Source organism: Leptodactylus fuscus, chromosome 4 (genome assembly GCF_031893055.1).
Source record: "Leptodactylus fuscus isolate aLepFus1 chromosome 4, aLepFus1.hap2, whole genome shotgun sequence".
In the NCBI taxonomy this organism is placed as follows: domain Eukaryota; kingdom Metazoa; phylum Chordata; class Amphibia; order Anura; family Leptodactylidae; genus Leptodactylus; species Leptodactylus fuscus.
This window is the reverse complement of record NC_134268.1, coordinates 195,576,531-195,648,619: the sequence shown is the minus strand read 5'-3', so window position 1 is coordinate 195,648,619 and position 72,089 is coordinate 195,576,531.

Here is a 72,089-nt window from a genome sequence, read left to right as displayed (position 1 = left end):
ATAAAATTCTGTCCTCACATGCCTGCTGCAGGTCTGTGGAATCAAATTGACTTCTGATTGAAAAACTACATCAGAGCCGGCACTTGAATAGGTCATTATGACGGAACACCAGATTTAAATCTCATGCATTTATTTAGAATGTCAGATGATAAAAATCAGCCGCCATTCACTACCTGAACCTCTTCTACAGGCAACTCCGGATGCTATTTGCATGATATGAACATAATATAATATTTTTTAGAAAGTTGGTATCAGATTTACAGCATGGTTTATGCTTAACTGTATCAATTCTAAAGGAAAAAAAAAACAGTTTAATATAAAAGTTAAACTTGTACTAAGTTGACCAGAAATGTCGGATAGCAATTAACCCCAAGTGACCTGTAGAGAAATGGTTTAAATTCAGATAGGGATGTATTGTGTATGATGTAACATTATGTTGACACTAGAGGGCAGTCTGTTGTCTCGAGAATGCGGACTGCTGTTACAACTGCTAATGCAAGCAGGAGAAATCATAGTACAAGGTGTAAAGTATGTTCATAGTTCGCAAAGCTGAATCTAAAACTCAAAAGTGTAAATAAACTACTCTATATAACCATCCATGTCATATCTATCTATCTATCTATCTATCTATCTATCTATCTATCTATCTATCACCTATCTATCTATCTATCTATCATCTATCTATCTATCTATCTATCTATCTATCACCTATCTATCTATCTATCTATCTATCTATCTCCTATCTATCTATCTATCTATCTATCTATCTATCTATCTATCTATCACCTATCTATCTAACTATCTATCTATCTATCATCTATCTCCTATCTATCTATCTATCTATCTATCTATCTATCTATCTATCTATCTATCTATCTATCTATCTATCTATCTATCTATCTATCTCTATCTCCTATCTATCTATCTATCTATCTATCTATCTATCTATCTATCTATCTATCTATCTATCTATCTATCTAAACTCCAAGCTAGAATCAGCTGTACTGTGGCAAACACAACAAGGGAGATTGCAAACTTAGCATTGACCCAGGGTCCCAGTGAACACAAAGCAAACAAATAGCAGTATAAGGTGGTGGAGGAACTCTCCCTCCACTTATTGGATTTGCTAAAATTATTATATTATACCTTTAAATTTATAGACAATTTCTGTTGTAATGCTCTCTCATATGTGTGTTATTCTAATGTGATCATTTTGCAGGTGGTTAATATACAGAGTTGCTATATCTATTGCTTCCATCTAGTGTCCAGCTTCTGTTATGTTATGTTTTGGCATTGATTACATGTAGAAGGACCTAAGAGATCACATGGTCTCCTGGAAGTATCCTGAGACGAGTAGAGTATCCCAGTATCAGTAGACAACACTGAGGCTGGGTCTGCTGTGTGTGGTGGAGCAGTGTGGTCACAGACTATATATAGTATATATATATAGTATATATAATTATAGTATACTGTAACTCAATTGTCTAAATGATTGGTGGCCATAGTTAATTTTTTCTTCTTAGTCATCTGGTGTGGAGATGGATTAAAAGTTATAAATGACAACTCTCTCGGAATGTCCAGGAGGCTCCCAAAATGATAATGGAAGAGTGGGCAAATCTCCTAGATGCTCCCACATCCACCAGGAACTCATATTACTTAGACACTGGTCTTTATGTGTCATCGCATCCTAGGGAAGGGGCATGGTGAGCACATTGTTTGCCATTTTCACAAACACAAAAAAGGGAATGTATCAAGTCACAAAGACTATATTACGATGGGTTCACACCAGTGCCCAATCTACTTTCTCAGGTTCCCTGTTTATTTTATTTTAAATATGATTTTTATTGAATAGAAGAAGACTTTTACAATATAATAGAAAAACAGTTACAAACATAAGAAGAATCGGCATGGGTCCAATCAGTAAAACAGGAGTTACAAGTTGGAACTTTGGGCTGCAACCCAAATACATGGGTGACACAAACATGACCAAATAAACAAAGACCAAAGAACCAGATATACAAACACACCAATTCCACGAGACGGAAATGAAAGGATGGAGAGGGGAACACAACCAGAGAGGTACAAGAAGGGAAAAGGGAAGAGGAAAAGTAGAAGAGATAGAATAGAGACAGAAGAGAACGAGAAGACCAAACAATAACATGAACAACATAACCACATACCTGAATACAATACTGAAACAGAAACACACACGGCACATCCAAACAGAAGATGGAATGTTGGTAAATTTGGTTAAAGAAACAGCCAGCCTTAGTTCTTCAAGATGGTTCTTTCTATGTGCAACTGATGAAGGACTAACTTTGCAATGTATGAGCTGTAATAAGCTTGACATATGTATCTGAATGTCCCACTACTCTACATGACAAGCAGCAGCTGTTTCAAATTACAGTGGGTTTCTGCTTTGTCATAGTAGAAAAAAATGTGGATTTGGGTACAGTCTGCTCCTGAAACAGTCAGCAGAAACATGAAGAGATGTCATGTATTTCACATACTAAAAAAGCTGCTACATTTAAAAGGTATCGGCGTATTCATAAAAAGTTGACATATTTGTCGAGTCTAGCTGTATAAGCCTTTATATATGCTGTCTTATCAGTTCTTCTGCTGCTAATAATCACATTATGGCTGCAGCACATTTTACATTTGTCTCTGAGGCAGGAGGTGAATACAATACTAAGCAGTTTGCATCTCCCCTTTTCATTATAAATACTGTGATTTGTGTGCATGTTATTCTATCAGAAGTAATTGTACAATAGCAAGCAAATAGAGGAGAAAAACTATCCTATAGGAAATCCAGGAACATTGAACTCCAAGTATCAAGCAAATACATGCAGGTATAAGGAAAAGTATAAGGAAAAGAGACCTGAGAATAAAACAAATGACCATAATATAGGAGATCCAGGAAGACTTGACTGTAAATATACAGCAAATACGTGCAACCCATAAGATAAAACACAGCCAAAAAAATCTCTGAGCGCAGTCTGTAAAGCTACTTGTTGTCTCTGAATAATATCTCATCTGTAGCCTCACAAACAGCCAAGAGTAGGTACAAGTACATAGAAGACTTTTCTTACATTATAAGTAGTAAGATTTGCAGGATCCCCAATCTTTTGCACAGAGCAATAGTTGACAGACGTGTCTGTCCTGGCTGTCAGGAGAATCAACCTCTCCCCCCCTCCATTCCCTGTGTGAAGAGAGAAAAGGGCCACTCTCTGCACTCACTGAGATAAGAAAGATGGAATGAAATGTATCTAGGGACGAACTTCCTTAGTAGCAAAAGAGCGAACAGTCAATTAGATAGAAGAGGGACACCTAGTGGCAGGGACTTTAGAGAAGTTTTACAGGCAGAAAGCAGATACATTTTTTATTAGAGCGCATTACATTTTGGTTCAGAATCACATGCTCTATGAAATCAGACTAAATTGTCTGAAAGGTTAGTGACCATTTAAGGGTAAACTTGTTAACACCTTGCGCCAAAACAACACATTGCAATAAAATCTGTGCAGAATGTCAAGATAAAATAAATGTAATAGCTTTTTTCCCCTATATTTTATTTTATTTTTTTTCACAATATAAGAAAATCCCAATTAGTAACAATACAACATGTACATGACCTTATTAATGAAAAAATACAGCAAAATTCTGAATTTTCTTTTCTCATTTTTCATGTGTATATATTTCAATTCAGTCTTACAAATAAGTTTCCAGACTGCACAGCTATTGACTGAATGACCGCCTATGTCTTCTATCTAACAAGAATCCAGATTAAGGTTCAGATTTTACCCTTTAGTGATGCACGGTAATTTGGCAGATTTTTTCATATTTTCCATCCATAACTTCCAAAATTAAAAACTTTTTTTTTTTGTCTACACAGATATATGATGGGGATCTCCCAAATGGACTACTGAATGCACTGGCAAGTGGTGTGCAGTGAAAGCACATGGACCCCTTAGACTATAATGGGGTCCGTGTGCTCTCCACGCACTGCTTGCACGAATCATGCTACTTTTCTGTCCTCCTGTTCCGTGTGGACACCACGTGGAGAGGACACGGACCCCATTATAGTCTATGGCAGACCTGGGCAATGTACGGCCCGCAGGCCACATCCGGCCCTCTGACTGCTTCTATCTGGCCCGCATTGCTAGTGGAAGTTTTTTCAAGGACCTGTGATGATGTCATTACAGCCCATCACCAGGATAGGCTATGACTCAGTGGGCAGAGCCACACGGGACTGTGTGCTTGATGCAAGCTGCCGGCAATGGAGGCTGCTGGATGAGAGAGAGAAGAGACAGCATGTGTGAGCAAGAGGGGGGAACTAGGGACAGATGTAGGGGGGCAGTTAAACTGAATGCACATGGAGGGGGTAACATTAAACTACTAGGGGGCAGATGTTCAAGGACCTGTGATGATGTCATCACAGCCTATCACCAGGATAGGCTATGGCTCGTTAGTGAGCAGAGCCACACGGGACTGTGTGCTTTCTGCAAGCTGCCGGCAATGGGGGCTGCTGGATGATAAAGAGAGAAGAGACAATGTGTGTGAGCAAGAGGGGGGAACTAGGGGCAGATGTAGGGGGGCAGTTACACTGAATGTACATGGAGGGGAGACATTAAACTAGGGGGCAGATGGAGGAGGATATTAAACTGGGGCAGCTGGAGGAGGATATTAAACCATGGGTGGTAGCTGGAGGGGGACATGTCTGCCTCTAGTTGCCCCAGTTTAATGTTCCCTCAAGTTTCTGCTCGTTTATACTGGGGCACCAGGAGAGGGACTTAATACTGTGGGACATTTGGAGGGAAATGTTATAATGTGGGGGTGTATAATGTTAGGGTGACTGTAGGAGGATTATACTGTGTGGGGCACATGGAAAAATGATTGAGTATGGGCGGAGTCAGCGGAGAAGTGGGTGGAGCTAAATTTGCCGCAGTGCGCATGGCCCTAGAACCGTTACAATTTCTCATGTGGCCCCATGGGAAAATTAATTGCCCACCCTTGGTCTATGGGGTCCATGTGCTTTCACTGCACTCCGCTTGCAAATGTGTTCGGTAGTCTGTTAGGGAGTCCCCATGCAGACTTCCCTGAATGGAATACCAAAGCAGATGTGAACAAGGCCTTATTCTTTGCTATACAAGTTTTACTTTAATTTGGCACATTTTGGGGGTACATATAATGTTTTGATTAGCTTTTATTAATGTTTTTGGAAGGGGACCCTGTGACAAATCATTCAATTCTATGATTGTTTTTTGCACTTTGTTTTGACAGCATTCACTTTGCATTAGAAATGACAGCAGCTTTGCCCAGCAGATCCTTACAATTATGGCAATACCATGTTTATATTGGTTTTATCATGATTTACCACTATTTTTTGAGAATTTTTTTGATATTTATAACTTTTTCACCGATTTGTTGCTGGAGATATGTCAGGGCTCTTTAGTTGCAGTTTAAAATGTAGTTTTTATTGGTACCAATTTTTGGTATGTATGACTTTTGATCACTTTTTATTGCTATTTCTGAGGGTCGCAAGGTGACTGAAACATTAATTTGTTCTTTGCAACATTTTTTCACACCGTTTCCTGTACTGTGTGAATAAAGCTATTTTTGTATAGTGTAGAATTATATGGACCCAAGGTTACCTAATATTTTTGTTCAATTTATTTGTTTCTACATTTTTTTTATATATATTTTTTTAACTTTTTATTATTTGCTTCATTTTTTACACTTTCTTTTACGCTTCTTTAACTTTTTTTCCTGTCTCATACTTCTGTATTGCATCACATGACCTACACGATCCCTATGGGAAAAACAGTCAGGAGGACACTTCTTGGCCCCCTGGCTGTCATGGGGCCTCACTATCTCATTACAGGGAATCTTAGGGGCTGCCTCCAAACCACCCAGATGCCATAATTGCTATTGATCATGGGTCGGACTCTTACCAATCTGATATTGATAATGTATCCTTAGGAAATGTCATCAATATTTTTATCCTACAAAACTAATTTAAGGACACTAAACTTTTCTGTGTTATAACGTATATTGAATATACTGGTAAGTTGTCATCAGCAGGACCAATTGTGGTCTAGATTAGTTTTTAGCAATAAATGGTTTCCATGTAGCCGTTTTCTAAAGTATTGTAGGAGAACATGAGCTCCTAAGTCCTTCGGCCAGCTTGTCTGTGATGATATTCAGTACAGTTTTCAGTGCTGGCTGTAAAGATGTCTTACAACTTCACAAGACAGAAAAATCTCTTTATTTCACTTCCTACTCAGTATAAGACAGCTGAAACTCACTAGTAACATGTCTCAAGTCACTTCTGCAGATCGGCTTTACCTGCTGCTAGAGCCAAAGGAAAAACTGTGTAAGCCTAAGGCCCCACGAGACGACTCGCAGCGATAAAGCGCTGCAGGAAAAACTGCAACAGCAACGCATCAAGGTTCTTCCCTCAGTACTTTATACAGAAAGTTCACAGAGTTTTCCTCCACGAGCTTTCTGTTTCAATAATATCTACGGAGGAACCGCCAATGTTTCCGTAGATATAATTGACATGCTGCAATTTCCAAAACCACGTCAGATATTTCCAAAATTGACGCGGTTTTTGAAATCGCAGCATGTCAATTACACCTATGGAAATGCCAGAGGTTTCCCCATAGGTATCATTGTAACAGAAAGTCCGCAGAAGAAACCTCTTCAAACTCTCTGTCTATAGTGTTGTGAGAAGAACCATGATGTGTTATGGCCAAGGTTTTTGCTGCAGTGCTCTTTTCCGGGATGACATGTTGAGCCTTAGACTAAAGCTATGGCCCCACTGAAGTACAGCAAAAAACGCTGTAGATCTATACAATATTACAAATGTATCCTTCATAGTGAATTTACAGATATATTTCTAAATCATTCCAACTCAGTTCTGTTTTATCTAATAGAGCAAGTTAAAACTTATTTGGAAGAGGTTGAATGGCTTTTCATCTGATCCCAGAAGATGTTCTGACTTGGAAACAATACTCCACTTACCAATCCCCACAACTCCTATTTTGTTGCTGCTCATGTCCTCCAATGGTCCTTGCTTTCTGAGTCCACACACTGAAAATGACTGCTCAGACTATCACTGGGCATGATGGTTAGAGATGAGCCAACACTGTTCGGATCAGCCGTTCCGAACAGCACGCTCCCATAGAAATGAATGGAAGCAGCTGGCACGTACACTTTGCCAGCGGCCAGTCGCTTAACCCCCCGTGCGTCCATTCATTTCTATGGAAGCGTTCTGTTCGGAACGGCTGTTCCGAACAGTGTTCACTCATCTCCAATGATGGTGAACACATCAGTCATTGATAGTCTGATCACCATTTCCTATGAGCTTCCATGAAGAAGAGACCACCCAATATATGTCCAGGCAGTCGGCATTTAACTATGAAAGGACATACTGGTATAGTCTTATAGAGATTATAGCTGCACTAGATTGTACATCTATATGAACGGGGCAACAGCTGTAAGTGACAGCCAGGCTCCCCCAAACAGAAGCCATTCTTATTACCTATGCCCTCTTGATTGCACATTCAATGAGCTAGGCGATCTCCTCCCAAATGGTGGTCCCATGGTGGCAGCATGCTAGGGCAAATCAAAAAGTCTATCATGAACTAATGGGAGGAACAATGTGTAAAAAACAAATTATTAAAAAAATAAAAATTGGAAAAAAATTGAGACAAAAAAATAGCCCCCTTCCCTTAGTCCCCCCCTCTTACAAAATACAGAACTTAACATCATCTATACATCATCTACATAAAAATGGATCCAAAAAGAGAGGGAATATTATTATAAAAATATTTTAGTAGTGTTTGTGCTATAAAAAAAACTGGAAAAGATGTGAAAAACAGATATAATAAAGGAGTTTTTCTTCTCCTAATGAATATTTAGATCTCCAGTATCTGACCTGTGCAGCCCCAAGCACTATATAATGGTGATGCCAAGGATCTACAAGTCTGAATAGGATGAGAGATGTCTGCGCTCTCCTCTGATGGCAGTAGCTTCCAGAGCCTAGACCAGAGGTCAGCAACCTTTGCCACTCCAGCTGCTGTGTAACTACGACTCCCAACATGCTCCATTCACTTCCATGGGAGTTCCAACAACAGCAGAGCAAGGATGCATGCTTGGAGTTAGACTGCGTATTTTGGTTCTGATTCTGATGCGGGAAGCCGCGTCAGAATAGGACCAGAATGCGCTTCCCGCTCCAGAGTAGGCTCAAATGAATGGGCTGTCGCGAGGCGGATGCCGGGGCTGACTCAGCCACGGAATCCGCCTGAAGAAAGGACAGCTTGTTTCTTTTTTTCTGTGAGCCGGCACATACCGCTCATGGAAAAAAGGAAGCTAGCAGCCTACATAGACCCCTATTGTGAGGGGGCGGATTCTACAATGGATTTGGCATCAGAATCTGCCCCTCTTGTCCTGTGTGAATGAGCCCTTATAGTTTTACAACAGATGGAGTGCCGAAGATTGCCTACCCCTAGCCTAGAGACTTCTGATATAGCTGTGCTATATTTAGATATCGAACCACACATAGAGGGGTGAACCTGCTTTTTTCACCGCCCAAGGCGGACGACAGAAAGTGAAGGGGGCGTGGCGGAGCGGCGTTAGCAGGCAGAGAGCAGGCACGGAGAGGACCTGCTCTCTGCCTGAGCGTGAGGGGAGGCCACTGGAGCAGCGCTGCTCCAGCGGCCTCCCCAATCTACCGCTCGGTGACGCTAAGCCAGTCCAGGACAAGCTGTCCTGGACTGGCTTAGGTAAGCAAAAATGCTGCCCTCCCCGAGGCCCTGGCATAGCCCACATATCAGATAATAATGACCTATCCTGTGATGCCAGAAAACCCCATTAACCCTACCCATCCTTTTTTGTTTAATATCTTCCCCTCATATTAAGTAAAAAAATGCAAAAATAAAATTGACAAGAAATAAATTCCTATATATGACCTTAAAAAAATAAATAACCCAAAAAACTAAAAATAAAAAAAAATTGGTCATGAACTAGAGAAAACGAGGAGTTAAAGTCGCTTCCAGTATTGGGTCTACTCCACTTTCTATTCTTACCTGTTTCCAAATAATTATCCCAAACTGAGAATATTCCGCCGCTGAAGGTGTTAAATAAGTAGAATCCTGTATATCCAGCACAAAAGTATGAGGACGACTAATATCAAGACAAGCAGCTTTTTCCTAAATAAGGATTGATGATAGAGATGTGTATTGCAAGATGACTACCAGATAGTACATGGACTTTTTTCCCCTTAGCTGATTAGAACTTCCATTGAATATCTTAGCAATCCATCAGGAGAGACGTATCTTTTTATCACTTGTACTTCAAGTCTGTTCTAATTGAATGGCTTGACTTAATCATAATAATTTTCCATAGCATTTGCCTTGGCTCTCTATCCAGGACCATTGATTTACAGCTATTGATCCGTGCAGCTGTTTCTGACCACTAATACTTCTTTGCAAAGTGACAGTAAAGCCATTAAGCACATTATATAAGGCTATTCCGGCAATCAGATGTTGTTAGCGACCCTTCATCTGTGACGGAACATAGAACAGATCCATTCCGAATTCTTCTATTTAAATCATTTTCTTGGTTTTTTTTTGTGCCTTTGTTTCCTTTAAAATTACACGGCATTTTTCTTTAGCTTTTAACTAAACGCTTTTCCAATGTTAAAGCTGCGAATATTTCCAATACTCTATGATTTTTGACCCTCACCAACGTCTTTGGAAGAAATGACCCTATTCTATTAGATAGCCCCATTCACTCTTATTACAATGCAAAATTGCTCACATCGACACATTCTATTTATTGAAGAAAGATTTTCATTAAGAATCATCTCTGCTTAAAAAATTGCAGGATTTGACATTACATTTACCCGTCTGCGTGAGCTTATACAATGCTGGCTGGGAAATAAATGTACATTGTGAAGTGTAACTTTCCAGAAATCAATTCTACTTGACCAGTTAATAAGGATATATTTTTGTTTTAACCCCTAAAATTAATGCTCTTAAAGCGAACCTACTCTTTTTAGGTTTAGGAGTCCAGTGGGCGGTCTCACTTAGTGAATTACAGCCTACGAGTGTCCATGGGCGTAACTACCAGCATAGCAGACTCTGTACTGTGACATCACTGTGTATTATCCCTGTACTGTGACATCACTGTGTGTATTATCCCTGTACTGTGACATCACTGTGTGTATTATCCCTGTACTGTGACATCACTGTGTGTATTATCTCTGTATTGTGACATCACTGTGTGTATTATCTCTGTACTGTGACATCACTGTGTGTATTATCTCTGTACTGTGACATCACTGTGTGTATTATCTCTGTATTGTGACATCACTGTGTGTATTATCTCTGTACTGTGACATCACTGTGTGTATTATCCCTGTACTGTGACATCACTGTGTGTATTATCCCTGTACTGTGACATCACTGTGTGTATTATCCTGTACTGTGACATCACTGTGTATTATCCTGTACTGTGACATCACTGTGTATATTATCTCTGTACTGTGACATCACTGTGTGTATTATCCCTGTACTGTGACATCACTGTGTGTATTATCCCTGTACTGTGACATCACTGTGTGTATTATCTCTGTACTGTGACAACACTGTGTGTATTATTTCTGTACTGTGACATCACTGTGTGTATTATCCCTGTACTGTGACATCACTGTGTGTATTATCCCTGTACTGTGACATCACTGTGTGTATTATTTCTGTACTGTGACATCACTGTGTGTATTATTTCTGTACTGTGACATCACTGTGTGTATTATCCCTGTACTGTGACATCACTGTGTGTATTATCTCTGTACTGTGACATCACTGTGTGTATTATCCCTGTACTGTGACATCACTGTGTGTATTATCTCTGTACTGTGACATCACTGTGTGTATTATCCCTGTACTGTGACATCACTGTGTGTATTATCCTGTACTGTGACATCACTGTGTATTATCCCTGTACTGTGACATCACTGTGTGTATTATCCCTGTACTGTGACATCACTGTGCGTATTATCCCTGTACTGTGACATCACTGTGTGTATTATTTCTGTACTGTGACATCACTGTGTGTATTATCCCTGTACTGTGACATCACTGTGTGTATTATCTCTGTACTGTGACATCACTGTGTGTATTATTTCTGTACTGTGACAACACTGTGTGTATTATTTCTGTACTGTGACATCACTGTGTGTATTATCCCTGTACTGTGACATCACTGTGTGTATTATCCTGTACTGTGACATCACTGTGTGTATTATCCCTGTACTGTGACATCACTGTGTGTATTATCTCTGTACTGTGACATCACTGTGTGTATTATCCCTGTACTGTGACATCACTGTGTGTATTATCCCTGCACTGTGACATCACCGTGTGTATTATCCCCGTACTGTGACATCACCGTGTGTATTATCCCTGTACTGTGACATCACTGTGTGTATTATCCCTGCACTGTGACATCACCGTGTGTATTATCCCCGTACTGTGACATCACCGTGTGTATTATCCCCGTACTGTGACATCACCGTGTGTATTATTTCTGTACTGTGACATCACTGTGTGTATTATTTCTGTACTGTGACATCACTGTGTATTATTTCTGTACTGTGACATCACTGTGTGTATTATTTCTGTACTGTGACATCACTGTGTGTATTATCCTGTACTGTGACATCATTGTGCTTATTATCCCTGTACTGTGACATCAGGGACCTACATAAAATACAAGCTATGCTGAGTCTTTTCTTCCACAGTGCTTTGATCACACTAAGTGTTCAATGAGACAGGTTCTCTATAAGTGAGATCTAGAGGGTTTGAAGTCTTTATTTATTGGATGGCCATTCTATAGTTAAGACATTTTACAAGGTATAGAAAAACATATACTGTGCCATTTACAAAAAATCACAAAGCAGTCACAATGGCCTAGGCATTGAATATTTAAAGTGAAAGTAAATTTTATAGTAAAACTCATCAGCATCTAATATTGATCTAATAAAGTGTTACACCTCACAGTATTCCAATAATAACCAGCAAATCTGAACGGAGTTTCAAATTTCTTTCACTTTGCCCTCCAAATCTATAAGCAGAATGGAATATATGTATAGAGGTTCATTCATTTATTGCTGTGAATTTTCTAATTTTATCTGTACATGAACTTTATGATTTGTTAAGGTCTGCAGACACTATATAATTTTTTTTTTATTATTATTATTACTGTGACTTATTGCCCTCAGCATATGTGGAGAAATTACCTGATAATTCTTCTAGATTCATAGTTATATCCATTGGTAACCACTGAAGACAAAATGTTGTCACCATTAAGATGGTTGGAGAAAATCTTTACAACTGCAAAATTTTTAATTCTTTAGATTTGCAAAAAATGAATAACTTTTAATTGTCTTCAAAGTTAAATATTATTATGTTCTAAAAAAAAACCACTTTCAGCTCGCCATATGTAGCATATGCAATAGGAAGTTTCTTGCAGCTATTTCCCTTGACCTCCCGATACGCATGCATGCTTTGCATGTTTATTCTGAAGGGAGGACACTTCCAACAGATGCTTATAATATGCACACCAGTTGGTGAAATCCCCTATGCTGACCCTCTTTTTTCCAGACTTCTACTATCACGAGAGGGTCAAGAGACACCATATAAATAATAATCCAGCAGATATAGTATGAAACTTAAAAAGGACACTTTTGTTAAAGGGAAAGTAGGATGGGGCTAAAAGGAGACAACAATGTGCAAATAGACAACTTTGCTGAGTCACAGAGGTCTGGACTTACAAAAATTAAGACTTGACCAGTAAGTCAATGGATATATTTGGTCCACATAGTGCCGAAACTCAGAGTGGCTGCCTATAACTGATATCTTAACTCCATATGTTCACCGGATAGTCATATTATTGTTAAAGTGATTCTTATATGGTCATGTATAAGTGAATTTCTAGAAGAGCAATAACCCAGTAGCTGCTGGTGAATCCTGGGAGGAAGGGAATGACAAGACAGTGAGCCCTAAGCTGAACCCATTCCCTGTCCTTGCCAACTTGCCTCACTATCCTAGGCAGCAGAGGACAACTGGGCAGCAGTCCCTTCTTATGATATAGATGATAACACAGAACAGAGACAAGACAAACAATAACAAATGGGAGGTTAGCTAGCCAAGGGGTCAGAACAACTTGAGCAGCGCAGTACAGAGTCAAAATCCAAGAGAACTGTAACAAAAAAAAGCCAAAGGTCAGAAATGTAAATACAAACAGTAACAGTATAGAGCCAGCATGTACAGAAAGGCAAATAGCAAGCACTAAGGTGAGGGTGAGAAACTAATATATAGGAAGAAAGAACCGCAGACTTGATTGGAAGGAAAGCTGTGAGTCACACAAGTAAGGCTGAGATTAACTGTTTGAGGAGCAGAGGGAAACAAAGGTAATATAATGGTAATATAATACTAGTCAAATGTCTCAACATGCCTTTTCATTAGGTAGTCAACAAGAATTAATTTATATTATCAGGTATATCTTGTTAAGGGTAAATTTTTGGAATTTTAATAGCGCATTTCACATCAGAAGTAGTGTTATGAGGAGGTAGGATTGGTACCCAGTTTAGTTCTACTCAAGTTCTGTTTTAATACACACTATGGTAAGAATCACTCAACTAAGTGAAGAGAAATGACCATTACTGACCACCAAGTTCATCATTACATTAAGACATGAAAGTTAGTCTCAAAAATTTTAAGAACTTTGATGGTATTCACAAGTGCATTGATGAAAATGAAAACCATGCAGTGCTATAAGGAAACTAGCTCTCAGGAGGACAGTCCCGGGAACGGAATAACTAAAGTTACCGCTACTGCAGAGAATATGTTCAGAGTTATCAGACTCAGAAACTGCAAATAAAGAGCCCCTCAAATTTGAGGCCACATAAAAACTTTACAGACATCGAGTACCAGATATAGCTCAACATCAACTGCTTAGAAGAAACTGCGAATCAGGTCTTCATGGTTGAATTGCTACAAAGAAGTCCAAGGAACAAGAAGAAGAAGAAGATAATTGCTTGGGCCAAGAAACACAAGAAATAGATATTAAACCAATGAAAATCTGTGCTCTGACTTCATGAGTCAAAATTTGAGATTTTTGGTTCCAACCACTATGTCTTTGTGAGACATAAATATAGCAAGAGGACAATTTTTACATGTGTGGTTGCTACCATGATGTGTTGTGGAGGAAATATGATGGTGTGGGTGGGTGCTGTGTTGGTGATACTGTTGGTGTTTTATTTAAAATTTAAGACACCCTTAACCAGCATGGCCACCTCAGCATTCTGTAGAAACATATCACTTCATCTAATTTGCTCATTGAGGAACTATCATTTGTTTGTTAACAAGACAATGATCTCAAACACACCACTGGGTTATGTAAGGGCTACTTCACCAAGAAAGAGAGTAATGGAGTACCTAAGCCCAATTGAGATGATTTAGGATGAATAGGATTGCACAGTGAAGGATCAGCAGTCAATAAGTGCCATGTCTGGGAACTCTTTCAAAGAATGGTAGAAAACCATTCCTGGTGACTACTTCATAAAGCTGATTGAGAGAATGCCAAGAGTGCACAGAGTTGTCATCAAAGAAGAAGGGGGCTACTCTGAAGAATTGAAAATATAAAACATTCTGGTTTAACACTTTTTGGTTTACTGCTTACTTCAATATGTGTTCTTTCATAGTTTTTATATTTTACAATGTAGGAAAAAAACGTTTTTTGTATGCTTAGACTCTAATTACTTTTGTCTATAGCAATTGACCAGAATTGACCTAACCATTCCAGCCTTTCTCTTTATCGATACCCTTACAGAACAGATATTTCATGTTCTCTTCTTCCATTTGTGAAGTGTTCTGTCTGACCTCATAGGCTCCCAAAGTACCACGGTTAAAATATTTCAGTTTCCCCATGTATGTAATTTATGTTTATTTCTAAGTATATAATTTAGGCTTCAAAGTGTTTATTCCAGGTTTGGAAAATGACATGTTTGAAATGTTTTGCGCTAGTTTAATAAAAAGCAAAAATTATTGGTTGTTGAAAGATTGCAATTGAATACAATGGAATTTATGTGATTTCATTTTTTAACATCAAGCCTATTTCTCGTACAACATAGTATCTGTAAGAGGAATGCACATTTTCTGTGTTCAGGCTCTCCCTATAAGGCAAGCAGCATGCATCTCATTATTCCGACACTGATTGCAGGATCCCATTGACCACAAGCGGCCTGTCTGCTGCCTCGATGCTGTGATTAGTATATAATCAATCTTTAATCCAATCAGGGAACTCGCTGCCTGCTACTGATAAAGGTCTCAGCAGGGAACTGATGAGGCCGTGACCCACAAGTCTCAAGGGAGCACCTACAGAGTGTAAGGTGCAGTTAGCCAACAGACAGATACAAGGGAAAGCAATTAAGAACGTTTGAATAGGATTCTGATAAAAACAAGACTTTTGAAGATACAAAAGTATCACAAAAAGTATCCGTATATGTATCTCCTAGCCTTTCGCTCAATGTTTTTGGACAAAACAAACTGTCTTCGAAGAGATTTTTAAAGGGGATCAATTGACTTGGACATTAAAGTAAAGAAAGATATGAAAATGATTAATTTGCCAGCAATTATATACTGACCAAACATGCTATTTCATAAGAGAAAATGCCCTTCATATAGGAGCTACTGGGGGGTTAGCAGAATGCATCTGAGCTTCCCTGGTGAGTAGCCCATTTGGCAAGAGGAAAACAATTCAAGGGGCCCATTCAAGCGTTACAGAGCTGTATCCTGGACAGGAGATACACCTCTATAAGGTCCATATGCCCCAAAGAGCATTTGGACTAGAGTTTTGTTGATGACACAACCTCTTTATAAAGTATTGTTTTGATTGCTGGATCTCTAACACTAGTAATAAGATATGCAATGGTTGAACAGCTTTTCAGATCGCCACTAGGGCTGAGCAAACCAATTCAGATAGAACCAAATTTTCTAAAAGTGGAACCACTTTTAGTAATAGAAAAGCGCTAGACGTCACCAAAAAAACACTACACAGCTTGAGGAGGCCCAAAGAGGTAACAGAAAGTAAGTATGAATGTTTTTTTTTTGTTTGTTTGTTTTTTTACACCACCTCTGGACCCCCACCTATTGTTCTCTGATGTTTGATGAGACCCCACAGTATAATAATGTCACTTTTCACTTAATGTTTTGACAGAACTTCGGCTATGTTTGCCTTAGAGAGCTAGAAATCGGATAGTTAAGTTCCTAAGAGCCCTGACAATGTTTTACAATGTGTCTTATAGATAAGTTCCTAGGAGCCCTGACAGTGTTCTACACTATGTTTATAGATAGGTTCCTAGGAGCCCTGACAGTGTTCTACACTATGTTTTATAGATAAGTTCCTAGGAGCCCTGACAGTGTTCTACACTATGTTTTATAGATAGGTTCCTAGGAGCCCTGACAGTGTTATAAATTGTTTTATGGATAGGTTCCTAGGTTCCTACACTATGTTTTATAGATGGGTTCCTAGGAGTCCTGACAGTGTTCTATACTATGTTTTATAGACAGGTTCCTAGGAATCTATATCTGGTAAATATGATAATTGCAATGCCATCAGCAGGTAGATATTGTACAGTCTCTAGCTGCTCATATGATGCTGTCCTGATGCATCATGGGTTTGACAGGTGAGCAAAGAGGAATATAAAAGTCAAGATGGTGTCTGATTAGAAGCTGAGCAAAATCTGGATTGTAGGGATATAAGTGCATTATACATGAAAGAAGCCTGGAGAGTGACAGACAGATGATGGGTGCAGTGATAGAAAGAAGTATTTTTGCTGGAGTGCTTCTTTAATGTTACCACTTATTCACTCAGCTGAATTCTATTAATTATTTTATATATTTTATTTCTTTAAAATGTATAATTTTAAGTGCATACAATGGAGTCTGAGATATCAATTTATCTACAGGCAGTCACATAAAGATAGTTTCAGAAGCAATCATGTACAAGTGGCTTGGAGGAGTATAATAAATGAGTAATGGGACTCACTTCAAAAATGTGTCTGTCTCCCCCAGTCTCAGCTCTCATAATCTGACTTCTGCTGATACAATAGAATAAGACAAGAATTCAAGAAGAGAATCAATGGTTACTGGGGAGCATTAAGAGCAGAACAAGTTAGCTAGCAATTGTCATGTGAAACACTGAGGTTACATTTATAAATATAACACATCACGCTAAGCAGAATATCTCTTCAAAAAATATACTGTACATGCGCATATACTGTATACAGGACATATATACATACAAATAGCATTCATCACTCACAGCACACAGCAGAGTTAAAGGGTTAGGCCAGTTTTATATGGTCAGATTTAGTCTGTAAAATGCATTCCATGTCTGTATATGTAGTACCTAACTGAACATTGTCCAGGGACCTAGCCATCTATAATGCTGCGAGTCCCTGTTTTACCATGTTACTACCCCATTCTGTAATCACACTTTCACATTGAGACTTTAGAGTTTAGCAGTGTCTTACAACATCATAGATAACTATAATACTGTGAGACTGGGTTCCTGGACAGTGCTCAGTCAGGGAAATATGGCGGACATCTTTGGGATTCACAATTGCTCTGCCTCCGACCTGACTTCCCAGACAGACAACATGTCCTTTTCCTCAGTCACCTGATGATGCCAAGGGCTCCTGCTCCCATCTGCCCCCCTCCTCCTGCTCCCAAATGGCTGGCTGCTTATTGAAACCTGTTGCACCACTGCGGTCTAATAGACTGGGGAGAGTCCTCTGCACAAAAGTCAGAATCCCTGATGGTCTAAGGCAGTGATTGGGATAACTTTAAAGAAGTTGTCCCACAAAGTAAAGTGAAAAGGACTAGAGATGAGTGAGTAGTATTCGATCGGGTAGGTATTCGATAGAATACTACGATATTCTAAATACTCGTACTCTATCGAATACTACTGCTATTCCCAGTAAAGATTTGATTCAGAACCATTATTGATTGGCCAAATGCTATACAGTGTACAGCATTCGGCCAATCAACGCTGGACAATGCATTCCTATGAGAAAAAGTCAGCTCTTGCATAACCACAAGCTGTCACCTCTCCCGACTAGCAAAGAAGAGCTTGCCGCAGAACCAGCGATGGTTCTGCAGGACGAGTAAGTTCACATTAGCGCTTGCCTCCCATCCAGAAGGAGTCCGCAGGAGGACCCCCCCCCCCTCCCGAATGGAATATCAGTGCAACTGCAAGCACTGTGCAGTTAAAGTGCACGGACGCGTTAAAGTCTATGGGGTTCGTGCGCTTTAACTGCACAGCGCTCCTCCTAAACACTCTCCTCCTGCTACTCGTGAACTTTGTGACTCTCCTTTAGTTGAATAGTGGTTTCCCCTGAAACGAGCATTTTTTCCCATAGACTGCAATGGGATTCGATATTCTATTGAGTAGTCGAATATTGAGGCTCTACTCGAAATGAATCTCGAATCTTGAATATTTCACTACTCGCTCTACTATCTCTAAAAAGGACATTTCTTGCTCTCCACATTGAACCTGACTGGAGCCAGGCTGAATGTGAGTGGGAGATGGTGACAGTCAGTGCTCCCATTCACTTCAATGGAAGTTCCAATGATAGCTAGAGTACAACACTTGGTTATTTCCAAAGTTCCTATTGAAGTGTTTGGGAATGCCAGAGAGCAGCTATTACTCCATTCTCTCTGTGATCAAGAAGAGTGTTTTTTGGAGTGCTCTGCTGGATCATTTAGGGGGCATGCTCTGTAGGAGTTGGCTTTCTCAGAGCAGAAGGAGTTATTCTGATGTATGACTTAAAGTGTACCTAAACTTTCAAACTTTAGGTTTTCTGCCAGTATTTGTGTCTCACAAGGCAGGAAGTGCAAGGCGGGGTTTATATAGGAAATTCAATCAGCAGACAGGGTGGAGCAAACCAGAGAGGCAGGAACTTAAACTAGAAGTACTGGGAACTATGATCAGGCTATGAGTAAGGAGCTAGTATAAGGGCTCTGAAACGCGTCAGCAGGACGCTGCCTTTTTCCTTCTTATGCTGGCCATGCTGAGCGCTTTTTAAATTTTGCAGTGGATGTTTCCCTACTCTAAAATGGAGAAATAAAGGCTGAGTTTTATTTAAACTTAAAAAATGTGTGCTGGATGGTGACTTCAAGAAAGAGTACTGGGAACTAGGCTCAGATCAGCACAGGAGCTGTCCAGGAGGCTGAAGAGCTGCAGTCTCGGACACTGAAGTCCCTGGGTTCAAGTCCTGACAGTCAGAAGCCATGAGGATTTCTGCTGCTAATAACAAATACACAGGAAGTTAATTTCATCACAGGATTTCACAGAAAGGAGCCACAATCTGTTAATAAAGTATATACAGTTGTATGAAAGTTTAGGTAAACTTACATGGGAGCAGTGCCCAGTAATACCCCTACCGAAAGGTAATCTCTAGGATTCTGCAGTAACATTACCTAAGTGAGTTGCTATGAAGTTATCTACCGTATTCTTAAAAAATATTCCATAGACATAGTTTCACTTGAAATTTTATACAAATTTTTCTAATAAAATTATACTGTATAGTATAGATAAAAACAAACTACTATAGCATGCAAATTTTCTTATAAAATCATATTGTATATTATACAGTATACTTAATAATTACAACTACTATGGAATAAAGTTGAGTGAACCAGTTCAGATCAAACCAGAATAAACCCAAATTTTCAAAAAGTTTTATGTCCATCAAAACACAAAACTGTATAAACTAGAAGGGAAATTATACTCAACCACAGACATGATGCCACCCAAGAGGCTGGGAAGAAGTCATAAGAGGACCAAGAGAGTGTTGGATATCACTAGGAGACCAAGAAAAGGTGAAAGAATATTTGTTATTTTTTTTTACACCTCACCTCGGCCTCCTCTATTATTTTCTAAGGTCTGAAGAGACCCCAGTGTAGAATAATTTCACCTCCCTTTCAATCCGAAACGAAGCAGAGGGTCAACTTGTCCTAAACAAATCTTCAAAGGCTTGCCTATCTCTAATGTGGAGCCATTGCTAATGGTTGGGCCATGGTAGGACATGTCGTACTACTTTATTGTAGCAGAGCTTATGTGAAACAACGAGTAAAAAAATGAACCAGGCCTCACTACAAAATACAAATTGTTGTCCCTAATGGAAATGGCATGTCTTATTGGAGGTGGCCCGATGCGTCCGACAAAGCCATTCTCTACATTAGTGAACATTTCATTGGTCATTTTGCAGCAGCTTACAGTTCTTCTAACCTCTCCCGACAGCCTAGACTTCATTTTATACAAAATCAATGAGATCTGTAAATGTGCATTGTTTCCCCGAGGAGGTTTCCTACTGGAAGCGGGCCAGTAAATAGGTTTCATTATACACAGCAGAGCAGGGCAATCATTATTTGATTTTCTGCAAATTGTGTCTGTGGATTTCCTCTTTTTGTCCAGACACCAATAGATGGATTTTAAAACCGTGTCACTACTTAAACCCGCGAAAGTAAATCATGTTGGCTGTTTTTTCACTTTCCGCTAGACGACTAATTTTGATGCACGGCAGTTCAACTAAGACAAGTCAGCGAGACTTATTAATCTGACTAATTCTATTCTCGGTGTCACTTTAATGTTAAATCTTGTTTACATGAAATGTATTAACTATTTAACATTCATTATTTATGGACAAACCAGCAGGTCAACGACAAAGTACTGTATGCCCTGCTGATCTGTGATTGTGCCGTGCGGTCTTAAAGGGATGCTATCATTAGAATCCAATTTTAAGCTAAACCCATATTGGAATAGCCTTAAGAAATAGAGATGAGCGAACAGTGTTCTATCGAACTCATGTTCGATCGGATATTAGGCTGTTCGGCATGTTCGAATCGAATCGAACACCGCGTGGTAAAGTGCGCCATTACTCGATTCCCCTCCCACCTTCCCTGGCGCCTTTTTTGCTCCAATAACAGCGCAGGGTAGGTGGGACAGGAACTACGACACCGGTGACGTTGAAAAAAGTAGGCAAAACCCATTGGCTGCCGAAAACATGTGACCTCTAATTTAAAAGAACAGCGCCGCCCAGCTTCGCGTCATTCTGAGCTTGCAATTCACCGGGGACGGAGGTTTCCGTCCAGTTAGCTAGGGGTTAGATTCTGGGTAGGCAGGGACAGGCTAGGATAGGAAGGAGAAGACAACCAACAGTTCTTATAAGAGCTAAATTCCAGGGAGAAGCTTGTCAGAGTAACGTGGCACTAACGGGCTCAATCGCCGCAACCCAGCTTTCCCAGGATCCTGAATGGAATACACTGTCAGTGTATTCCCGTATACCCGATATATACCCCCGATACCCGTTCCAACGGTGTGCCCCCCCACCTTCACCCCAGAAATACCCTGCAAGTCCCCTAGCAATAGGATTGGGGCTATATACACCCACTATTTTTGCTACTGCCATATAGTGCCATTGTCTCACTGGGAATTCAAAGAATATATTGGGCTTACATATAACTTCAATTCCAGGGAGAAGCTTGTCAGTGTAACGTGGCACTGACGGGCTCAATCGCCGCAACCCAGCTTTCCCAGGATCCTGAATGGAACACACTGACAGTGTATTCCCGTATACCCCATATATACACCCCAAATACCCGTTCCAACGGTGTGCCCCCCCACCTTCACCTCAGAAATACCCTGCAAGTCCCCTAGCAATAGAATTGGGGCTATATACACCCACAATTTTTGCTACTGGTATATAGTGCCATTGTCTGACTGGGAATTCAAAGAATATATTGGGGTTACGTGCACCCACAATTTTTGCTACTGCTATACAGTGCCATTGTCTCACTGGGAATTCAAAGAATATATGGGGGTTATGTGCACCCACAATTTTTACTACTGGTATACAGTGCCATTGTCTGACTGGGGATTCAAAAAATATATGGGGGTTATGTGCACCCACAATTTTTAATACTGGTATACAGTGCCATTGTCTGACTGGGAATTCAAAGAATATATGGGGGTTATGTGCACCCACAATTTTTACTACTGGTATACAGTGCCATTGTCTGACTGGGAATTTAAAGAATATATGGGGGTTATGTGCACCCACAATTTTTACTACTGGTATACAGTGCCATTGTCTGACTGGGAATTCAAAGAATATATGGGGGTTATGTGCACCCACAATTTTTACTACTGGTATATAGTGCCATTGTCTGACTGGGAATTCAAAGAATATATGGGGGTTACGTGCACCCACAATTTTTGCTACTGCTATACAGTTCCATTGTCTCACTGGGAATTCAAAGAATATATGGGGGTTATGTGCACCCACAATTTTTAATACTGGTATACAGTGCCATTGTCTGACTGGGAATTCAAAGAATATATGGGGGTTATGTGCACCCACAATTTTTAATACTGGTATACAGTGCCATTGTCTGACTGGGAATTCAAAGAATATATGGGGGTTATGTGCACCCACAATTTTTACTACTGGTATACAGTGCCATTGTCTGACTGGGAATTCAAAGAATATATGGGGGTTATGTGCACCCACAATTTTTAATACTGGTATACAGTGCCATTGTCTGACTGGGAATTCAAAGAATATATGGGGGTTATGTGCACCCACAATTTTTACTACTGGTATATAGTGCCATTGTCTGACTGGGAATTTAAAGAATATATGGGGGTTATGTGCACCCACAATTTTTAATACTGGTATACAGTGCCATTGTCTGACTGGGAATTCAAAGAATATATTGGGGTTATGTGCACCCACAATTTTTACTACTGGTATACAGTGCCATTGTCTGACTGGGAATTCAAAGAATATATTGGGGTTATGTGCACCCACAATTTTTACTACTGGTATATAGTGCCATTGTCTGACTGGGAATTCAAAGAATATATGGGGGTTACGTGCACCCACAATTTTTGCTACTGCTATACAGTTCCATTGTCTCACTGGGAATTCAAAGAATATATGGGGGTTATGTGCACCCACAATTTTTAATACTGGTATACAGTGCCATTGTCTGACTGGGAATTCAAAGAATATATGGGGGTTATGTGCACCCACAATTTTTAATACTGGTATACAGTGCCATTGTCTGACTGGGAATTCAAAGAATATATGGGGGTTATGTGCACCCACAATTTTTAATACTGGTATACAGTGCCATTGTCTGACTGGGAATTCAAAGAATATATGGGGGTTATGTGCACCCACAATTTTTACTACTGGTATACAGTGCCATTGTCTGACTGGGAATTCAAAGAATATATGGGGGTTATGTGCACCCACAATTTTTAATACTGGTATACAGTGCCATTGTCTGACTGGGAATTCAAAGAATATATGGGGGTTATGTGCACCCACAATTTTTAATACTGGTATACAGTGCCATTGTCTGACTGGGAATTCAAAGAATATATGGGGGTTATGTGCACCCACAATTTTTACTACTGGTATATAGTGCCATTGTCTGACTGGGAATTCAAAGAATATATGGGGGTTATGTGCACCCACAATTTTTACTACTGGTATACAGTGCCATTGTCTGACTGGGAATTCAAAGAATATATTGGGGTTATGTGCACCCACAATTTTTACTACTGGTATATAGTGCCATTGTCTGACTGGGAATTCAAAGAATATATGGGGGTTACGTGCACCCACAATTTTTGCTACTGCTATACAGTTCCATTGTCTCACTGGGAATTCAAAGAATATATGGGGGTTATGTGCACCCACAATTTTTAATACTGGTATACAGTGCCATTGTCTGACTGGGAATTCAAAGAATATATGGGGGTTATGTGCACCCACAATTTTTAATACTGGTATACAGTGCCATTGTCTGACTGGGAATTCAAAGAATATATGGGGGTTATGTGCACCCACAATTTTTGCTACTGCTATACAGTTCCATTGTCTCACTGGGAATTCAAAGAATATATGGGGGTTATGTGCACCCACAATTTTTAATACTGGTATACAGTGCCATTGTCTGACTGGGAATTCAAAGAATATATGGGGGTTATGTGCACCCACAATTTTTAATACTGATATACAGTGCCATTGTCTGACTGGGAATTCAAAGAATATATGGGGGTTACGTGCACCCACAATTTTTGCTACTGCTATACAGTTCCATTGTCTCACTGGGAATTCAAAGAATATATGGGGGTTATGTGCACCCACAATTTTTAATACTGGTATACAGTGCCATTGTCTGACTGGGAATTCAAAGAATATATGGGGGTTATGTGCACCCACAATTTTTAATACTGGTATACAGTGCCATTGTCTGACTGGGAATTCAAAGAATATATGGGGGTTATGTGCACCCACAATTTTTAATACTGGTATACAGTGCCATTGTCTGACTGGGAATTCAAAGAATATATTGGGGTTATGTGCACCCACAATTTTTAATACTGGTATACAGTGCCATTGTCTGACTGGGAATTCAAAGAATATATGGGGGTTATGTGCACCCACAATTTTTAATACTGGTATACAGTGCCATTGTCTGACTGGGAATTCAAAGAATATATTGGGGTTATGTGCACCCACAATTTTTAATACTGGTATACAGTGCCATTGTCTGACTGGGAATTCAAAGAATATATGGGGGTTATGTGCACCCACAATTTTTAATACTGGTATACAGTGCCATTGTCTGACTGGGAATTCAAAGAATATATGGGGGTTATGTGCACCCACAATTTTTAATACTGGTATACAGTGCCATTGTCTGACTGGGAATTCAAAGAATATATGGGGGTTATGTGCACCCACAATTTTTAATACTGGTATACAGTGCCATTGTCTGACTGGGAATTCAAAGAATATATGGGGGTTATGTGCACCCACAATTTTTACTACTGGTATATAGTGCCATTGTCTGACTGGGAATTCAAAGAATATATGGGGGTTATGTGCACCCACAATTTTTAATACTGGTATACAGTGCCATTGTCTGACTGGGAATTCAAAGAATATATTGGGGTTATGTGCACCCACAATTTTTACTACTGGTATACAGTGCCATTGTCTCACTGGGAATTCAAAGAATATATTGGGGTTATGTGCACCCACAATTTTTACTACTGGTATATAGTGCCATTGTCTGACTGGGAATTCAAAGAATATATGGGGGTTACGTGCACCCACAATTTTTGCTACTGCTATACAGTTCCATTGTCTCACTGGGAATTCAAAGAATATATGGGGGTTATGTGCACCCACAATTTTTAATACTGGTATACAGTGCCATTGTCTGACTGGGAATTCAAAGAATATATTGGGGTTATGTGCACCCACAATTTTTACTACTGGTATACAGTGCCATTGTCTGACTGGGAATTCAAAGAATATATGGGGGTTATGTGCACCCACAATTTTTACTACTGGTATATAGTGCCATTGTCTGACTGGGAATTCAAAGAATATATGGGGGTTATGTGCACCCACAATTTTTACTACTGGTATACAGTGCCATTGTCTGACTAGGAATTCAAAGAATATATGGGGGTTATGTGCACCCACAATTTTTAATACTGGTATACAGTGCCATTGTCTGACTGGGAATTCAAAGAATATATGGGGGTTATGTGCACCCACAATTTTTACTACTGGTATATAGTGCCATTGTCTGACTGGGAATTCAAAGAATATATGGGGGTTATGTGCACCCACAATTTTTAATACTGGTATACAGTGCCATTGTCTGACTGGGAATTCAAAGAATATATTGGGGTTATGTGCACCCACAATTTTTACTACTGGTTTACAGTGCCATTGTCTGACTGGGAATTCAAAGAATATATTGGGGTTATGTGCACCCACAATTTTTACTACTGGTATATAGTGCCATTGTCTGACTGGGAATTCAAAGAATATATGGGGGTTACGTGCACCCACAATTTTTGCTACTGCTATACAGTTCCATTGTCTCACTGGGAATTCAAAGAATATATGGGGGTTATGTGCACCCACAATTTTTAATACTGGTATACAGTGCCATTGTCTGACTGGGAATTCAAAGAATATATGGGGGTTATGTGCACCCACAATTTTTAATACTGGTATACAGTGCCATTGTCTGACTGGGAATTCAAAGAATATATGGGGGTTATGTGCACCCACAATTTTTAATACTGGTATACAGTGCCATTGTCTGACTGGGAATTCAAAGAATATATGGGGGTTATGTGCACCCACAATTTTTAATACTGGTATACAGTGCCATTGTCTGACTGGGAATTCAAAGAATATATGGGGGTTATGTGCACCCACAATTTTTACTACTGGTATACAGTGCCATTGTCTGACTGGGAATTCAAAGAATATATGGGGGTTATGTGCACCCACAATTTTTAATACTGGTATACAGTGCCATTGTCTGACTGGGAATTCAAAGAATATATGGGGGTTATGTGCACCCACAATTTTTACTACTGGTATATAGTGCCATTGTCTGACTGGGAATTCAAAGAATATATGGGGGTTATGTGCACCCACAATTTTTAATACTGGTATACAGTGCCATTGTCTGACTGGGAATTCAAAGAATATATTGGGGTTATGTGCACCCACAATTTTTACTACTGGTATACAGTGCCATTGTCTGACTGGGAATTCAAAGAATATATTGGGGTTATGTGCACCCACAATTTTTACTACTGGTATATAGTGCCATTGTCTGACTGGGAATTCAAAGAATATATGGGGGTTACGTGCACCCACAATTTTTGCTACTGCTATACAGTTCCATTGTCTCACTGGGAATTCAAAGAATATATGGGGGTTATGTGCACCCACAATTTTTAATACTGGTATACAGTGCCATTGTCTGACTGGGAATTCAAAGAATATATGGGGGTTATGTGCACCCACAATTTTTAATACTGCTATACAGTTCCATTGTCTCACTGGGAATTCAAAGAATATATGGGGGTTATGTGCACCCACAATTTTTAATACTGGTATACAGTGCCATTGTCTGACTGGGAATTCAAAGAATATATGGGGGTTATGTGCACCCACAATTTTTAATACTGGTATACAGTGCCATTGTCTGACTGGGAATTCAAAGAATATATGGGGGTTATGTGCACCCACAATTTTTAATACTGGTATACAGTGCCATTGTCTGACTGGGAATTCAAAGAATATATGGGGGTTATGTGCACCCACAATTTTTACTACTGGTATACAGTGCCATTGTCTGACTGGGAATTCAAAGAATATATGGGGGTTATGTGCACCCACAATTTTTAATACTGGTATACAGTGCCATTGTCTGACTGGGAATTCAAAGAATATATGGGGGTTATGTGCACCCACAATTTTTACTACTGGTATATAGTGCCATTGTCTGACTGGGAATTCAAAGAATATATGGGGGTTATGTGCACCCACAATTTTTACTACTGGTATACAGTGCCATTGTCTGACTGGGAATTCAAAGAATATATTGGGGTTATGTGCACCCACAATTTTTACTACTGGTATATAGTGCCATTGTCTGACTGGGAATTCAAAGAATATATGGGGGTTACGTGCACCCACAATTTTTGCTACTGCTATACAGTTCCATTGTCTCACTGGGAATTCAAAGAATATATGGGGGTTATGTGCACCTACAATTTTTAATACTGGTATACAGTGCCATTGTCTGACTGGGAATTCAAAGAATATATGGGGGTTATGTGCACCCACAATTTTTAATACTGGTATACAGTGCCATTGTCTGACTGGGAATTCAAAGAATATATGGGGGTTATGTGCACCCACAATTTTTAATACTGGTATACAGTGCCATTGTCTGACTGGGAATTCAAAGAATATATTGGGGTTATGTGCACCCACAATTTTTAATACTGGTATACAGTGCCATTGTCTGACTGGGAATTCAAAGAATATATGGGGGTTATGTGCACCCACAATTTTTAATACTGGTATACAGTGCCATTGTCTGACTGGGAATTCAAAGAATATATGGGGGTTATGTGCACCCACAATTTTTAATACTGGTATACAGTGCCATTGTCTGACTGGGAATTCAAAGAATATATGGGGGTTATGTGCACCCACAATTTTTACTACTGGTATACAGTGCCATTGTCTGACTGGGAATTCAAAGAATATATTGGGGTTATGTGCACCCACAATTTTTACTACTGGTATACAGTGCCATTGTCTGACTGGGAATTCAAAGAATATATGGGGGTTACGTGCACCCACAATTTTTGCTACTGGTATACAGTGCCATTGTCTCACTGGGAATTCCACAAATAATTTGGGGATTCATTCACCCTACATCTCAGGCTCTTGCCATATTCACCCAGGTTGTCAGTGCTGCACCAGCTCGTTCCCAGACAGCTCGGCCCGAAAAACACGTTACCTATATAGAGGATTTGGACAATGAAGACAACATGTTCTAAATCTAATGTCTGCAGCTTCTCCAGAATTAAAATAAAGGCAGCGTTTAACTTTCAAATAGCACTGCACAAAGGAAGAGCTTATCAGCTTGTCTCATGACATGCTACTGAAAAGTTTCATTTGTGTATCTTAATGTAAATATAGTTGTATAAGCTTTTTGGGTTTTAGGCACTGCCAAGTTATTTATTACCACCCGCTCCCTTATAATGATGATGACGCCAAAGTCACTGTGGGTGTTCAGAGCTCACAGCTTTGGGTGACATTTGTCTTGCTCTCTGTTGGTACCAGCTGTCTTTTTGGATACCGTAAAGTTATGTTGACTTTATTAACAGCTATAGAAGCTTTAGCCAGGTTGTGACGGTGTGTAACCCTAACAACACTAAGTGGGATACACATTAATAGTCAGTCTATGTACGCTAAACGTATCACTGAAGTAATTTTTTTTCCCTCTCCCCTAATATAAGAAAGGAACAGACATTAGACCTAGACCGGGGTTCGAGGCTTGAAAAAATCCAGTATTATTTGTTCTTCATGATGTGAAATATGTGTTGAAAAGCAACCCAAGATGAAGTCAGCCATGTGTGCCAGTGTGTTACTTGGCATGCCTTTGCTGGCCCCAACTGTAAGGGTCACTCTCCATTTCCTCCATTTTCCACTCCCCTTCACACCATTTGTGGTGAAGCAATGGGATGCACTGAAGTGCACCCTCTAGCCTCGTGTGGGATAGGGACATCAGATGCCACTCCAACCCCCTCGTCTTCCTCCGCCAGCCAACGGTGCGAAGATGAGAGGAGTGTGCTCTGAATGTTTTCTGCCTAGCAGAGGCTAGTTCTCACTTACGAAAATGGCCCCACTTTGACCTGTATATCAGGCACAATGGTGTAGGTTTCAAAGAAACATGGCACCAACAAGTTGGAAAACGTGGGCCATGCGTGGACCGTGTTTGAGTCTGGCAAGCTCCAGATCTGCTACCAGGTTCCAGCCATTATCACAGGCGCAAAAATGCCAGGCCCCAGGTGTAGCAGGGAAAAAAAAATGCCATCTCAGCCAGGATGGCATCCCTGACCTCGGAGGCACTGTGCTGTCTGTCCCCCAAGCTGATCAGTTTCAGCACGGCCTGCTGACATCTCCCCATGCCAGTGTTACAGTGTTTTCCGCTAGTAGCTGGGGTGGAGGTTGCAGCTTCGTAGGGTTTCAGTCTACTCCTGCCATGAATTTTGGCCTGGGAGAGGAGATAGGCCACCCCAGTTTGCACCCGGGGAACAGACTCCACCACATTCACCCTGCCTGTCATTAAAGATAAGCACTGCAGCATCCCTGACCACAGGCGCTTGTCCATGTGTCGGTGGTCAAGTGGACCTTGCAGCAAAGCGCAGAGCTCTGGGCCCGACTGATGTTATGGGACACATGCAGGCGCAAGGCAGAGACAGCACACCAAGAGAAGTAGTAACGGCTAGGCCCAGCATAGGGAGGTGCCCCAGCTGCCATCTGCTGACGGAAGGCCTGGGTCTCCAGAAGCATAAACAAACACCAACATCTCCAGGGCCAGCAGTTTATCGATGAGGCTGTTACAGGCTTGGGCATGGGGGTGGGTTGTGTTGTACTTCTGCCTGCAATGAAAAGCTTGGGAAATGTGGAGTGGCTGGGAAGAGGCGCATGATGGTGCAGGCCAAAAGGGCGCATGAGGGTGAACTCCCCAATGTGTCAGAGATAGGTGTGTAGGTGTCCTTGCATCATATACTTGCACCATATTTGGCTTTGGAAGTTAATTTTGTGCCAAAAAGTGGTTAAGACAGCGATCCCTCAGCTACTCCCGTTACACTGTCTATTGAAGTTACCATCTGTGGAAGTGGACCACCATTTCTAAGATCCCAAAGGAAGCAGGCAAGAGATGTGCAGTTCAGAAAAAAAGATGAGAAAATAAGTTTAGGCTGTAGAGCACAGAGGGATCGGAGAGGACAGAGCTGGTGTCGGCCAGGTATTCCCACAACATGCGCCTATACTTGTCCCTCCTGGTGACACTAGGCCCCTGAGTGGCAGTAATTTGTCCAGGGGGGCCATTAACGTGTTCCAGACCTAGGAATAAGTCTTCCAACAGGGTAGAGTTTTGCATGCCTTTGCTTCTACCCACTGTTTTTGCTGCTTAGCTTCCCTCCACATCTACTCTGCTTTCACCCCTAAACATCACCCCAGTTTATGCCTTTGCTTCTACCCAGGTTTTTTGTTGATTTAGCTTCCCTCTACATCTACACTGCTTTAGCCCCTAGACATCACCCCTGTCCATGTGGGGTCGGTGGCCTCGTCATCCACCAACTCCTCTTCCAATTGCGCACTGCCCCCTTACTGCAAACCGCACATGACCACAGCTTGCCTTGATGGCAACTGTGTCTCATGATCCCCACTTAGGTCCAGACAAGTCGGTGGCGGGTCCAAAACCCCAAAATTGGAAGGAAATGGCAGATGCTGCAGTATTTCTAACACCTGTTCCTGGTGCTCGGGCCTGGTCTGTGTTGTACCCTGCACCCTGCTTAACGCATCTGCCATATCCGAAGTTGTGCTGAGCGCATGCTAATGTTTCGTGTCCAGTGCAATGGATGGGATGGGATTTCACATAAGTCTGCCACCCATGGCCACTCATGGTTGAGCAACTGAGGGAGTTGACTTTGACGAACCCGAGGGTTTTGGAGTTGGAACTACATCAAAGGTCTGTGCTGCTCACACACTCTGCTCAACACATGATATGTTTAGTGCCAGCAGTGTGGAGACGTCGCACAACAGCCGTTGTTCCAGCAGGTACAGGCGTTGTAGGAGTGCATAGAGGCTAGCAGCGGCAACTATACACTTTTAAAACTATCCGCACAAGCACCACACTTTCACCAGTAGCTCAGGAACATTGGGGTACCTTTTTCAAAAGATTAGCAGCAATGAGTTAAAAACGTGGCCCAGGCATGGAATATGTTGCAGGCTGCCAAGCTACAGAGCCAATCCCAGGTTACGGCCATTATCACACATGACAACATGCCTGGGCCCAGGTGCAGTGGCAAAAACCACATTGCCGTCTCATCGAGGATGGCATGACTCACTTTGTAGGCAGTGTGCTGTCTGGCCCCCAAGCTGATGAGCTTCAGCACGGCCCGCTGACGTCTCCCCACACCAGTGTTGCAGCGTTTCCAGCTCGTAGCTGGGATCAATTTAACAGCGGAGGAGGGTGGTGTTTCAGCCCTCCTCCCAGGAATGTTGTGTGGGGAGACAAGTCAGGCCACCACATTTTGCGACCCGGTCCACGCCTCAACTACATTCAACCACTGTGCCCAAATTGAAAGTTAGCGTCCCTGTCCGCATGCACTTGTCCATTCGTAACTGGTCACATGGAACTTTAGGGCTAAGCGCTGAATTTAGGGACCGCCTCATGTTTGGGGGAAAGTGCTGGTGTGGACGGCACAGTGCGGTGGCGCAGTAGACACTCTGCCCAAAAAGGGCAGAGTGTCCCCCAGCCGGGATTCCAACATCTCCTGGGCCAGATTTCTTGAGATGAGGCCGTTGAAGCCTTGGGCATGTGGGTGGGTTGCGCTGTACTTTAGCATGAAATGAAAGGCTTGGGAGATGGGGAGTTGCTGGGAAGAGGCGCATGATGGCGCGGGCAAAAGGAGAAATGGCAGGAAAAGGTGAGGATAAGGGTGAACTCCCCAAAGTGTCAGAGGCAGATGTGGAGGTGTCCTGGCTCCTGGTCTGGACTGCAGCGCCAGCCCTGTCAACAGTGGAAGAGGCAGTGGCCGCCAGGCCAAACGACGATTATCCTGCGCTTGCTCTCACCCACTGAGCCCAGGGCTTGCCTTCCAAATGATGGCACCCGCAAGAGGTGGTGAGATTCCTCTCCGCAGATCTCCAAACCATCTTGGACTTGCAAATTGCACTAAATTTGTCATGTAACTGACATGTATATGATGAGTCTATCCATTGTCTGTTCATTTTGGTGAAAGTCAGCCTGTCAGCTGACAGACAGCTGTGCTTGTCAGTGATGATGTCACCGGCTGCTTGTACCCCCAGTTTTTGCTGCTTAGCTTGCCTCCACATCCACACTGCTTTTGCCCCTACACATCACCCCTATCCATGCCTGTGCCTCTAGCCATAAGTCTGCCACCCATGGAAACTCATGGTGCAGAAAGTGAGGGAGCTGACTCTGAGGAACCCTTGGGTTTTGTAGCTGGTACTCCATCAAAGGTCTCTGCTGCTCACACACCCTGCTGAACATACGGTATCTAGGGTTAGAGCGTGTGGTGACCTCGCACAACAGTAGGTGCTTCAGGCAGATGTAGGCCTTGCTGGAGTGTATTGCGGCTAGCTCCAGGTACTGTAGACTTGGGAAAGTGGGTGTCCAAGTGCCGCACTTTCACCCTTAGCTCAGCTAATTTGGGGTATGTTTTTAAAAATCATTGCACCACTACATTGAACATGTGGGCCAGGCATGGAACGTGTTGGAGGCTGGCAAGCTCCAGAGCCCTCCAACAAGCTAAAAAACCTGGCCCCAGGGGCAGCGGGGATAAACAAATTGCCATCTCATCCAGGATGGCATCCCTGACCTCAGAGGCAATGTGCTGTCCGTCTCCCAAGCTGATGAGCTTCAGCCCAGCCTGCTGACGTCTCCCCACACCAGTGTTGCAGCGTTTTCAGCTCGTAGCTGGGGTCAATCTAACAGCGGAGGAGGAGGAGGGTGGTGTTTCAGCCCTCCTCCCAGGAATGTTTTGTGGGGAAACAAGTCAGGAAAATTCTTGAAACGGGAGAGTTTTGCATCTTTGCCCTTGCTGCCTATGGACATCCCTTTGCCTCTAGCCACCATTTTCCCTGCTTTGCTTGCCTCCACATCCACACTGCTTTTGCCCCTAGACATCACCCCAGTCCATGCCTTAGCTTGTACCCCCAGTTTTTCCTGCTTAGCTTGCCTCCACATCCACACTGCTTTTGCCCCTAGACATCACCCCAGTCCATGCCTTAGCTTGTACCCCCAGTTTTTCCTGCTTAGCTTGCCTCCACATCCACACTGCTTTTGCCCCTAGACATCACCCCAGTCCATGCCTTAGCTTGTACCCCCAGTTTTTCCTGCTTAGCTTGCCTCCACATCCACACTGCTTTTGCGCCTAGACATCATCCCTATCCATGCCTCTTCCCCTAGCCATAACTCTGCCACCCCTGGAAACTCATGGTGCAGAAACTTTGGTTGCTGACTTTGAGAAACCCTTGGGTTTTGTAGATGGAACTCCATCAAAGGTCTGTGCAGCTCACACACCCTGCTCAAGATATGGTATTGTAGGGTTTCAGCGTGTGTGAATGACGGACAACAGCCTGTGTTTGGACAGATGTAGGCCTTGCTAGAGTGTTTTTAGGCTAGCAGCGACTCCTGTGCACTTGCAAAAGTGGGCGCACAAGCGCCGCATTTTCAACAGTAGCTTCGGTACATTTGGGTATGTTTTTAAAAAACTTTGCACCACTAGGTTAGACGTGGGCCAAACATGGAACGTGTTGGAGGCTGGCAAGCTCCAGAGCCGCTACCAGGTTCCAGCCATTATCACAGGCGTAAAAATGCCAGGCCCCAGGTGTAGCAGGGAAAAAAAATGCCATCTCAGCCAGGATGGCATCCCTGACCTCGGAGGCACTGTGCTGTCTGTCCCCCAAGCTGATGAGCTTCAGCACCGCCTGCTGACGTCTCCCCACACCAGTGTTTTAGCGTTTGCCGCTAGTAGCTGTGGTGGAGGTTGCAGCGTCGTAGGGTTTCAGTCTACTCCTGCCATGAATTTTGGCCTGGGAGAGGAGATAGGCCACCCCAGTTTGCACCCGGGAAACAGACTCCACCACATTCACCCTGCCTGTCATTAAAGATAAGCACTGCAGCATCCCTGACCACAGGCGCTTGTCCAAGTGTCGGTGGTCAAGTGAACCTTGCAGCAAAGCGCGGAACTAAGGGCCCACCTGATGTTGAGTGACACGTGCTGGTGCAAGGCGGGGACGCCACACCGGGAGAAGTTGAGACGGCTAGGGACGGCATAGTGAGGTGCCACAGTTGCCATCAGGTCCGGGAAGGCGGGAGTTTCAACAAGCCGGAACGCCAACCTCTCCTGGGCCAGCAGTTTAGCGATGTTGGCGTTCTAGGCTTGCGTGGGTGGGTGGTTAGCGGTGTATTTCTCCCGGCGCTCCAATGTCTGAGAGATGGTGGGTTGTTGTAAAGAAGCGCCTGATGGTGCCTTTGATGGTGCAGGAGAAGGAGATAAGACAGAAACAGGGGAGGATGAGGGAGAAGTCAACAAAGTGGCGGAGGCAGATGAAGTGATGTCCTGGCTCGTCCTCTGGAGTGCATCGCCAGCACTGTGAGCAGAGGCAGTGGCATGAACGGCGGGCGACGTTTGTCCTGCCGTTGCTGCCTGCCACTGATTCCATTGCTTGGATTCCAAATGACGGTGCATTGAAGTGGTGGACAGGTTGCTCTTCTCAGGGCCCCTACTCGATTTCGAGAGGCAAATTGTGTAGACGACACTATATCTGTCCTCGGCGCATTCCTTGAAAAAACTCTACACCTTCAAGAAACGTGCCCTCGATGGGGGAGTTTTTCTGGGCTGGGTACAAAAGGGAACATCTTCGGACATTCCGGGTCTGGCCTGGCTTCGGCAAAGCAGCTGACCTCTGCCTCTGGACATGTCTCTGCCTCTAGCTACCCTTTTTGGTGCTGCACCTGCCTCAACATCCACACTACTTTCCCAGCTTGACATCTGCCTTGTCCAGGTGGGGTCGGTGTCCTCGTCGTCCACCACCTCCTCTTCCAACTCCTGTCTTGCCTCCTCCTCCTGCACAATGCGCATGTCAACTGGCTGCCCTGACAGCAACTGCGTCTCATCGTCGTCGATGAGGGTGGGTTGCTGGTCATCCGCCACCAAATCGACCGGAGATGGAATGGAGGAGACTCTAGTGTTTGAGCATCTGGACACAGATACTCGTCTGTTAGGTCCGTGGAATCGCGAAATGGAGGGGCAGGTTGCGGTACAGTCAAAGGAAGGGAGAACAGCTCTGGGGAGCAGGGACAGTTGGGGTTATTGTTCTGGGAAGATTGGGAATTTTGGGTGGAAGGAGGACAAGACTGTTGGGTAAGAGGAGGTAGAGGCTGACTGGCTGGTGGACAATGTGCTTTAAGCGTTATCCGACAGCCATTGCAAGACCTGTTCCTGGTTCTCGGGCCTACTAATCTTTGTACCATTCAGCCTAGTTAATGTGGAACTTTTGTGCAAAGCGCAGAACTTAGGGCCCGCCTGATGTTAAGGGACACACGCTGGTACAAGGCTCAACTCACCCTAAGTGCCAAAAACACTGCTGGTGCAAGGCTCTACTCATGCCAAGGGCCTCAATCTCTGCTGGTAGCTCAGCTTAAGGTCATGTAACTTTGTTTGGAAGGGCTCATGTTAAGGGCTAGAAAAGTGAATTTTGGAAGGTCTTACCACATCACACACACACACACACACACACACACACACACACACACACACTCAAAATGACAGTTAAGGGTGAGGGCTTTTGGAATTCCCATTGCCTATTCCATTTGTGGTTGTCATGGGGAACGTGATTTAAAGGGGTGGTTGTTACTGTTTGTTGAGCTTAAATTGGGGTTTGTGTCCATCCATTTGGGGAGTAAAGAAGGTTTCCAGGTATTTTCCCACTTTGATAGAGGTTTTTTTGAATGTGGAAAGTGTGTAGTTGTTAGGCAGTGATGTTGGGGTAATAGAGGGTCTTTGGTGTGTTAGATGCCCCCAGACATGCTTCCCCTGCTGTCCCAGTGTCATTCCAGAGGTGTTGGCATCATTTCCTGGGGTGTCATAGTGGACTTGGTGACCCTCCAGACACGGATTTGGGTTTCCCCCTTAACGAGTATCTGTTCCCCATAGACTATAATGGGGTTCGAAACCTGTTCGAACACACGAACATTGAGCGGCTGTTCGAATCGAATTTCGAACCTCGAACATTTTAGTGTTCGCTCATCTCTATTAAGAAAGGCTATTCATCCCCTACCTTTAGATGTCTTCTCTGCACCGCCGTTCCTTAGATATCCCGGTTTTCATCCATATGCTAATTAGTTTTATCACAACACTGGGGGTGGTCCCCAGCACTCAAACAGCACTGGGGATGTCCCCTTTGCTGCAAGAAAACTATCCAGCGCCGCCGCCTTCGATTTTCCGCTTCCGCCTCTTCTTTCCTGAAAAATGGCTGACTGTGCCCACTGCGCATGTCCGTCAGCCATTTTTCTGTGGTCTCTCCCTTTTGGCCACAGGAAAATGGTGACAAACATGTGCAGTCTGTACTTTTTGAAGAAGACGGGACAGGACAAGGAAGAAGAGGCGGAGGAGGCGAACAAAAAGAAGGTGGCGCTGGATAATGTTCTCACAGCACAGGGGATGCCCACATTGCTTTTTGAGTGCTGGGGACCGTCCCCAGTGCTGAGAGGAAACTAATTAGCATATGGATGAAAACCGGGATATCTAAGGAATGGCGGCGCAGAGAAGACATCTAAAGGTAGGGGATGAATAGCCTTTCTTAAGGCTATTCCAATATGGGTTTAGCTTAAAATTGGATTCTAATGATAGAATCCCTTTAAGACCGCACGGCACAATCACAGATTAGCAGGGTATACAGTACTTTGTCGTTGACCTGCTGGTTTGGCCATAAATAATGAATGTTAAATATAAAGTTAGGGGAAGAATAGCCTTTCTTAAGGCTATTCTGACGAGGGTTTAGCTTAGAATGGAATTCTAAAGATAGAATCCTTTTAAAGCTATTATCCCACAAATAGCCTTTATTGCCTATGAGTGATAAATGTACAGTTGCCATTGTCTGACCGATCAGACCTCCATCGATCCCAAGAAGTCCTCAATTTTAATGTGGAGGAGACAATTTATTATTCCATTTGTACCTGAATTGTAGTGTCTTTTAGGGTTCAGGGTTCTCTTCATCGTGCCAAATGTAATATGGTTGAAAGCCTTTTTTTAGTACCTAATGTGCCATTTTTTGCTCTGAACTGTCTTGCAGTATACAGTACATGAGCTTTACATGGTACAGAAATTTAGGCCTAATGTGTTACTTGCAATATTTTAAAAATTTGCTACATTTTTGAGCAAGCAGACTCCAATCCTAACTTAGAAAACACTCAACAAATTTTTATGAAACGTTGGTTCCCTCCACCTAAATATTTTTTTATATTAAAAAAATTAAAATTAATCTATAATTTTGACAAATTCGTGAACTAATGTGAGATATTTTGGTAAATTTGTTTCATAAAAAACACACAAGGGCATAAAATATCCAACACTCCATTCACTGGTGTATATATTATATATCAGATAGTGTTATTACAGTAATACTAAATTAATGTAGTTATGAATTATTAATTTTGCTGAATAAAAGCATGCTGTATCGAAAAATAATCATGACTGGTGGTGCCACATTCAGCATTCAGAGGCCCATAAGTTTTTTTTTATTATTCCATTGATGTAACTATATGGGGACTTGGATTTTGCAGGACAGGATGCAGGTTTTTTTGGCCACATTTTTAGGCACACATAACAATATGTCTACCCTATCTTGACTATACTGTTTTAGTGTTTGTGATTGAAACTTTAGAATTGTTTTATTGGGAGAGGAAAATACCTTTTAAAATTCTATTAAATTTATTTGATTTTATTAAATTAACTTGTTTCGAGCCCCCTCTCTAAGTCAATCTCCTAAAATTCAAAGAGTCCACAACATCTAAGGGGGCATTCACATGGAGGAAGTTGGCGCTGATTGTGTCACGGACTCTGCATCAGAATCAGCACTGAAAAAAAAACCTCCCATTGACTTCAATGAGTTCCATTTTCCGCGCGGAATGGGGGAAAAAAAAGCCTCCCATTGATTTCAATGGGTTCCGCACGGAAAACGCGCTATTTTTTTTCAGCGCTGATTCTGATGCGGAGTCCGTGCCAGAATCAACTTCCTCCATGTGAATGGACCCTAAGGGGTTTTATATATATATATATATATATATATATATATATATATATGTATATATATATATACTGTGCCCATGTCATTCACTGAATGCACTATAATGTCCTATCGCAATAAGGTGGGGTTTAACAAAATAGACACAAATAGCACGTATTACTACAAAATACAAGAACTGTTCACAGCACTTTGTTGAGAATTTTGACAATTTATGTACTTTCAACCTACATATATATATATATATATATATATATATATATATATGTATATATATTTATTATTATTATTATTATTATTATTATTATTAGACATGAGCGAACAGTAAAATATTCGATATTCGTTATTCATTTTGAATAGCAGCTCAATATTCGACTATTCGATCGAATATCGAACCCTATTATAGTCTATGGGGAAAAATGCTTCGTTTCAGGGGAACCCACCATTCGACTCAGGAGGGTCACCAAGTCCACTATGACACCTCAGGAAATGATGCCAACACCTCTGCAATGCAACTGGGACAGCAGGGGAAGCATGTCTGGGGGCATCTAAAAAGCCCAAGTCACAGTTTTACCCCACTATCTCAGCCTATCAACTACATACTTTCTACACTCAAAAAAACCTTTATCAAAGTGGGAAAATACCTGGAAACCTTCTTTCTTCCCAATTGGATGGACAGAAACCCAAATTCAATCTAAAGAAACATTAACAAGCACCCCTTTAAATCACATTGCCCATGACAACTAGAGTTGGGCGAGTACTGTTCAGATCAGCCGATCCGAACAGCACGCACGCATTGAAATGAATGGAAGCACCTGGTACTTCCGGTTTGACGGCAGCCGGCTGCTTAACCCGCCGCGTGCCGGCTACGTGCATTGATTTCAATGCATGCGTGCTGTTCGGATCGGCTGATCCGAACAGTACTCACTCATCTCTAATTACAACCACAGATGGAATAGGCAATGGTAATCCAACAGTACCCACCCTTAACTGTCATTGTGGATGTGTGTGTGTGTGTGTGTGTGTGTGTGTGTGTGTGTGTGTGTGTGTGTGTGTGTGAGATGTGGTAAGACCTTCCAAAATTCACTTTTCTGGCCCTTAACGGGAGCCCTTCCAAATTAAGTTAGAGGCCCTTAAGCTGAGTTACCAGCAGAGACTGAGGCCCTTTAGGTGACTTCAGCCTCTTACCATCAGAGTTTTGGGCCCTTAGAGTGAGTAGAGCCTTTAAAAAGCAGTGTTTTTGGCACTTGCAGTGAGTAGAGCCTTGCATCGGCAGTGTTTTTGGCCCTTGGAGTGAGTTGAGCCTCTAACCAGCAGAGTTTGGGGGAATCAGGGTGGATTGAGACTCTAACCAGCAGAGTTGGGGGGAATCAGGGTGGATTGAGACTCTAACCAGCAGATTGGGGGGAATCAGGGTGGATTGAGACTCTAACCAGTAGAGTTGGGGGAATCAGGGTGGATTGAGCCTAGTAGGAGCAGAATTGTGCAACGCTGATGGTACAGGAGGAGGAGGAGGAAGAATTGTAGAGGCAGAGCACAAACATGAAACTTCATGTTGAGGTGCTTGACACCGGTGGACATGAAAATGATGGATCTATCCAGTGGCTGTTCATTTTGATCAGCGTCAGCTGGTCAGCACTGTCAGCTGACAGCCAGCTGCGCTTATCCGTAAATATGCCACCAGCTGCGCTAAAGACCCTTTCCAAAAGCACGCTGGTGGTAGGGCAGGAAAGGACTTCCAATGTGTACAGCACAAGTTCCAGCCACAAATCCAACTTGGAGACCCAATAAGTATAGGGCGCAGAGGGATCTTCCTGGTGCTCGGGCCTGGTTAGGGTTGTACCCTGCACCCTACTTAATGTGGCCATCAAGCCAGGGACTGTGGGGAAGCGCAATGGTTGCTGCCGCAGAGCAGTAGGCACAGTAGACACTGTTGGTTGAGCGCAACCTTGCTCCACATCTGCATTTCCACGCCCCCATCCTCGTCCTTGTCCCCATCCCCCTTGCGCTAGCTTTACTCATTTTTTGTATATTTTTTGATGTATAATGGCCTTTTTATGGTCTATACACCCCTAATAAAAGCTGGTTGTAACGTATATAGCAAGAAGTAACTGCTGTGGATTCTTGCTATTTTTTGGGGGGACACCCCTAATAAAAGCTGTTTTTCACGTATATAATAGGAAGTAACTGCTGTGGATTCCTGCTATTTTTTGGGGGACACCCCAGAGAAAAGCTGGTTTTCACGTATATAGCAATAAGTAACTGCTGTGGATTCCTGCTATTTTTTGGGGGGGGCACCCGTAATAAAAGCTGGTTTGCACATATATAGCAACAAGTAACTGTTCTGTATCCCTGTTTTCCATCGTCCGTGAAAAGCTCCACTCCTGTCCCTGCATTGTATAGCTCTGAGAAGAGTTGTTGTTGTTCTTCGGTTTTCCCTGCCTATCTGAAGCTAATACCTATCTAGCCCTCAGCAGATATGTTTCTCTCCCTATCTCTGACCGAAAATCTGGCGAATAAGGCAGCGGCCGTTCTTTATAAATGGGAGGTCACATGTTTTCGGCAGCCAATGGGTTTTTTAACATTTTTTTCAATACCTCTGTTGTCGTAGTTCCTGTCCCACCTCCCCTGCACAGTTATTGGTGCAAAAAAACGCACCAGGGAAGGTGGGAGGGGATGCGGATTTTTACTGCGCATGCCGCGTGGTATTCGATTGGGAACGAATACCTCGAACGGCCTGATATTTGATGGAATACCTAATCGATCGAACGGTGTTCGCTCATCTCTAAATATTATTATTATTTATGTTTTTTTATTTACTTACGTAACTTTTTATTTCACTTTTTTCTAACTAAATGAGACCAAAACGTTTTAGAAATAACAATACTAATTCTAATAATAGCTCAAATTAAGAAGAATTTGAGCAAAAAAATAAATTTCAATAAATACATATTAAAAACAAGACAATTTCATTATTTCTCTATAATTAAAAAAAAAAAAAAAAACGATTTAAAGTCGCCATCAGATTGACTTCCTTTCTAAAGTATGCCGAGAAATGAAGTATGGCAAGAAATAAAGTTTTCGAAACTTGAAATGTATTTGTGCACTTTTATTCAAGGCTTTCATAAGTAATTGTACACCCCATCATATTATCTTTGTTTTATTACTTCAATTTCTTTTACAAAGAAGACGTGAATTTCTCTCTCCCTGAATTTCTCTGATAAGGGAATATATGTAAATGAATACAATGAGCCCATTGTTGCAAATTACTGCGCCGATAATGTTGTATGACATTAAGTTCAATGGTGTTATTTCCAAGAGAGAAGTTAGTTAAATTTAAATAAAAGATTGTTCATATAAGAGAGACCTTAAGTTTCTGCAGAATGAAGAAGGTTGAATTTATAAATATGTTAATAGAGCCTTCTTTCATAATAAATTAGTTTGTCGTGCCTTGGAATATGAAGAAAATATGCACTAGTAATTATAGTCGGAGTTACTCTATTAATAAATCTGAAATTCTATGCTGTCGTGAAATATTGCATTGTGACAACATGAAACAATTTGTAGCTATCTCTGGTATATATTGAAACATCAAAGTCCCTATATTATTCCTAATTGACTACCTAGAACCCATTGTATTCAAATCAGTTATCTCGACCTCACTAATATTGCAAGATTTTATCCTATTTTGAAATATGGAAAGAAAATCTTTACCTTTTTTTGCTGTTTTCACTTATTTTTAACTGCTTGCTGACTACTCCATGACATATAGCCTGGCTGCTGGCCATTCATTCTGCAAGGACCTACTGATACATCCTTGCAGAGTTTGCAACTGCACAAGATCATGCAGCTGGAGAAAGGCGACATCGATCAGTAACGGCCAACCGCACCAAAGAGGAGGCAGGGATGGTTTATTATCATCCCCACCTTCCTACTGCTCAAGGACTGATGAGTATACAGCTATGGAAGCTGCCACAATGCTGCGTCCTCCAAACCCTGTAGTTACATGATTTCCAGGCACTGGGGAACTACAGGAACTGCTGGGTCCTGGAGGAATTTGACCAGTTTATGCAAAAATATTATAGTCCCCCTTTGGTGCATTGTTTCCATACTTTCCGCTCCCCTATTTTCCTCTATAAGAGTTATGGTAACAGACCCCCATGTCTGGTCCCTTAAAGGGGTATTCCCATGACGCTTGTTTAATAACCTGCAGGCTGTTGTGCTCTCTTCACTTCCTGCTTTTCTTGGCAAAGAGGTGGGTGGGGTTTCACTTGCACTTGCACTTGCACTTGAATTACCACAGTGTGAAGCTGCTGTAGCAGAGCTGGATTTGAGTCAGTTTGCATTACATACAGAGGTAACAGACTCCCTATCTCAGCCCTTATCAGCCAAATTCAATTAAACTGACTGATAAGAGCTCAGAAATCCTGAAGCTCTCACCTCCCCTATCTGAGAAGCTCCACTACTTATCAGACGCAAACAGCTCAGAGCTGCTCCCAGCCCCTCCCTCCCCCTCTGAGAGCAGGCAGCTACATCACTTGACAAATGAGCAGATAAGCCCAAGAGCCATAGAAACAGAGTGTATGGTTTGGCAAAGGGAGAAGCCAATGCCATCTTGACAGTGATTTGCAGAGTTGGAGATAACCCCCTAAGACTGGTCCTTAAGGGGGTTGTCCAGAGGGGGTGAAAAAAAATCATAAGACATTCACTAAAACTCAACAATTAGAAACAATGAAACTTTAAAACTTCACTTCTTCTTAGATAAATATAAATAAAAGCAAAATATATGGCAAAAAGAAACAATAGTATAAGATATATGCTGGTCACACTAACACCACCTCTTGGAGCAGCATATCCTTAACATGTTGTCATGTCAAGAGACAACATGCATATTTGAGGGATTCATAAATCTACAGTCCAATGATTGAGGACTAGTCCGCACAGAGTTTTTTGCAGGCAGATTTTGACACGGAATCTGCCACAAAATATGCATGCAAAATAGGCTCCCATTCATTTCAATGGGAGCTGCTCGTTTCTTTTTCCCGTAGGCATTTTTTTTAGCTAGCAGGAAAAAGAAGCGACATACCCTATTATCTTGTGGATTCCACGGCGGGAGACTCACTTCCGATAAGGCCCAATCATTCGGACCTAATCAGGAGCGGGGTGCCGCGACACTCTGTGAATATACATGCTGATAAGATACAGTCCTATGTAAAAGTTTGGGCACCCCTATTAATCTTAATCATTTTTAGTTCTAAATGTTTTGGTGTTTGCAACAGCCATTTCAGTTTGATATATCTAATAACTGATGGACACAGTAATATTTCAGGATTGAAATGAGGTTTATTGTACTAACAGAATATGCGCAATATGCATTAAACCAAAATTTGACCGGTGCAAAAATATGGGCACCTCAACAGAAAAGTGACATTAATATTTAGTACATCCTCCTTTTGCAAAGATAACAGCCTCTAGTCGCTTCCTGTAGCTTTTAATCAGTTCCTGGATCCTGGATGAAGGTATTTTGGACCATTTCTTTCTACAAAACAATTCAAGTTCAGTTAAGTTTGATGGTCGCCGAACATGGACAGCCCGCTCTCAAATGATCTGAAAACAAAGATTGTTCAACATAGTTGTTCAGGGGAAGGATACAAAACGTTGTCTCAGAGATTTAACCTGTCAGTTTCCACTGTGAGGAACATAGTAAGGAAATGGAAGACCACAGGGACAGTTCTTGTTAAGCCCAGAAGTGGCAGGCCAAGAAAAATATCAGAAAGGCAGAGAAGAAGAATGGTGAGAACAGTCAAGGACAATCCACAGACCACCTCCAAAGAGCTGCAGCATCATCTTGCTGCAGATGGTGTCACTGTGCATCGGTCAACTATACAGCGCACTTTGCACAAGGAGAAGCTGTATGGGAGAGTGATGAGAAAGAAGCCGTTTCTGCACGTACGCCACAAATAGAGTTGCTTGAGGTATGAAAAAGCACATTTGGACAAGGCAGCTTCATTTTGGAAACAAAAATTGAGTTGTTTGGTTATAAAAAAAGGCGTTATGCATGGCGTCCAAAAAGAAACAGCATTCCAAGAAAAACACATGCTACCCACTGTAAAATTTGGTGGAGGTTCCATCATGCTTTGGGGCTGTGTGGCCAATGCCGGCATCGGGAATCTTGTTAAAGTTGAGGGTCGCATGGATTCCACTCAGTATCAGCAGATTCTTGAGAATAATGTTCAAGAATCAGTGACGAAGTTGAAGTTACGCCGGGGATGGATATTTCAGCAAGACAATGATCCAAAACACCGCTCCAAATCCTCAGGCATTCATGCAGAGGAACAATTACAATGTTCTGGAATGGCCATCCCAGTCCCCAGACCTGAATATCATTGAACATCTGTGGGATGATTTGAAGCGGGCTGTCCATGCTCGGCGACCATCTAACTTAACTGAACTTGAATTGTTTGTCCAAAATACCTTTATCCAGGATCCAGGAACTGATTAAAAGCTACAGGAAGCGACTAGAGGCTGTTATCTTTGCAAAAGGAGGATGTACTAAATATTAATGTCACTTTTCTGTTGAGGTGCCCATACTTTTGCACCGGTCAAATTTTGGTTTAATGCATATTGCGCATTTTCTGTTAGTACAATAAACCTCATTTCAATCCTGAAATATTACTGTGTCCATCAGTTATTAGATATATCAAACTGAAATGGCTGTTGCAAATACCAAAATATTTAGAACTAAAAATGATTTAGATTAATAGGGGTGCCCAAACTTTTTCATAGGACTGTATATTTGACACCATTTTAATAAATCTGCCCCCTTAGATTTGTGAATCACTGATATAGACTACAGAACAGGAAGTCTTACCATGAGAACAAAGGTGTCCGAAACTTTAAGCCCTGGCAAAATCCATATTCAAACTGGTGTAAATGATAATAACTATATAATATAATGATAGTGCAAATCCTATGCTCCCTGCAAGTGGGGTTTACAGTGCGAACAAGAAAAAAGTTGTACAATTGTGCAAAAATAGATTTGCACAAAATTCCTGCCAATTTTTCAAGGCATAATACATCTGTCCTCATATCATGGCATCTGAACTAAAGCTTTGTAAAGTTGCAAAAATCTCCCCCACACATACACACACAGGTTGGTCACAGTAGGATAGTTAGTATATCACATTGTGTTTACATGCCATTGTGTTACTTTAGAGTGGCTACTTACAGTAACTTGTGACACACATATCTGATTAAATGAGGACACATTTGTATGTACAAAAGACAAACTAGACTATTATTCTAAGGTAACCTGCAGCTTAAAGGATTAGCTAGGAGATACAATCACTGGGTCTGGTTAATAGGACACCACAGATATCATAAGAATGTGGAGCAGGATGTTCCTCTGAGTTCTCTATGGGTGTGGGCAACTGGCAACTACTCTAGTAGTCCTTTAGAAGTGAATTGTGTGATGTCTAAGCATGCGTACCATTACTCCATTCATATGGAACACTTAGGGTATGTTTTGGCCTCTGTTCTCCGTATCCCTGGTGGTCCCAGCAGTAAGACTCTTAGCGATCAAACACTTATCTTCTATTTAGTGGGAAATCCTCCCCCCAAGACTCGTCAATCTGGCTGTCAAGAATAAGAGTCTACATGAGAAGATGTTGTACCTCCACTTGGTTGGACATCTTTCGATACAGTATGTATGTCACATAATAATTAGCTTTACAAGACAATGCTATTCCATATATAGTATCACAAGTTGATATCCTATATGTGTCTATTATTATTCATTTTGGGGATAGCAGCCTTACAATGGTCTACAAACAATTCACTATCATGTATAGAAATGGTATTAATAAGAAATTGGACTCCTCAACCAAATTTAAAGGGAGTCTGTCATCAGAAACCAGTATATCAACCCAACCCCACAGATAGGATAGGATCTACTGAATCAAACAGTATTTTCCCCTTGTGAATCAATGCCTCTGTTGCCAACATATCATTGTTTTGTCAATATACAAATGAGCTGTTTGGAGCAATGAAGGCGTTGCCACTTATCTCTTTGCCTTCATTGCGCCAAACAGCTCATTTGCATATTGTCAAAAACAGCAATCTTAGCAATGGAGACACAATTCACAAGGGGAAAACACCATTTGAGTCAGGTGATCCTAACCTATCTATCTGCGAGCTCGGATGACATGCTGGATTCTGATGGAGACAAAAAATGGGAAATTACTCCGAGCGTAATATAGTATAGATCTGTTAGCGCAATGAAATGACATGAATGGAAGTAGGATTAATTGCAATTGACCAGTTGGTCCTTCAGCTTTGGGTGTTGTGAAGTGGTCACAAGTTCAGACATGTGCATCAAGGTGATGGCAGCAGCAGAGCTCGTGTGCTGTCACGTAGAACTGGTCAGAACCAAACCAGAGATTGCCGAATGGGCTGCAAATGGAGGCCTGTGCTCACTGGTCTATGTACAGATGACCAACTAGATAGATAGGTTCAAGTCCTTTATCGATATGTGAAAACTGCACAACGCGTTTTGAGCTGTATAAAGGCTCTTCTTCAAGTGCACAGATTTCTCTTGTCTTCTGAGTCTTATTCCTGTACAACCATCATGGGCGTTCCAACCACCATCAGATTCCTGGAGGCTTACAACTACTAGGATTTTCAGCTCGAAACAAACGTGTTATGCAGTTTTCACATATTAATAAAGGAATTTAACTAGAGATGAGCGAGTAGTATTCGATCGAGTAGGTATTCGATCGAATACTATGGTGTTAGAAATACTCGTACTCGATCGAGTACCACTCGCTATTCGAATGGGAAAGTTCGATGCAGAACCAGCATTGATTGGCCGAATGCTATACAGTCGGCCAATCAACGCTCGTTCTTCTCCTACCTTTAGAAGTCTTCTCTGTGCAGCTTCCCTGTGGCGTCTTCCGGCTCTGAATTCACTCTGCCAGGCATTGGGCCTGGGCAGAGCTGACTTCGCATGCCCACTTGTAGTGCAGGCATGTGCAGTCGGCTCTGCCCAGGCCCAATGTCTGGCAGAGTGAATTCAGAGCTGGAAGACGCCGCAGGGATGCTGCACGGAGAAGACTTCTCGGAGGATCCAGCCCGACCCTCACTCGTGGACTTGGTAAGTATAATTTGATCGAACGTTGCCTACCCCTGAAGCGAGCATTTTCCCCCATAGACTATAATAGGGTTTGATATTCGATTCGAGTAGTCGAACATTGAGGGGCTACTCGAAACGGATTTCGAACCTCGAACATTTTAGTGTTCGCTCATCTCTAAATTTAACCTATCCATCTAGTCAGTCCTCTGTACATGGACCAGTGAGCGCAGACCTCCATTTTCAGCCCCTTTGGCAAATGCTGGTTTCTGATGACAGACTCTCTTTAAGCTAAGTTTAGGTTGGACACATCTGTACCCCTTTGATATTACATGGGTAACGGCAGAAGATATACTATATGAAGATTTGACAATATCTTCTTCATTCATGATTTCTGAATCTCCAGATATCCTTGTTTTGTTGAAAAATAACTTCGCTTTCAACCTGCCAAATTTAGTTGAACCAAGAGGTTTTTCTGAATGTGATTTATAGCTTGAGTAATATAATAACAGACAAAAACATTTTAATTTATTAATGAAGTCTACTCTTCCAGAAAAAGATTGAATAGTCAATTGAACAACAGTTCACTAAAATACATTAACATCAGGTCAACTGCTTTGCATTTCAAACAATATGTGCACATTTCCATGGAGGGTAATCTAAAACTGTATTTTTTACGAGCAGCCAGTGCATCTTTATCTTAAAATTCCAAATGTTTCAACAATGGAAAATTGTTAAGAACTAGACAATTATTTTTCAGCATCAATTGATTAATGACTTAGTCTTGACACAGAGAAAGTATAGAACAAAGAAATCCATTATAATAATGCATAGGCATAAACCATCTTCATTAATTGGGTCTTTTAGCATTAGCTTCCCATAAAAGAGAATATGCTATGAAGAAGATGGACAAATATTAACTTTAACAGCATCCTAAGATGTCTATGATGAAAGTGAAGGATAAATAAAGCATCTGCGCTCAATTAAAAACATTGTGCATGCGCGGCTGGTATTGGTGGTTGTAGGGGACACCGACATATATAGTGTCAATTACACACTCACACAACGGATTGATATGTTTCAGATACATCCTCAAAGCATGGCATATTTTATGGCATATTTTGTATCTTCATATACAACAGAAGCCTTAAAACTAAATAATTTAAAGGGGTTTTCCAGCTTTAAACAGAGGTTTTATAGGAAATCATTATGTGATCTTTCGGAGATCTAATACCTGAACCCAGCACGGATCAGTTGTTCTGTAGGCATCGGACGTTGGGGCAGTGGGCAGGGAGCACTAACAGGCTGCTCATATTCAAGTAATAGCAGCAGCCTCATCTATTGTATAGCAGTGGTGTAAGGGAATTGCTAGAGCAGCTTCCCCAGTAGCTACTGGTGAATCCTGGAGGGAGAGGCACAATAGACAGTGAGACCTAAGCTGAATTCCCCCCTCTGTCCCTTCCTGTTTGCCGGTCCTATCTTAAGCAATAGGAGGCAGCTAGTCAATGGGCCCTTCCTATATAAGTGATAACACAAAACAAAGACAAGACAAGCAACAAAAAAGGGAGGTTAGCTAGACAAGGTTCCAGTAAAAGAAGAGCAACACAGTACAGAATAAAAATCCAAGAGAGTAGTCAAAGGGTAAGCCAGAGGTCAGCAATAATAGAACCAGAAGAGGAGCTTAGCTGTTATGACCCGGTCTCAGCAGTCTCGGCCTGTTCGGTTCAGGCGCAGAGTGTCCAGACGGCATTCAGCGCGTGAATCACCTGATGCACGGCAGGGGAATATTCACACCAGACATGCTGTTTCTGCTCTGGCACTCGGGCGTGGATCACGTGGTGAGTTGCCTGGTGGATCAGTGCCTGGTGTGTCTTGGCCTCTGAAGGGGTTAAGTTCTCTGCAGTGCTGAATACTTGACAGGCCATGGGCGAGGCCTTCTCTTACTATATAAGGCTGTTGCACTTGTTCTCTGATGCCGGTCTTAAACGTCTGCACTTGTGCTCTAGTATGGTCTGTGTCTGAAGCTGTTTACATCTGCATCCCGGCCCATCCAGTTTCTTGCTCCTGTTCACACAAGACTGTTTAGCTAAGTATTGAGCTCCTATCCAGACATAGTGTTCCGGGTGCAGCGAGCCCTAGATATTTTTTCTGTTTGGAGGTTTGGAATTTTTTTTGGTAGGAGTTTTTATAGTGTGTGATACTCAGTTCTGTTTTTTCCTATCCCTTGCTTAATTCAGTTATTCTGTGTTTCACGTTTATTTTCTCCCTATGCTTTTGCGTTACTCACGTTCACCGTTAGTCCAAGTCTGGACATCCGTGGGGGGCTTGTTCTGTATCTGCCTCTCCTTCGTAAACGTGAAGCTAGACAGGGGCTCTATTTCCCTTTGCAGGTTAGCTACTTCTCCGGCTGTGCTCGTGCCCCTTCAGGCAAGTTAGTCGGGCCCACAGCTACTTCTAGTTGTGCGAGGCAGGGTGTAGGAGTATCCACACTAGAAGTCCAAACTGCTCATACTTATTATTGTTTGTTTTTATATATGTTTTTCCTGTACCGTACTGAGAAGTTATCAGTCCGGGGCCAGTCCGTGGTCAGGGATCCCCAGACCATAACAGTAAGACCGGCCTAAAAAAAAACAAAAAAAAAACTAGCTGACCTTTTTCATTTGAATTTTTTTTTTGTGGGATCCTTCAATAGTTTTCTTGTCATGGATCAAGGTATTTGTTCTTTGATTGAGCAGGTGAAAAGACTGACTCTCTCAAATCAGGAGTTAGGTCAGCGCATACAAGCTCTTGAGACTGCAGGGCTGCCACAAGGTGTGGAGCCTAAAATCAAGTTACCTGACTGTTTTTCAGGAGACTATACTCAGTTTGACAGTTTTAAAAATAGCTGTCGGAATTATTTCTCAGTAAAAACTCGCTCTGCTGGCACACCTCAGCAACAGGTTCAGGTCATCATCTCCTTACTGTGAGGTGATGCCCAGCAATGGGCGTATTCTTTGCTTCCTAATGACCCAGCTTTGCTAAATCCTGATTCATTTTTTGAGAGCCTTGGGTTGATTTATTCCGAACCTGATGCTGAAGGTGTTTCTGAACATGCTCTCATTAATTTGCAGCAAGGTTCTGATAAGGCAGAAGTGTATTGTCATAAATTTAGAAAATGGGCTGTACAGACTACATGGAATGACTCCTCGCTGGCAGCCATCTTCCGCAAGGGTTTATCTGACTCAGTAAAGGACTTTATGTTGGGGTTCCCTAAGCCTAAATCGCTTAATGAATCTATGTCTTTAGCCATACAGGTACACCAACGACTACGCCAAAGGAAACACAATTTGGCGCTCCCTTCCGTAAATAATGAGTTTTCTGAGCCAATGCACATTGATTATTTCAAATCTCCTGAACAGCGGAAGGATTATCGGCGCAAAAATAAAAGGTGCTTTTACTGTGGAGATCCAGGTCATCAAATCTCGCAATGTTTGAAACGCCCTCCAGTGAAGTCCAACCCAGAGGTTTGTCTTGGGCCAGGTTTTCGCTTTTTCTTGTCTGTGACGTTTCCTGATTGTAGTTTGTCCTCCTCATGTGCCGCTAAGGCCTTGGTTGATTCTGGGGCGATGGTTAATGTTATGAATTATGATTTTGCACGCCAGTGTCATTTTTCTCTTGCTCCACTAACTGAGAAGATCAATCTTCAGGCTATTGATTCTTCTTCTATTGCAGAATCCAAGCCCCAGTTTCTAGTCAAATTGAGAATGGTGACTGAAGGGGAACATGAGGAGCTTTGTACTTTCTTGGTTTTACAGGGGCTCCAAAGTGAAGTTATTTTGGGGTACCCTTGGCTGAAAGCCCACAACCCAGTGTGTGACTGGCAATCCCAGAAATTAACCAGTTGGGGGTGTAAATGTATGGACTCAACTATTACTCTGTCTACTGTACTGACTGAAGATGATCAAATTCCGGAATACTTGTCTGATTTTTCTTCTGTTTTCTCCAAATCTCAATCTGAAAAATTGCCTCCTCATAGGGAGTACGACTGCGCCATTGAACTGCTTCCTGGGGCGAAGTATCCAAAGGGACGGATATTCAACTTATCTCTGCCTGAACATGAAGCCATGAAAACGTATGTCAAGGAAAGCCTGGAGAAGGGACATATTCGCCCCTCTGTCTCACCTATGGGAGCAGGGTTCTTTTTTGTGGCCAAAAAGGATGGTTCCTTGAGACCATGTATCGATTATCGGCAGTTAAATAAAATCACTGTAAAATTTCAGTACCCTTTGCCTCTGATCACCGATCTGTTCAATCAAGTTCGGGGTGCCCGCTGGTTTACTAAGTTAGACCTGCGAGGTGCATACAACCTTATTAGAATTAGAGAGGGTGACGAGTGGAAAACCGCTTTCAACACTCCAGAGGGTCACTTTGAATATCTGGTGATGCCATTTGGGCTGTCAAATGCACCTGCGGTATTCCAATAGTTTGTAAATGATTTGTTTCGGGAGTTAGTGGGGAGGTTCATGGTTGTCTATTTGGACGATATTCTGATATACTCCTCAACCTGGGAATCACATGTTCAGCATGTTAGGTCCGTTTTTCAGGTCCTTAAGGAAAACCATTTCTATGTTAAAGGTCCTAAATGTCTCTTTGGAGTGCAGGAGGTGACCTTTCTGGGATATGTTTTGACTCCCACTAGTTTAAAGATGGATCCGGACAAAGTCAGGGCAATCCAAGAGTGGGTTCGCCCAACTTCCTTAAAAGCCTTACAGAGTTTCTTGGGTTTCGCAAATTTCTATAGGAAATTCATTAAGGGATTTTCCTTAATAGCTAAACCCCTGACTGATATGACTAAAAAAGGATCAGATTTGGAAAACTGGTCTCCTGAGGCCATTCGTTCTTTTGAGTTGCTCAGGGAAAGTTTTCAGACGGCTCCGGTTCTTAGACAACCTGATTTGGAACTCCCCTTTATAGTGGAGGTTGATGCTTCGGATTTAGGAGCAGGAGCTGTTTTGTCCCAAAGAAACCCAAGCACCTCGCGCCTTCATCCTTGCGCGTATTTCTCTCGCAAGTTTTCTTCTTCCGAGAGGAATTATGATGTGGGTAATAGAGAACTTCTGGCTATGAAGTGGGCATTCGAGGAATGGCGTCATCTTCTAGAGGGCGCCAAACATCAGATTCAGGTTTTTACCGATCACAAAAATTTGACATTTTTGGAGTCTGCTAAAAGACTTAATCCTAGGCAAGCCAGGTGGGCTTTGTTTTTTACAAGATTTAATTTTGTGGTTTCTTTTGTACCTGGTTCCAAGAATGTGAAACCTGATGCTTTGTCTAGGAATTTTTCGGCATCTCAGCCTTCTTCAGATTCTACCCCTATCCTCCCTAAGAGTGTTATTGTGTCTGCGGTTTCTCTGAATCTGCAGGAGCTCCTTCAGACTGAACAGGAGGATCGCCCTGATGCTTGTCCAGTGGATAGATTATTTGTCCCCTCTCATCTGGTCAATCAGGTCATTAAAGAGATTCATTCATCGGTCCTGTCAGGTCATCCAGGAGTTTTGGCTACCAGGGGCTTGATTGATAGACACTTTTGGTGGCCATCCTTGTTGGCTGATGTCAGAAAGTTTGTCACTTCATGTGACACCTGTGCCAGGTCTAAGGTACCTCATACCAGACCTGCAGGGCTGTTGACTCCATTGCCCTTACCCAAGAGACCATGGACACATATATCCATGGATTTCGTTTCTGACTTACCCAGGTCCCAGGGCATGACGGCTATCTGGGTGATCGTTGACAGGTTTTCTAAGATGGTGCATTTCATTCCCTTGCCTAAAATCCCTGCAGCCAAGGATCTTGTACCACTCTTCGTGCAAAACATCATTCGTTTGCACGGAGTCCCAGAAAACACTGTGTCTGATCGGGGGTCCCAATTTATCTCGACCTTCTGGAGGGCTTTTTGTAAAAAGATGGGAATGTCCCTTTCCTTCTCCTCAGCCTTTCACCCAGAGACAAACGGGCAGACAGAGAGGTCTAATCAGACATTAGAAACTTATCTTCGTTGTTTTGTTTCTGCTGATCAGAGGGACTGGGCTTCATACTTACCGTTGGCCGAATTTGCCATTAATAACAGGGCTAGCTCCGCTACATTAGTGTCTCCATTTTTCTGTAATCAGGGCTATCATCCAAGGTTTTCCTCTGGTCAGTCATTTTCTTCGGATTGTCCTGAAGTTGATGCCCTGACTGATAGAATGAATTCTGTTTGGGACATGTCTTTGAAAAATCTGGAGAAATCTCAGGAAGTGGCTCAAAAGTCCGCTAATCGTAAAAGAATTGTAGGGGATGACTTTAAGGTTGGTGATAAGGTTTGGCTCTCGTCAAAAAACATTCAGATGAGAGTACCCTCACCTAAATTTAAACCTAGATTTATTGGGCCATATGTCATTTCACAAGTGATCAATCCAGTCTCTTTCCGTTTGAAACTTCCAGATTCATTTAAGATTCATGATGTCTTCCACAAGTCCTTGTTGAAGAGGTTTCTTCCTCCTCTGATTCCTTCTGTTTCTCCACCGGAGCCAGTTCTGGTGGATTGTAATCTGGAATATGAGGTGGAGAATATCTTGGACTCTAGATGGCGTAGACGCAGGTTACAGTTTCTGGTTAAATGGAAAGGCTATGGACCAGAAGATAATTCTTGGATTTCGGCATCTGAGGTGCATGCGGCTAGACTGGTGCAGGAATTTTTCCAGAGATTCCCAGAGAAACCAGGTGCGGCCTTTGAGGGTTCAGTGACCCCTCATCAAGGGGGGGGGGGTCATGTTATGACCCGGTCTCAGCAGTCTCGGCCTGTTCGGTTCAGGCGCAGAGTGTCCGGACGGCATTCAGCGCATGAATCACCTGATGCACGGCAGGGGAATATTCACACCAGACATGCTGTTTCTGCTCTGGCACTCGGGCGTGGATCACGTGGTGAGTTGCTTGGTGGATCAGTGCCTGGTGTGTCTTGGCCTCTGAAGGGGTTAAGTTCTCTGCAGTGCTGAATACTTGACAGGCCATGGGCGAGGCCTTCTCTTACTATATAAGGCTGTTGCACTTGTTCTCTGATGCCGGTCTTAAACGTCTGTACTTGTGCTCTAGTATGGTCTGTGTCTGAAGCTGTTTACATCTGCATCCCGGCCCATCCAGTTTCTTGCTCCTGTTCACACAAGACTGTTTAGCTAAGTATTGAGCTCCTATCCAGACATAGTGTTCCGGGCGCAGTGAGCCCTAGGTATTTTTTCTGTTTGGAGGTTTGGAATTTTTTTTGGTAGGAGTTTTTATAGTGTGTGATACTCAGTACTGTTTTTTCCTATCCCTTGCTTAGTTCAGTTATTCTGTGTTTCACGTTTATTTTCTCCCTATGCTTTACGTTACTCACGTTCACCGTTAGTCCAAGTCTGGACATCCGTGGGGGGCTTGTTCTGTATCTGCCTCTCCTTCGTAAACGTGAAGCTAGACAGGGGCTCTATTTCCCTTTGCAGGTTAGCTACTTCTCCGGCTGTGCTCGTGCCCCTTCAGGCAAGTTAGTCGGGCCCACGGCTACTTCTAGTTGTGCGAGGCAGGGTGTAGGAGGATCCACACTAGAAGTCCAAACTGCTCATACTTATTATTGTTTGTTTTTATATATGTTTTTCCTGTACCGTACTGAGAAGTTATCAGTCCGGGGCCAGTCCGTGGTCAGGGATCCCCAGACCATAACATTAGCAGAGATCAAGTCACAATAGCCAGCGAGCCAGTGAGGGCTGATCTCCAGTATATAGGAAGCACAAGACCGACCCGCCCAAGTCTTGAAATGAAATTACTATGGCAATTAGCTGAAGACTGTGCTTCTGCAAGAGAAATGTAGTATTACATCATGGATATGCATCAATAATACTACCGCAAAGTGATATGTTGACACACAATGATATGCTACTATCCCATACATTGTCTATATGCAGCCACAATAACTATGTTATGAATTAGGTTTTTCTATTGTATTGAAATGGTTTCATGAGAAATTAGAGTCCTTAACTAAATTGAGCTAATTTAAGAATGGACACATACTAGTACAAGAATGGACCTAGTCCCCCCAACATGGGAGCCTATGCTACTTAGTGGTTCTAGATTCTACTTCCTTTAAGAGAGTGCCACAGGGGGTCCCCTCTACAGGCAATATACTCATATTTGGCATATTAGAGCCTGGACTTATATTTTGTTTCAACACAACACAGATATTCAAGGGGCATTCCCATAAAGATAAGCCTTGGATTAGTGCTGGACTACCATGACCCCCATCAATCTATGGTATTATCCACTCTGAACAATCCTCTGAAGGATCCCAAATTTTGATGCACCTCCTAGTGTTCAGCTGTAATCTATTTGACAACCGAATTATAAGTTTTCAGTTTCCCTACAATGGCACCAAAGGAGAAATTTAGCACAGCACAATGGTTGTCTGTAAATTCCTGGAACAGTTGGTACAAATAAGGAACTTTTTTCTAGTGTCTAGAAAATGTGATATATCCATGAATATCTGGAAGCTGCAGGGGCTTGTACAGATCATAATGATTGTAATTACCATTATTTTATAGTTCACAGCAAATGCTGCTAATGTGCACAGATGAGTATCGGAACCATAGATATATATCCTTGGAATTCCAATTTATGCGTTAAAATGTTGCCTATTCTTTTTGGATAAGCGGCCCAGAAAAAAAAATAAAATCAGTCTGCTACAAAAAAAGTAAACAGATGAAAAAAAAAAAAAAAAAAAAACAGGAAAAAATATTCTCACCTAAAAACTATAGTGATTATATTAGTTTATGGTTATAAGGAAAGATATTTTGTAATATTTTCCAAGTTGTGAAGTGGGTACAGAAATGGGATTTTATTCCTATGTCTGCCAAGTTGTATCTCTGGCATATATATTGGCTGTTTCCCAAGAGGTTTAACCACAATTGAGAAGATCGCATTAGAGAAATCTGCAATTTGGACCATTACTAATTTTGAGAGCGTGCAACCCTTCTTGACTTTCATTATTCACTAATGTCTGATACTATGGGGGTAATTTCTTAAAACCAGCAATTCATGAGCCAGTCTTAATATATTGATGCACCAGAACTGCGGGAAGTCCAGATAGGAAAACTATGCCAGTAAGGGTCTAGGGTAGATTTCAGATGATGCTTCAATCCCACCAGCTATGTCCACTTTTCTCAAAAGATGTCCACTTTTCCAAAATAGAAAATGTTTCAAGCAAACCATCATGCATCTACAATGTGCCATTTTTGGCCACAAAAAATTAGATAAACAAAGTAGTAAAGTTGTAAATTTTACCAAAATTCTAAGAAACAATACAATGAAACCAATAGTCATTTAAGTGGAATGTTGTACAGGGTTAGGCAGGGAGGTATGGATGATTTGAACGGGGTGCTACGCAAGGTGGGGATAACCGTGGTGGATAAAGAGTGGGGGTATCTGCTCGTCAGGAGCCGCCATTTCAGTAGCAATGGAGATGTGGTCGATAGAGCATCACATGTTCGTGTAAACACCTTTATTGAAATGGGCCGTTCTGTCATTCAAACAAAGTGTTAGGATTGGGTCCCGCAGGCTTCCCGTCCAGCGCATAGTGCCACCTGCGGGCCAATCCAAACCTCGCCCTCGGCGTTGTGCAGTGAAGTGTCTGGAGGCTAAAGTGCCATTCTCTCCCTACTGAGCATGCTCAGACATTTTGGGTCCACTCAGAGGCTAAGTCCCATTTTGGCCATACTGAGCATGACCGGTGATGTCATGCCACCGCCCCTGTTGGGCGGGGACTAGCCTTTAAATAGTGTGAGCCGATGCCCACCTGGTGCTCACACTTTGACTAGAAATACTTTGAGACAGGAGGTTAGGGCCAGGTTACAGTCAATGGCAGGAGCTGTCTAGGGACCAAGCTAGAATTCCTTGGCTCTGCAGGTTAAGGAGTTTTTTTGTGTGACTGACCAGGAGTAAAGTTAACCCCTGGCAGTCTTGTTTGTGCAGCAGAGTGAAGCATATGCTAGGGCCTGGTTCCCCTGCTGTAATTAGCAGGTGCTTCTTGCAAGGCTTCATTTGACTTCACTCAACTGCTATACACAGGCAAGCTCTCCCAGAGAAGTTAACTGGAGAGAGTCTGTTGCAGCCTGTTAACATTGGTGCCGCACAACATCACTGCCAGTGCAGTTTAACTGGTGGTTCATATTCAGACATACGGCTGCCCATCTGGGCTTGTGGACCTCGCTGCAGTGCTCTGCAGCTTAGCGGTTCTGGTTGTGTTAATTATTATTTTTATATATACACACAGAACCGTAACACACAGAAACATTTCCAGAATCATTTCAACGTTGGCCGTTGTGGTCGTGATCCGAAGTTTGACATGATAATGAAGTGGGTAAATAACTTTCAACGAACAGGTTCTTTGAGACCCAGAACTGCAGGAGGAGGTGACCGAACGGTACGGACCCCGTAAAACATCGAAAGGGTACGTCAAGCAGTTGAAGCCAGCCCTCGACATTCAGTCATAATTAATGTTTTAATTTCTTTTTTCTTTTGTTTTTCTTTGATTTTTGTAATGGCAACATCCAAGCTACACATTGAAAAAATAAAATTTGAGTTTCGTTGAAAAATGAGTGTCTACCTGTTATTTCGAATCATCCATACCTCCCTGCCTAATCCTGTATTAGATGCCAAATAACATGACTTTCATGCACTCGACTATTTTTTTTATTCCGAGTGTTTTTCAATGTTCTGTTCTTATTATTTTACAGCAAGTTCTATTCAGATCTATTTACATGGATGTGAGCCACGTAATAAAATCATTGTAATACAGATGACACTTCAATGTTATCCAAATGCCTTCTGTTAAAACAAAGGTAGACTCTCGGAATACAGAATGTATGAAGACTAAGGAACGTCAAAGAGTTTTATGCACCTAGGGAAAGACAAAATGGCCTCCCGTTCTTTAAGTGTTGGTGCCCTCTTGGATTTTACACTAATAGATGTCCCTTTTGTACAGAACTCTCCAGTCTTTAGGTCTAATAGCAATGATATGACCCATCTCTATGACAAATCTGCAAGTACATAAGTTATCAGGGAAACAAAGAAATTTGCTTACCTGAAATATTTTATCCTGTAGGTCTGTAGCAAAATTTCTAATGACAAGTAATAGAGTAAGACAGATTATCCATTATAGAAGCATTTATTAGAGGCGCTCGGTTTATGTAAGTCTTAAGCAATGTCATATGTGTCACCTCAAAGCAAGGAGCATAGGCTAATAAGATCCAAGTAATTAATAACAGTCAGCAAGGAAAGTCAATTTATATTATGTCTCAATGACAAAAGTCTACATTATAATGGTCGCATAGACCAGCATGGATACCGGGAAGAATATTCCAGTGCAGATACAACAAAAAGCAGGAATCTTCACTTAATAATTTTACAATCATTTATTAGGTCAAGCAACCTTTCTTTGAAACAGGTGTTCTCATCTCATAATAGTATAAGAAATTACTATTATATGCCATAACATTATATTCATGGGGGTATGACCTCTAAGAGCCATGACCATCGCAAGAACGAAATGAGTGGAAGTCAAATGGCTTATTCAATACATATAAGCACTTTAAGAATCCATGTTTCTGCAAAGAGGTGCAGAAGAGTTAATTGCAAAGGGGCCACACGGTGGCTCAGTGGTTATCACTGCAGCCTTGCAGCACTGGGTCCTGGTGTTCAAATCCCGCCAAGGGCAAAAAAACATCTGCAAGGAGTTTGTATGTTCTCCCTGTGTTTGCATGGATTTCCATCCCATATTCCAAAAAGACATACTGATAGGGAAAAAAAATGTACATTGTGAGCCCTATGTGGGGCTCACAATCTACATAAAACAAAAAAAAAGGAGGTAATGCAAGATGAGTATAAATATTTTTTTTAATTGTTGTCACCTTCCCCACCCTGGGCCTCCATCTATTATACTCTGGGTTATGAAAAGACAACAGAGAATAAAACTGTCCCTTCTGGTTCTATCTAGCGTTATCCAAACACAGGAAAAAACATATGTTCTGGGCAGGGCCGGCGTCAGCGCACGGCATAGTCGGGCAAGTGCCGGGGCCCACAGAGCCTCTGGGGGCCCCCCGGCACTTGCCTGTCACAATTTCAGCTCATCGGCATCCGTCCGCCGATGAGCTGGAATACATACGCGATGCAGGAGCTGTGAGATCAGCTCCTGCTTTAAAGCTCCGGCCCGGCTTGCGTGTGTAGGCGCGATGACGTCATCGCATCACGCCTACACACGCAAGCCGGGCCGGAGCTAAGCAGGAGCTGATCTCACAGCTCCTGCATCGCGTATGTGATTGGAGGGAGAGAGAGAGGAGCGTCGGGGGAACGAGGGAAGGTGAGTGATAGAAGGTGAGTGTAAGTGTTTGTTTTGTATTACATATTAAGGTGAAACATAATGAAGGGGGCCCATGAAACTGGGGGGCAAATGAAGGGGAGGGGGAGAACGGCATGACACTGGAGAACATGAAGGTGGTGGGGAGAGAACGGCATGAAACTGGGGACAAAGATGGAGGGGGCCCAAAGAAACTGGGGGGCAAATGAAGGGGAGGGGGGAACAGCATGACACTGGGGCAGATGGAGGGGGGGAGAGCAGCATGACACTGGGGCAGATGGAGGGGGGAGAACGGCATGGAACTGGGGACAGAGATGGAGGGGGCCCAATGAAACTGAAGGGACAAATGAAGGGGAGGGGGGGAACGGCATGACACTGGGGCAGAGACGGGGGACATGAAACTGTGGGCAGATGAAGGGGGAGAACGTGATGAAACTGGGGACAGAGATGGAGGGGGGACATGAAACTGGGGGCAGAGGAAGGGTGTATATGAAACTGGGGGAGAGATGGAGGGGGGGGCATATAATTTACAGGTGACTGTAGGAGGATTATACTGTGTGGGAGCACATAATGAATGAGAATGGGTGGAGTCAACATAAAAGTGGGTGGAGCTAAATTTGCAGCGGCGCGCAGAGCGCACATTTTGCCCCTCTTTCTACTCTTTAAAAGATTGGGAGGTATGGCGTTGGTGACGCCACACTCCTGCATGACATCACTCGCTTCATCTGCAACGCACAGTGTCTCGACTCCCCCACCTCCTTTACAAGGGGCCCCACTGAGGCTCTGTCGCCCAAGGGCCCATAAAAACCTGGAGCCGGCCCTGGTTCTGGGGTTCACTCATCTTCATACAAAAGCTTACGATCAGACATATTTTTGCCCATCCAAAACCTTTGTCAACAGGTCTTTGACCATTGGCAATATCTGCAAGGATTTTGTATGCCCAAAACATTGTTGAATGGATTTCCTCTGGATGCTTTGGTTTCTAACCACTTGCCAAAAACATACTGACCCAGATTTACTACCGTGATTTCGACTAAATGTGGCACATCTTTATCACAAGGTGCGCTGAAACGTATAGACTTGCTAAACAAGTTACTGTGGATTCTCAGAAAAATAGGGCATGGCGCAAATGTGCCTTGATGTGCCAAAAACGTGCCAACATTGTGTCGTAAAATTCTGACTCAAAGTAAGCCTACTAAAAGGTGATATAAACTAAGAAAAGATAGTTCATGGATACGCCAGATTTATCATTCAACATCAGCCACTGTGATAAATCTGGTGTATTTTCAGTCATTACACTGTCTATTAGTAACTAGGTCATTGGTTGTTAAACCCAATGGGGACTGGTAACAATTTATGTACTGAGGCACAAAATAAAATATATAGTAAATGTTCAGATTTTTATTTATTCATGATCATCTTTTTTTCAGACACATTGTGATATGCTATATACAGTAGATATCACAGGTGTCATAACACAATATGCTGAAGTGGATGTGACTCCTGACTGAGACAAAGTAATGTCACTAGGAATCTTCAGAGCTTTACACTTGACACTATGAATCAGAGGTTGAGCCTTGGAAAGTGCAGACAGCAGGAACTCCTTGACAAAAAAGAAATGTAACAGCTCTACCTTGGACCAATACAGATGGTATTATAGAATTGTATACTTACCAAACCATTAAAAAGAATTCCCACATGTAAAGTTGTATTTATATCAGAACTTGTAGCAACACACTGATATTTGTCTGTTTGGTTGTGTCAGTTATATTTGCAAATGTTATACAGTGAATCCTATCACCACCTTTCAATAACGTCTTCAATGGTCACTGTCATTTCAACAAACTTGTGCTCATATGAGATCTCCACCAAAAGGACAAATCTCTGTACTGAAAATGACATTGTTTGTGGTTAGTAATTGTTACCCAGTAGGTGTAGCAGAGGGGCCTTCATCGTCACAAACACATCTTCTTTGTGAGCCGTCCATCGCCAGGATGACAGAAGAAGCCCCACATCTGGATCCACAAGATAGGCTCTGAAATAAGGCCATAGGTGCATCCATATCAATATGCACTAAATACCAGGTGCAGTTTCCCAGATTGGAAGTTGAATTTACGGTACTGCAGACCGGTTAACAAATACTACACAGTCCAGTGAAATTAATGTGACCACCTGTCAAAATCCAGAATAACCACCTTTCGCAAAGAGGACCGCTGCGAGACGTGCAAGAAGAGAGGGGATGTTGTGATGATGTCACTGGGATGTTGAGCCATGCCGACTCCAGTGCCGTGGCCAGCTGCGCTAGGTTACATGGTTGAGCATCCATGGCGCGAACAACCCGATCGAGGTGGTCCCACAGATTCTCAATTGGGTTCAAGTCTGTGGAATTTGCTGACCAAGGGAGTACGGTAAACTCATCCTGGTGCTTTTTGAACCACGCACGTACGCTGCGAACTTTATGACACGTCGCATTGTCCTGTTGGTAGATGCCATCATCCCGAACAATTCACATGTAGGGGTGAACATGGTCCGCAAGGATAGATGCATACTTGTGTTGATCCATCGTGCCTTCCACAATGATGAGTGCACCCAGATGGCTGATGACACGTGCCTTCTGTGATTGGTTATTTAACGTTATTATTCATATAGGTTGTCCTTGGTGGAAGACAAAAAAATAATCTCTAGCAACACCCTTTAGATGTAGCTCCCTATAGATCAAAGCCTGTTTTTCCAAGCAACCTAATGACTTGCATTAAAGACAAACCAAAACGTTTCCACCAAAGGAAGACAGGCTCATCTGCAGGCAGTTATTTTGGGGATGTTGCTCCCTCTAAATTTGAGGAAGGGTATTGTTTGGCTGAGTGAGCAGTCATAGATGTGGATCAGATGGGGTACTATGTCTCCTTAGGATGATGTCACCTTATGGTGTGTTGAATCTAACAGACCATGAAGCTGTTCTAGGAATTCTGCGAAACTAATATGCAACTATGTTCCTCTTGATGGAAAAAGGGAACCTTTCTCTACGGCTAAAACTCAGAAACAGACCTGCAAATGAAAACTTCTGCACTCCATGTAAAATCTGTAGCAGACCATATTATACTACAGCAGAGTCTTACATGGCAGAGGGATCATTGGGTATGATCTGAATTCAGAGCCTTGGAACCACCTCTACATCCCCAATAGCAACAAAAATATCAGATGAAGCCCACCAAGGTGCTATAGATGACACATACACTTTAATATCAAATGCAATATTTGCTTCTTGAAAAAGATGAAACCGCAAAATTAATTCAATATTATTAAAAGCAAAGCAAAGGGACGGCCGGACAGAATGATTTTATTCTACAGTATTTTTCTAAATGTTCTGTTCTTGTATTAATGAAGTACAGTTTCAACAATGCTCCTGACAAGTCCCTTTCATGGATAATAAATGGTGTCAAGAAGAAAATGCAGAGTATGACATTAAAGCAAATTATACTTTATTGATTTCACATAAGATTGATGGTGGAATATGACTCTGATACACTTCATACCAAATGAAAATATTCCAGCCTTTCCTTTACACTTTTTTCCCCAATGCAAAGTGGAAATGAAAAGAATATGAAAATCAGGGATGTGCATTTACATAACCTTCACACCATAGTATTAGTGCTGCTATAATACAGGGCAGGACGGGACAGGACGGGCCGGTTAGCAGCTTTATGGTTCACTCAGCCCCCCTGCAGCCTAGTGCATTTCCAAATTTAGAGGACTGAGGCCTGGTTCACACCTGCATTGGATATTTGCATGGGAACCCCCGAACAGAATACCGAACGCATTGACAAGCAGTGAGCACTGAAAGCACATGGACCCCATAGACTATAATGGGGTCCGTGTGTTTTCCTCATAGTGTCCACATGAGTCATGCGGAGAGGAAAGTAGTTCATGAAGTACTTTTCTCTCCCCATGTTCCCTGCGAATGCCGCACGGAAAACACACGGACCCCATTATAGTCTATGGGGTCCGTGTGCTTTCAGTGCTCACCACTTGTCAATGCGTTCAGTATTCTGTTCGAGCAGTCCCCATGTGGACTCCCCAAATGGTATACCAAACGCAGATATGAACCAGGCCTAATAAAGTCATGAGTTCTATACGTAAAAAGACAATTTTATGCATTTTTTAAATTAAATTTGGAGGGGTGCACATAAGAAAGGGGAGACATTTCATTTCTACCTAAATCTTAAGATTTACTCCTGTCTTTGGCTGGCAAAAAAAGCATCAATAGTAGCATAAAACAGTGAAGGAAACTGCACAGGATGGACACTTACTATGTTTTATGCATTTTTTACACCAAAATAAGGAATATTATGTATCTAAGGAATATTGTGTATTCAAAAGTTAAGGTGAACATCAGTATTTCCTTTCCGCTTCGGATACACAAATTGGATTCAAAGTCTGCACAAAAACAGCTTATGCTAGGTTCACACTATCGCCCGGAGTCTGTTCTCAGGTTTCCGTCTTCTGCATGCAGAAGAAGGAAAACTGTCAGACCGGGTCCGGCCGTGAGCGCCGGTGAGCATATTATGCTCTCCGTCGCAAAACGTTTTTTTTTTAAATCGGACACAGAGTACTGCATGTCCGACTCTGTGTCCGATTTAAAAAAAAACAAAAACGGTTTTGCGGCGGAGAGCATAAAACGCTCACGTGCGCTCACGGCCGGACATCTTTCAAACCCATTCAAATGAATAGGTATGAAAGAGTCCTGCAGGTTTCCATCTCCTGCTCTGTTTTGTGCAGGAAACGGAAACCTGCATGAACGGAGATCGGGCGCAGATGTGAACGAGCCCTTAAAGAGGTTTCCACTTTCAGACCAATATTGATATTGGTCTGAAAGTGGACAACTCCTTCAAGCAGTTTTTGTTGTACAATGTTCCAATATTCTTCTGTATTAATTTCTCCCAGTTTTCTAGTTCTCTTCTTCTCTGCTTGCTGTCATTCATTCTGTTACTTCTACTGGATGAAATTCTGAATTGGTATTAAGGAGAAATTAGAGTCTTTGACCCTATGTAAAGGGAGTTTGCCACCAGAACTCATTCAATGGAATTGTGGCCTCCATTGCCAGGAAATTGTAATCTTTGTCAATATGCTAATATGCTCTTTGGAGCAACAAGGGCATTGCCATTGTTCCAGAGAGATAAGTCGTTGCTTAGCAAAGCTCATTGGTATATTGACAAAAATATAGTGGTCTGAAAAACACACAGGTCACTTTAGTGTTAGCAAAACACTTCATACGTAGACCATGTTAGTACACACTAAAACAACATAGGTAGGCCACAATAGTATTAACTACAGACCATATATGTAGGCCACAAAAGGTTTAACTAAAGACCACCTATGTAGGCCACAGTATTTTTGAATAAATATCACACATTTAGGCCATAGTAGTATGAATTAAAAACCACATATGTAGACCACAGTAATATTAGCTACACAGTAGTAACCACTAAAAGCCACACATATAGACCACAGTAGTATACACTAAAGACCACACATGTAGACCACAATAGTATAAAGTAAAGACCACACATGTAGACCTCAATAGTATACACTAAAGACCACACATGTAGACCACACTAGTATACACTAAAGACCACACATGTAGACCACAGTAGTATACACTAAAGACCACACATGTATACCACAGTAGTATACACTAAAGACCACACATGTAGACCACAGTAGTATACACTAAAGACCACACATGTAGACCACAGTAGTATACACTAAAGACCAAACATGTAGACCTCAGTAGTATAAAGTAAAGACCACACATGTAGATCACAGTAGTATACACTAAAGACCACACATGTATACCACAGTAGTATACACTAAAGACCACACATGTAGACCACAGTAGTATACACTAAAGACCACACATGTAGACCACAGTAGTATACACTAAAGACCACACATGTAGACCACAGTAGTATACACTAAAGACCACACATGTAGACCACAGTAGTATACACTAAAGACCACACATGTAGACCACAGTAGTATACACTAAAGACCATACATGTAGACCTCAGTAGTATAAAGTAAAGACCACACATGTAGACCTCAATAGTATACACTAAAGCCCACACATGTAGACCACACTAGTATACACTAAAGACCACACATGTATACCACAGTAGTATACACTAAAGACCACACATGTAGACCACAGTAGTATACACTAAAGACCACACATGTAGACCACAGTAGTATACACTAAAGACCACACATGTAGACCACAGTAGTATACACTAAAGACCACACATGTAGACCACAGTAGTATACACTAAAGACCACACATGTAGACCACAGTAGTATACACTAAAGACCAAACATGTAGACCTCAGTAGTATAAAGTAAAGACCCCACATGTAGACCACAGTAATATTAACTAAAGATCACATATGTGGACCACAGAAGTAACAACTAAAAGCCAAACAAGTGGACCACAGTAGTATAAACTAAAGACCACACATTTAGACCACAGATTGTAGTAATAACTAAGAGCCAGACATGAAGACCACCATGATATAAACAAAAGACCACAAATGTAGACCACAGTAGTATATAATAAAGAACAATGAAGACCACAGTGGTATACAGACCTACATAACATGTTATACCTAAACCACAATAGTGTAGAAACTATTTTTGAGAAGTTCTCAGAATTTCATACATTGTTTCCTGGATTTCATTCTAATACCGCTGCATTTAATCTAAGATCTGGCTCTGCCTCAGCACAGCGAAACAAGCCTTAAAATATAGTTCAGCTACAGCATAACAATTTCATTGCTATGACCCCCGGAGTCTTACAAAATACAGTGGAACCGTAATTGTCAATTCTTTCTATGCTATGTGTTATAGCTGACAGAGGTCACTATTAGCTACATGACCTTTGGCTGGTACTCAAAGAGGTAATATTTCTTCTCTAGCTCACTGGACAAAATGTTAAATGAAATCGATGCTACTCATACTTTCGTGAAAATAAAAAACAAAATAAACTTTATTCCAACCTTATGATTAATCACATTTATAAAAAATTAACAAAAACAATAGATGCATTTCAGGTTATATAAATGGAACCTTTCACCTCCTCCAACTGTTCTCTTCATTCAATAGGTGCCGCTCCCCTGATTCTGGGGCAGTTGGAATATCTTCTCTAGACCCTACCATTTTTGAGCAATAATTTCTGTCAGTTTCAGCACCCAACATGCTAATTAGGCTCTCCATTGTCAGGTGGGTGGTCCTGGAGCAGTAGACAGACAGTCTGGGACCACCCATCTGACAGTAGCAAGCCTTAGGAGCATGTTGAATGCAGAAATTGAGAAAAATAATAGCTCAGGAACGTCGGGGTTAGAAAAAATATCGGCACCAATTAAAAGAGACAAATGGGGAGATTTTTGAACTGGTATTAATTATTCCAGTATATAACCCCTGAAATGATGAGGTGCATAAATGAGATGCATCCTCCGTCGGGTTGTGCACCTTAGAGAAACTTATGCCAGCTCTTAGGAGGTTATAAATCTTGTAGGGCCAATGGTACTGCCTCCTGCAGCCCTCAACATGCCCCCTTTTTGTGAAAGTGGAGAGTGCAGACAGAAACCATAGTCATAGCCATAATAAATCTGCCCCAAAGAGTTGGAATTGGTAAAGGTGGCAAAGTGTCCTCTTTAAATAATTACTGAAGAAACCAATGATCACCCACAATGGTTCAAGCGGTTGTCCAGGTTTACAAAGCATAGTGACTTTTAACAAAAACAACACCATACTAGAGATAAGCGAACAGTAAAATGTTCGAGATTCAATATTCGTTTCGAGTAGCCCCTCAATATTCGACTACTCAAATCGAATATCGAATCCTATTATAGTCTATGGGGGGAAAATGCTCATTTCAGGAGTAGGCAACGTTCGATCAAATTACACTTGCCAAGTCCACGAGTGAGGGTCGGGCTGGATCCTCCGAGAAATCTTCTCCGTGCAGTGTCCCCGTGGTGTCTTCCGGCTCTGAATTCACTCTGCCAGGCATCGGGCCTGGGTAGAGCCGACTGGGCATGCCTGCACTACAAGCGGGCATGCACAGTCAGCTCTGCCCAGGCCCGATGCCTGGCAGAGTTAATTCAGAGCCGGAAGACGCCGCAGGGAAGCTACACGGAGAAGACTTCTAAAGGTAGGAGAAGAACCAGCGTTGATTGGCCAACTGTATAGCATTCGAACTTTTCTATTTGAATAGCGAGTGGTACTCGATCGAGTACGAGTATTTCGAATACCGTAGTATTCGATCGAATACCTACTCGATCGAATACTACTCGCTCATCTGTACACCATACCCATCCACAAATTGCAGATGGTATTGTAGCTCTATAATACTTGGACAGTGAGTTTAGACAGGGGCCACACCAACCAGAACATTCAATTTCATTTTATGTTATCCCCAAGCCAGAAAGAATAACATGTCCCATGGACAACACTTTATAGCGACCTCAAAAGAAAAAGCTGCTCCAGGCAGATAGTGATACCCCAACAACAAAATACGAATTATTAATATTATGAATAAATATTATTTACCATATATTTACTTTATGTTCATTTTTTAGGATGTTCAAAGTCTTATAAGCCATTTTCCAAGTTTTTAAGAAAATTTACAAATCCCATTTTTTAGTGATCAAATCAGATGTTAATGGGCTTTTAGAAACAACATCCCTCAAGGAATTTATCAAGGAGTATCATGAGCATTTAGAAGTTATTTACACTCAGCTGTGAGCATGAAAAATAATTTTTGGGGAAAATGAAAAATCACATAAAATAAAAACTATGTCCCTCAATGAATTTATCAAACAGTGTAATGAGTATTTTTACCCTTCAAGTTTTTCATTATATTCTTTTACAGAAATGAACACACGGCAGACAGTGAATATTGCAATTTTTGCAGGAATGCCCTATTTCAATGCTCAATATTTTGCGCCAGACATACATTCCAAAAGTTATTAAGTGGGTTATCCAGGGTACAACTGCTTATGGCATGGTGAGGTAAGTGTTTGGTGGTGGTACAGGTGGTAATAGAGCTTGTATCTATTGCCCAGGGGCAAGAGCTACTCTCTAGAAGAGAAAGATACCACAGGCACACAAACAATGTAAAAAATGACTATGGAAATCTGGTGCAAAGTCCATTTATTTTAATAACTGTTTTGTATCTGGGGGGAAGCTGTCTTTAGGGATTCATCATACACTGGTTTCTATTGAAGAATATATGGAAACCAACAAATTTAAGGCTTGGATTTTTATTTTTTTTTTGGACAGTCTGTTAAAATGGACGATCAAAAAAAACAAAAAACATTTGAATAGCCCCAAAGCAACGTGTGTTAAATGTGCTTTAGAAAAATGGCTACCACAAGGTAGTTTCTCAAAGTTTTGTACATGGGCCTGCAGGATTTCACACTAATTGTACTTTGCTGTTCTTGTAAGTTGTGTCTGTTGGAATGTCCCCAACTAAAAGCTAAAAAAGGGTAATGTGTGGCTATATAACAAGGGTAAATATCAGGGAATCAATAGAAAAGTCAATACAACCAAAGAGAGATGGCAGAGACACAGCAGAGTCAAAATCCAGCTATAGAAACCACAAAAAAAGTTCTAAAATGCCTTACCCAACCTAGTGACTCAACAAAGCACTGGTTCAGATGGGTCATTGCTCAGACCAGCAGACTGGATGGGATTTTTTTTTAATTTTTTTTCAATAATTTTTTATTAAAGAACTATTCACATTTTCTACAGCACAACCATCACACACCAACAAACAAACAAACAGTAATCAAGTTACATCAATTCTCAAACAAGTAGATATCAAGGGAAAAACACAAGACAAGAAACAAAAAGGAAAGGGGAAAAAAAAAGGAAAGTCACAGCAAACCAAAGCAAGCTAGAAAATATGGATTGAATAACCCCAGTGTTGTGCTCAAGTTGCCCTAATAACTATAGTGGTAATAATCGAGGAATAACTACAGTACCATATAGTGTATTAATGGGCGGTACAATCTGAGCTTTCTCTCCAAACTCTCCAAATATTATTGTATTTGGTAAAGGACAAATTTCCCAATGCTATTGTTCGTTCATTGGTATGAGTATTGTCAATAGGAGTTAAGAGTCCCCGAATAGAAGGAGCACTAGTTTACTAGTTTTGTGATAACTAAGATCTTACATATTAATTTTTGATTTGGAGATGGAATAGAACTCAGTTCTAAATGGAGAAGAACTGTCTGTGGAGTTTGAGGCACAGAACCATCAATTAATTTATCCAAAATATCAAAAATTTCTTTCCAGTATTCAGTTACCCTGGGGCAGTCCCATAGGATATGGAATAGAGATCCATTCTCCCCACATAACCTCCAACATACCGGAGGAAAACTGGGGAACCTCTGATGTAAACGGGCCGGAGAGAAATACCATCCCAGGGTAACCTTATATACAGTCTCTATATGGGAACGGCATATAAGTGAGATATGTACCAGTGAGAAAGCGGCTTGCCATTCTTCATTAGACCAACTTTTATCAAGTGTTCTCTCCCATAAACAAATCGGGTGACTCTTTTGAAAGGATGACCAAGAATCAATAGAATAGTAAATAGGTCATAGACCACGATGAGGTAGTTTAAGAAAAAGTATAACTTCTGGGTTACAGCTTACTTCAAAATAATTGGAAGTTTGTGCGCAATGTCTAACTTGTAGATATTTATAAAAGTCACTGTTGGGCAGATCAAATTCTTTGGACAGAGAGGCATAATCCTTCAGAATATTATTTTGAAACAAAGAATTTAAACTGACCAGCCCTTTAGTAACCCAGCTCTCCATGCTCAGAAACGGGATCAAAATTGAAAATATTCGGATAGAGATCATAGAATAGTCTAATATACCTGGTCGAACTGCTTGTGAATGAACAGATCTCCAAGCAGAGACAGAGTATTTAAAAGGTGAACAAAGGCCCGAGTTAACTTTAGACCAAAAGGAGGCAAATATAATGTCTTGAAGACTTTTAGCTGAAAAATAAGATTTCTCAATATGCGTCCAGTGAAGATCTTTCTCCCTAGACAAACGGTTCATTAATAAAGACACAAGGAAGAAGAAGCATCTTAAAAGCTGCAATTCTGCCCAACCAGGAGATCTCGTTTAAGCCAATTTGATCTGTCTCAGATTGCAAAGAGCGCAGCAAAGGAAGAAAATTAGTTGAGTATAATAAAGAATGTTGGGGAGTAAGAAAAATACCCAAATATTGGATACTACTCTCTCTCCAATCAAATGCATATTTCTGTTTAAGCAAAGAGATCTTCTGATCCGGCAGATTCAATGGAAGAATCTGAGTTTTAACCATATTTAATTTATAATGGGAAATAGAGCTATATCGTTCAATCAAAGTAAGATCCAATTGTAAAGACAGCTGAGGATTAGTCAGAGATAAAATAATATCATCAGCATAAAGCGAGATAATATGAGATCTACCAGAGATAGTTATACTGGAGTATGAGATCTAATAGCACACGCCAAGGGTTCAATAGAAAGAATAAAAATTAAAGGAGATAAGGGACAACCTTGGTGTGTGCCATTAGTTATATCAAAACACTCTAGCAGACGGAGTTGAATATAGAGCTGTTAGGGCCATCATGAATCCTTCACCTATACCCATTTGTTTCAAAGCTTAAAAAGCTGGATGAGAATTTTCTATGATGTCAGGAGACACCAACAAATGGAGGCCACCATGGACCTGGGCAGCAAGGAATCATGGATGAGTCAAGTAACCTTTCACTACCTTCATCAATTCCAACACTTCACAGCCTTCAACAGACTCCACTCCACTGATTTTGGCATACCTTTGTATGCCAACCATTGTAGTCAGTTTTGTTGACAGGTTATCACAAAGTGTTATAGAAATGTACAGGTGTAGTCATCTCTTCATAGTGAATCTGATAATTCGCTGCACTATGGTAACTCATAACAAAG